This window comes from Quercus lobata, chromosome 10 (genome assembly GCF_001633185.2).
Source record: "Quercus lobata isolate SW786 chromosome 10, ValleyOak3.0 Primary Assembly, whole genome shotgun sequence".
NCBI classification, from domain to species: domain Eukaryota; kingdom Viridiplantae; phylum Streptophyta; class Magnoliopsida; order Fagales; family Fagaceae; genus Quercus; species Quercus lobata.
The window spans coordinates 18,847,837-18,919,925 of NC_044913.1; the positions used below are offsets into that span (position 1 = coordinate 18,847,837).

The 72,089-nt window shown below is 33.3% G+C and overlaps 6 protein-coding genes across 9 annotated transcripts; 3 read left to right on the plus strand and 3 right to left on the minus strand.

Moving 5' to 3' along the window:
• Positions 1-1,441: 1,441 nt before the first annotated feature.
• LOC115966087 (UDP-glucose 6-dehydrogenase 1-like) lies at positions 1,442-7,191 on the minus strand. Of its 4 annotated transcripts, XM_031085424.1 has the most exons (4): positions 5,994-6,303; positions 5,000-5,182; positions 3,594-4,918; positions 1,442-1,755 (listed from the first exon to the last, which is right to left on the minus strand). In XM_031085424.1, the coding sequence occupies exons 2-3, from the start codon at positions 5,163-5,165 to the stop codon at positions 3,642-3,644; spliced, it is 1,443 nt and encodes a 480-aa protein (XP_030941284.1). In that variant the 5' UTR covers positions 5,166-5,182; positions 5,994-6,303; the 3' UTR covers positions 1,442-1,755; positions 3,594-3,641. The 4 variants fall into 4 exon arrangements, with proteins under 4 accessions (XP_030941284.1, XP_030941285.1, XP_030941286.1 ...); XM_031085425.1 differs by lacking the exons at positions 1,442-1,755; positions 5,994-6,303 and adding an exon at positions 7,051-7,191 and having other exon boundaries at positions 3,371-4,918; XM_031085426.1 differs by lacking the exons at positions 1,442-1,755; positions 5,994-6,303 and adding an exon at positions 6,320-6,396 and having other exon boundaries at positions 3,371-4,918.
• A 6,081-nt stretch (positions 7,192-13,272) lies between these two features.
• LOC115963753 (diacylglycerol kinase 1) lies at positions 13,273-22,905 on the minus strand. Its single transcript, XM_031082894.1, has 8 exons — positions 22,622-22,905; positions 20,542-21,985; positions 18,978-19,344; positions 18,224-18,300; positions 17,214-17,333; positions 16,252-16,416; positions 15,630-15,767; positions 13,273-13,627 (listed from the first exon to the last, which is right to left on the minus strand). The coding sequence occupies exons 2-8, from the start codon at positions 21,700-21,702 to the stop codon at positions 13,478-13,480; spliced, it is 2,178 nt and encodes a 725-aa protein (XP_030938754.1). The 5' UTR covers positions 21,703-21,985; positions 22,622-22,905; the 3' UTR covers positions 13,273-13,477.
• A 14,338-nt stretch (positions 22,906-37,243) lies between these two features.
• Positions 37,244-40,074, minus strand: LOC115962490 (40S ribosomal protein S19-3). Its single transcript, XM_031081339.1, has 4 exons — positions 39,882-40,074; positions 38,546-38,636; positions 38,200-38,383; positions 37,244-37,557 (listed from the first exon to the last, which is right to left on the minus strand). The coding sequence occupies exons 1-4, from the start codon at positions 39,963-39,965 to the stop codon at positions 37,485-37,487; spliced, it is 432 nt and encodes a 143-aa protein (XP_030937199.1). The 5' UTR covers positions 39,966-40,074; the 3' UTR covers positions 37,244-37,484.
• An 8,519-nt stretch (positions 40,075-48,593) lies between these two features.
• On the plus strand, positions 48,594-50,200 carry LOC115964460 (expansin-A23-like). Its single transcript, XM_031083767.1, has 2 exons — positions 48,594-48,723; positions 49,587-50,200. Exons 1-2 carry the CDS (start codon positions 48,594-48,596, stop codon positions 50,198-50,200), a joined length of 744 nt encoding a protein of 247 aa, XP_030939627.1.
• A 7,758-nt stretch (positions 50,201-57,958) lies between these two features.
• Positions 57,959-59,197, plus strand: LOC115963027 (probable F-box protein At4g22030). Its single transcript, XM_031081911.1, has one exon. It carries the CDS (start codon positions 57,959-57,961, stop codon positions 59,195-59,197), a length of 1,239 nt encoding a protein of 412 aa, XP_030937771.1.
• A 4,540-nt stretch (positions 59,198-63,737) lies between these two features.
• LOC115962944 (probable F-box protein At4g22030) lies at positions 63,738-64,988 on the plus strand. The gene has a single exon (XM_031081830.1). It carries the CDS (start codon positions 63,738-63,740, stop codon positions 64,986-64,988), a length of 1,251 nt encoding a protein of 416 aa, XP_030937690.1.
• The last annotated feature ends 7,101 nt before the right edge of the window (positions 64,989-72,089 follow it).

The following is a 72,089-nucleotide window of genomic DNA, read 5'->3' on the forward strand; positions in this document are numbered from 1 at the left end:
GGAAGCCAAGTCAGGTCATAAGATAGTTACTGATGGGGATGGTAGTCAACATCACAAGGGTAGGGTTCTGTATCCGTCCGAGGACACCATACTCCTCGGCAATATGCGTCCGAGGACGATCAGGACGTGGTCTTATTGCAACCAAACCTCAGAATTAGGTCACCGTAAAAGATAGAATAACCGACCAAGGATGAAAGAGATAAGGCAAACAAATATCTATCACTACAACTGCCTCCGCATTAATGACCTCTTAACCAATTCTCTGGCCGCATTAATGTGGAGGTGATACCTAAACAGTAAGGAAGCAACCTTATAGCTGCCCATAGGAGGTTCTAGGAGGTGCTAGATGGGATAGAAAGAAATCTTCCGGACCCAACCTACACGTGTGCGGTGAGGATGGAACACAAAGGGGGGTATATAAACTAAAAGAAGAGCATGAAGAAAAGGAGATCGGAACAAAAAAAAAAAAGAAAAGGGAGAAAAACACAGACAAAAAGGAAGAGAGAAAAAGTAGAGAAAAAGAATTGTATTGATCACTAAAGAAAACGATTGTTGTACCAACTTTAGACCTTTAATATACGTGAGAGTGAATCTTTTTAAGAGACCACAGTTAACCTAGTTCTTTACACCCACACTCTACAAATCATATTATCTGGGTCTTTTTACGTGCGAACCCAACACTGTTAAGGTTCGTTGCAAATCGTGTCCTTACAATTATAAATATTAAAATATTTTTTTTTCGTGAATTTACAAATATTTGATTATTTTAACTAATTTGTGCTTATAGTTATTTTGGGTATTCTTGATTGCATGTGTTACTAAATTTGCTTTTACTTTTTAATTTTTTTTGTTTCAACTAGTATAAAAAAAAATTAAAAAAAAAATTAAATATAAGCAAGGATGTCATATTTCAAATAAAATGTTTTTGATATAATTAAAAAAATCAACCATATAATTATTTATAAATAATTAATGCACACCTATAAATACTTAATACATGGAATCCTACTTTTATATTTAGTTATTAACTCTATTGTATGTGTTTAAGGTATGAATTCACTAAAAAAACAATATGTTAATATTTATAATTATATAAATCTTAACAATTATTCAGAATATATATATATATATATATATATATTTCTTTCTCTCTCTCTCTTAATAATACTAAGAGTCTTCTAACTCATTTGGTTGGCATCTCCTGGTGTCTCTGTCTACCAGATATAAAATGATTGATATTGTAAAATAATAGTTTGAATCTAATCAGATTTTGTAAAATCCTTACTTATACAACTCTGTTGAGTGAACTAATTTCTTATCAAAAGAGTATTATGATAGTAAATCACATCATAAAATTATTCCTATAACATCATTTCTTAATGATAGTGATTACACATCCTCTTAAAAATTGAAAATCATTTAAGTAACTAAAATTGAAATCTGAAATCTAATAATGATTCAAGTTTGTTAAGAGCAATCTCAAATAAATCCATTCCATGTCCTTGAAATAAACATTGTCACTAGGTTTTTCTTCCAATTACCCTGAACTTTCTTTGATATGAGAAATTGTTTCACTTTCCCCATAAATCAAGCACAAATTTTAAATTGTTCTTCAGTCAGATCTGGTTTCGCATTTTCCTCATCATATACCTCTCATGCATCAAGCTTTCACAAGCTTTCGTAGACTACCACAAACGAAATCTTTGAATGATGAAAAGCCATTTTGACCACTGAAGCAGCAAGATTTTCCTTATCCTAATGTTCAAAATTTAAAAGAAAATTATGATTTACAATGGAAACATATTATAAAATACTTTCTAAATCACCTAATAATTCACTTTAGCCTTACACTTCTCCACAATATGAGCACCTTTTTAACTTGCAATAAATTTCGCAACACATTATGCTGGGGAAAATACCGTAAAGAAGACAATAAGAAATTAGCAACCAGTTAAAAAAAAAGACAAATTCAAAAAAGGTCATTAAAACTTTCTAGCATAAAAGTATAATAAACAGCTCTATCGATTTATACGTCTAACCGACCTTGTTGTCTAATTCTTCAATTTTATCACAAACAGCTTTCAGTGATGCTAGATCATCCTTTATAAGCACACCCTTTTTAACACAAATCTCCATCAACCAATCTCCACTTGCAGCATTTTCTTTCTCATCCTTAAGAATCTTCAAAACCACTTCTTCTTTTCTAGTCTCACATAGACCAACCATTTTGCTTAAGAGATTTAAGTGCATTAAGTTTGTGCTGACAATTGCACTAGGGTAGTTCATCTGCCCTTCATCCTAGGTTTCCTTTGCCCTCACAAACAACTTGCTTTGCAATCAACCCTCTATTTTCAAGACTCTTCACCACATATGCAATGTATTTCCCTTCCATTCCCTATCCCTTATACCAGCTGCATTTGTAGTTGTTAAAAACTATCTGCACTGCCATTTTCTATCCTCTTCCTCAAAAAAAAGAACAAAAGCTAAGACCCCATCCTGCTTTCCCACCCCTGCTCCTCTCATATACTGTCTGATACAAGGCACAACAGCCTAGATACCACACTAATAAATAAAGTGTCAAACCCATGCTAACTGGAAACAAAATTCTCTCTCAGTTTGCTTGCTCTCATGTATGGTTCTCAATAGCACAAAGAAGATGATCTATTCTTTCAAAAGTATAGTTTTCTCAGATTTGTCTCTAATCAATATCAACATTCTCTCTCAGCTATTACTAATGACCAAGAGTCCCCATATGCAACAACTCCTTCAAGCAAACTCTAGCCATTCCTGACTGCAAAACCTACATTCTAAATCATGGACCCTGTTTTGATTCATGATTTTGTACCTTAATATTTTGAACAGTTCAACCCACTTATAGGTGTTATTTCAACAACAGAGTACGAATTTAAAACCATCCAGATCAAGCCATTATACAGGTTGTACAAACACCAGTTCATAAAAGGCCATATTTGCAAATAACCAAAAAAAAAAAAAAAAAACTCTTTGCAATCCTATTATAAAAGATTACATTGAATCTTGAATTTGAATAGCAACAAAGAAGCTGAGAAGATGTGAAGAATCACCGTAAATAATGGGAATTTGGTCTACGAAAGACTCTCGCAGTGAATTCTTCAAATTACATTTGATGGAATTTAAATTTATTACTCTCAAATTTCATGTTAATTTTCCACGCGTAAATTGAAAATTTCTTCATTTGTGAAGCCAATCAAGGACATAAATAAATTCCACACTCCAAATTCTGGCTACAAAGGCTCTACCCAAAGTCCAAACACATAGTTAGAATCCATTCTATTTGATTCCTTTATAAACTCCTGAACATAGAGTAAACGACTACGGAATTATGCAAACCATAAAATTTCTTTCCAAAATGAAAATAATTTGCACGATTGACAACTTTCCAAAGAACTAGAAATTATATTTCATCCATTATTTTATAACAACAAATTAACCTAGGCAAATATCAGTTTTGACGATTCCAATGTGAACAACAGAAGTACCATTACATGATTGTAATGCCACACAGGCTAGAAAATAAAGAAATGAACATAAAAAATTTAAAGAATCAAATTCACCTCTAATGCTCAGGTGCAGCTTTCAATTCACAAGAGAGGATATTCATCTTATGCCACAGCAGGCATGTCCTTAATCCATGGGTCCAATGGCTTCCCAATTGAGTACACAATGAATCCTATCTCCCTCAGCTTCTTGACATTCACCATGTTTCTACCATCAAACACAAATGCAGGTTTCTGCATATTATCAAAAATCCTTTGGTAATCAAGGGTCTTGAACTCATCCCACTCGGTTAGAATGCAGATCGCATGAGCATCCCTTGCAGCCTCATAAGCGTCCCAAACTATGCTCACTTTCTTCACAGTACTAGGGCTCATTGGCTGGAGATGAACTGGATGATCCCAATCAAACTTGTCCATCGAGAGATCCCTTTGGATCTGATCCATGGTGACTTGTGGATCATATATGCTCAGCCGTGCTCTATCTCTCAACAGCTCTTTGCACACATCAATTGCTGGTGTTTCCCTTGTATCCCCAGTATCCTTCTTAAAGGCAAACCCAAGTATGGCAATCTTTTTACCAGAAACTGTGTTGAACATTGAAGAGACAACCCTGTTCACAAACCGCTTCTTTTGGTAGTCATTCACCTTAATGACTTGTTTCCAGTAGTTGGCAACTTCAGGTAGGCCATTGCAATCACAAATATAGACCAAGTTGAGTATGTCTTTTTGAAAGCAAGATCCACCAAAACCAACACTAGCATTAAGGAACTTGGATCCAATTCTGGTGTCCTTACCAACAGCATGGGAAACCTGTGAAACATCTGCCCCAGTTGCCTCACAGAGAGCTGACATAGCATTGACAGACGAAATCCTCTGGGCCAAGAAAGCATTGGCAGCTAACTTGGAGAGCTCTGCTGACCAGAGATTGGTTGTGATGATCCTGTCTTCAGGCACCCAATGCGCATATACATCTTTCAATGTTTGAATTGCCTTTTGGCCATCAGGGGTTTCTCTCCCTCCAATGAGAACCCGATCAGGGTTAAAGAGGTCCTGAATAGCTGTTCCCTCAGCAAGAAATTCCGGGTTTGAGAGAATTTGATAGTTGATGCCCTTGCTATTGAAAGAGAGGATCTTTTCAATTGCCTCGGCTGTTTTCACTGGGACAGTTGACTTCTCAACAACAATCTTGTTGGATGTTGAAACATCAGCAATCAACCTGGCTGCACTCTCCCAATATGTCAGGTCTGCAGCTCTGCCAGCTCCAAGGCCCTGAGTTTTGGTTGGGGTGTTAACTGAAACAAAAATGATGTCTGCCTCTGCAACATTTTTTTCCACGTCAGTGTTGAAAAAAAGGTTCTTTCCTCTGCACTGCTTCACTATATCTTCAAGACCCGGCTCATAAACATTTTTTTCCACGTCAGTGTTGAAAAAAAGGTTCTTTCCTCTGCACTGCTTCACTATATCTTCAAGACCCGGCTCATAAATGGGGAGCTGTTCACTGTTCCAGGCCGTGATACGAGAGACAGAGATGTCAACAACAACCACTTGAATTGAGGGGCACTTGAGGGCAATGACTGCCATGGTAGGACCTCCAACATACCCAGCTCCAATGCAGCAAATTTTCACCATTTTCTTAGGTTAAATTCCTGAGGGGGCAAAAAATCATGCATCATATATAATACATCAAACTAAGCTCTCATTTTATTGTTGCAGAAAATTTTTGCACATATACAGACACGTACTACAAAGCACGTCAAATATTACACTTGTTCTATTCATAGTCAACTACATTGATATCCCATCACCATTGCTAAAAGGCTGCCTAGTTTTGATTCAACAGCAACTGAATTATGGAATATGGGTTAGAACCTATTAACTACCACAGAAGGTTGAGTCATATATGTCCATGTTACAAGTGAAACCAAAGCAAGCATATATGGATCTGAACGGGAACTGAAAGAAAGGACTAGAACTTAACGGTTGATTACTGCCCAAAACAAGATAAAATATAACATAATCACTTTGCCCTTCCAAGTCATATCTTATGTGAAGTTTTGCAATAATAGATCCATAATAATATGGTTGATCTATACCATTAAAATGTTCGTGCTTAAACTACAAAGAACAATAAACAAACTTGAATTGGAATCTAAATCTTCTGAACCAGGAGGTAAAAAAAAAAAAAAAAGCAAGACAATAAATCTTAGAAAGTCCTTAGGCTATGAGAGGCTAGTCTTGTATCAAAATAAATTCCCAACGGTCCCAACAAACACAACCCGGGCATTTTTAGATAGCAATTCACATTAAATAAGACCAAAACTTTAATTACCAGACTCATTACCGAGAACAAAGAGAAAAACTCTGCAGCAAACACTCAGAAAAAATAAGAAAAATAAAGCATTTGACCAAACCTTAAACAAGTGTCATTTACTAAAAAGGTTCTTTGAAAAAAAGTACCTTAATTATATAAAGGTCAATATAAAAGAGACGGAAGAAGAGGGAATATATGTACTAGAATACTAGGTGAGGCAAGGAAATAAGGACACAAGGTCAATATAAAAGAGACGGAAGAAAAGGGAATATATGTACTAGAATACTAGGTGAGGCAAGGAAATAAGGACACCAACATCTCCTTAAATACCTCAAGCCTATGATCTAAACTGCTGCTCTGTACTTTTACAAAGCACAGCTAAGTCAGATTTAAAAGGTGGACTGGAACGTTCAACACGTTTCAAACACACCTTCAAATAACAAACAAGGGAAATCTAGTTCAAGCCACCCACCATTTAAGACTTTTATGTATATCAAATCATTATCAATATCTTTATAAACCCAGATTTGAAATAAGGATAAACACAAAAACAAGATATTGTGTTTTTGGGATAAAAGTTTCAAGGGATATACTACAAAAATGAGTTTGGGCAAAACCCAATTCTCACAAAAAAGTCAAAAAGTAATTTTCATATTAATAAAACACAAAGGAATAAAATTTTCAAGGGATATACTACAAAAATGAGTTTGGGCAAAACCCAATTCTCACAAAAAGTCAAGAAGTAATTTTCATATTAATAAAACAAAAAGGACGCACACAATATTCTCTTACGTGGTATTTTTTTATATGATGTGACATATGAGGCTTTAACTATTCACCAAAAATTTAACAATTATGTGTACTACAAACTAGTTAGTTTAATTGGTAAAAATTTTTCTTGAATAAGAGATCTGGATTTTAAATGTCACCTATACCAAAACAAATTATTAATGTCTTAGCCTGATAATGAATGCCGTTAGTTGAAATTCTTCACCTTCTTAATAAAAAATGTAACAATTCTAGTAAACAAAGCGTTTCATGGCCCAGAAACAACGTGCTTGGTGGGGGGTTGAAAAGGTGATTGAGTGAGATCAAAGCCACGGGATTAGTACATAGAAGTATAAATTAAAATAAATAAATAAATAAAGTGGCTGTCAGAGAGCTTGATTTAAAAGGAACAAGTGAAAGTTAACGTGTTGATACCTTGGAAAATGCCCACAAATCAGCAGCAAAGGAGTTTGATGGAATGGAAAGCGTGAAGTATAATACAAGAGAGAGAGAGAGAGAGAGAGAGAGAGAGAGGGGTAGTTTGCTTAGAACCAAATTGCACCCCCTCGAAAAAAGAAAAAAGAAAAAGAAAAAGAAAAAAAAGAACCTAATTGCAAGTTCCTTTAAACTGTGATTAGGTATATATAATGCTGGTTAGGAAACTAGAAAATAATTCGGTTTAAATAAGAGGTCTAAAATTGTTTCAGAAGTGTTATATTCGCAACATTTTTATAACATTTTCACAACAAATTTTAGGTGGTTCATAAAATATAAAAAAAATAAAAACAAATTTTAGGTGGTAAGTTGTTACCAATTTTAATTTTAACCAATCACTAAAATTAATTTTTTGTACATCAATAACAATGATAACAACTGCTATTTAAGATTTTTTATAAAATTATTGTAAACATAGCATTTTTCTTATTATTTAGCATTTTCGTTTTACTTGCTTTTCAATGCACCTCACATATACGGCAGGTAATTTTGTTTTTTATTTATTTTTTTATTAAAATGCAAATAAGTAGGCTACTTATGTAGGATTCATATTGTGTGATATGTACATAACTCCTAATGAATAAACAAATATGTAAATAATCCATCTTTTACCCAAAAAAAAAAAAAAAACTCACCAGTATAAAGGCAAAGAATTATTTTTTTAATGCAAATATAGTAGGTTTCCATGTTTTTTTGCTTTTTTTAATTCAAATATAGTAGGTTACTTATACAGGAATCTTCTTGTGTGACACGTACACCACTCTTAATGAATAAATAAATATGTAAATAAGAAATAGCCCATCTTTTACCCAAAAAAAAAAAAAAAAAGAATAGTTATTTTTTTTAATGCAAATATAGTAGGTTACTTATGGATTTAGATCCTCTAGATTTCTTAAGGTACTCTACTAAATAAATTTTCTTAAATCTTAACCATTCTTTAATGATTTAATGGTCTAGATTTTGCCATATCAGCATTCCACTAACAATAATCTTAATTGTTTTGTTTGCAATACTATTTATATAGGGATCATATTGTGTGATATGTATAAAACACTTAATGAATAATAAATAAATATAACTATGTAAATAACCCATCTTTTTACCCTTAACGCTCTGTTTTTTTGCTGGAAAACCTTCTATAAAGATAATTTTCCACATTTTCTAGTGTTTGGTAGCACAAAAAAAAAAAAAAAACCTGGTCAATGGAAAACTATTTTTGGTCAACGAAAAACTCTAATAAAAATAAGGCTTATTTTCTATAAGCTGTTTCCAAATTTTTTTTTTTGGAAAACAATCTTTCTCTCATGTGTTACATCTTCTATAAATATTATCTTCGTCTATAGCCGTGGGAAACATAATTTTTTGGCGTCTTCTCTCTCTCGTGGTAAGTTTTCTCACTTTTTCTCTCTTCCCTTTGCTTTTTCTCTCCTCATACCTTCACCGTCACTAACTCTGGTCTATCCTCTTTCCATAGATCTCTCTCTTTAACTGTCTCTCTTACTCTTTTCTCCATGTTTCTTTTCCCCTCTGTAACACAATTTTCTGATTAGATTTTTCTTTAATTCACTGATCAATCAATAGCTCCGACTTGCAAAGGAGAACAAATTTTCAGCTGTAATTATTTCATTCCTCTCTACCAAAATCTCAATTCTTTACTTTGAATTTCAAGCTTGATTTTCTTTTTTCCCTAAGAAATTTTCGATTTGATGGATTCCAGGCAAAAGTTGCTTCTTTTTCGTACATAAAGTGCAAAAAAATAAAATAAAAAATAAAATAATAGAAGAAGAAGAAGAAAGAATGAAAGAAGTAAAAGATGAAAATTTTAAACATAGTACCTATATTGCTCTAAATTGCTTTTACATGGGAAAATCTTAACCGTGGACTAATAATATTGTTATATAATGAATGATAATTGTTTAGGAGAATTGCATTTGTTGGCAAATACATTTTTTGTTGGCAGATATTATGTAGTGATGATATATTATGCAGTACATTATGTAAATACATAATTTAGAGTAATATTGAAGACTTGTGGTTGACCATAATAGACAAATGGTTGATATGTGTGTGTGTGTGTACGTACGTTATTGTTTATATATATGAGCAAGATGAGTGGTAGAGATCATGAAATTTGACAACTAATTAATTTTGATTGTATCTATTGTCAAAATTTTAGATTAATTAGTATGAAAACCAAATTCATTCTTGGTTTTTTATTTATAACGATTACATTAGTTAGTTTACATAATATACATTTTTTAAATTATACAAGAAATATTTTAAAAAAATTGCATACCAAACACCAGAAAACATTCTCAAGCGCATTTTTAAGATTGTTACCAAATACTGGAAAATAAAACAGTTTTCTAGAAAATGCTCTTTGAAAAATGAACCAATTTCCAAAAAACGTTAATGTTGAAACAAATAGAGAAAAAAAAAACCTCACCAAGATCAAATAAAAGAATAGGGTCTATAATATAGCCAAGATTAAATTTTGTAAATTTAATTTACAAGTGCATGAATCTTGACTTGAAGATCCAACGGTTTAATAGGGAATCAATCACTGAAACACACGTGTGGAAAAGAGGACAGGTGGTATACTGTGTGCCACGTGGTCCAATGGAATTACATCTTGAGGTTGACTTTGTTATATATTGTATTGTTGACTTGTGTTCCTTGTTTTGGAAGTATGTCCATTGAAGTGTGGTGGTTTGACATATATTCATGTGCTTTGTACTTTTCTGCAAATGAGCATGCTTCCTAATATATTATTATGCAATATTCTTATGCTTCCAAACATGTTCTTATGCAATATTTAATTTTTCCTTTGTCACATGGAAACTCATCACTCACTAGGTCAAACTTGAGTTTTATGGTTTTTAGTATGTGACTACTTTTTTTAGAAGAAGAGAACAACAAAGGATTAATCACTATGGTCACTATCATCATAAGAGGAAAAAAAGATGACAACATACAGTCATTATTAGCCTTATAAGAATAAACCTTTTCTATCCCACTTTTTATATTCCATTTTATACTCAACTAAATAGTAAAATGCTATTTTAGGATCGCAATTCATATTAGTGGGTTTGTGTTTTGTTGTGATGTGGATCAATTCTTACCTGACCTATTTAATAATAGTAATATCAAAAACCTTTAACCCTAACATGGCATGTTTATTAAGAAGGTTGACACGATATGACTTACGTAGCATGCTTAATAAACATTTCTAAACACAACATATTTCAACCCATTTTACAGTATTAACATATTTTTATAATTTATAATCATTAAATTATTATAATTATAAATAAATATATTCTACATAAATTATATTTCATAATAACATCAACTAAAAGTACTAATATGGTAATATTATATAATCTAAAAGTTAAAAGTTACTTTTTCAATATAATGAAGTTCCACCAAATTTAAAAATACACAATCTAAATCGAGTCATTTCAAGTTGATTTGCAAGCAACTCAACACAAAATAAATGCATTAATTAATATGAACCCACTTACACTAAACACTAACTCGTAAAAACCATGTCATGTCAAATATTATCACTCTTCTCAACTATGTATATGATTTTTGTCAATTTTAAATTCAAGTTGTTTTATAAGGAAAGGTAAAAAAATATGTGATAAATTGCAATTAATGGAGTATAAAAAAAAAATTACAGAATACTTCAAGAGTACAATAAATGCATACTCCCTTTTTTTACATGATTTTTTTTTAAGCGCTCCTCTCACATGAATAGTAGGTCTCACCATGAATTTAATTAGTGAGCTCCACTATTATGTAAGAGAAATGAATACACATTTAGTATACTTCTAGACATTCTTTAATTAGTTTTTTTTTTTTTTTTTGAGAGATTTTCAACCTATAATTAGTTAATTACCCTGTAACATGGAACAAAGAATTCTTATTTATCATAACAATGAAAAGCCCACCTAGCCCCTTTATTCCCCCTGACAAAATTAAATTGGTCTTTAGGATGAGTAAGTATTAAATCCCAAATAAATGACTATTCTATTGTTTGATCAAATTATAACTAATATATTGTAAGTAAAAGAATTAGATTCTTCAAGAGTTGTTCCTAAAATAAAAAAAGAATCCTCAAGAATTCTTAGAGTAACTCAGTACCAAAAACAATTCTACTATAGAGTTCCTAAAATCTTGCCTATCCATCTTAAACTGAATTGATTAGGTTTATACATCATCCATAATTTTAAAGATATATTATAATGGTGATGGTTTATATTTTCTTAAATGTTAATAACATGATAAATTACTCTACTTTCCTACCAAGTAACACCTTAAAAAATTGTTAATTGATTTACATGCCAATTTGTAGTCAGATCATCAACTTTCCTACCAAAAGTAACACCTTAAAAAATTGTTAATTGATTTACATGCCAATTTGTAGTTAGATCATCGAACCACCACCTTTGATGTTTTCATGGTAACTAGGCGTAGTGCTTGTTGATGCCTTGGTGGGGTTAAGAGTATCTATAGCTCACCATATCTAATGAGTAAGATACTTTTACGGTAACGTTTAAGTAGGAAAGCCACCTTTGATTGTACCCTCCTCTCTGATTTAGAACAGCACTAGCAAAGTGCCTCTTGTGGCCTTGTTTGTGACGCCAAATATAGCGTTTAGTTAACTCTCACAATGTCCCATAATTTAAACCCGGCAGATCATATCAAATTTGAAGCGTAGAAAACAAGGCAAAATTCTTGTTGAGCATGCACCTAACGACGTTACTTACAAGGCTTCTCCATACATATAATAGGAACACATTCAAACCAATGCAACCCCAATATGAGAGGCTTAAAACCAAATATACTACCTGTCTACTTCCATGCAACTCCTAATGGAGAAACAGGCATCATCAAGGACCCATCAAACTCATGCCCAGTTCTGGACACTGAGCCCTATCAAGAATCTTAAGGTGAGCCCCAAGCATGATGGCAGCACCCTATATGACTCTTTCGAGCTACACGCTATAACCCATCAGCTCAACGAGGCTATTCAAGCCTCAAATGTGTCTTCTCCACCATACCTGTGCCACTTAAAAAATTCTCCCTTCTACCGCCAACAGCTAGGCGGTATCTACAAAGAAAATGCAAAGACATCATGGAGAGCTTCATCTTCGCTACCTGTCTGTGCAGTCCTTGACAAAAGGATGAGCATGGCTGATACAAATGAGGGTTCAGGAGGATTTGTAACACGGCTCTGGAAGAAGGTTAAACAAGGATTGCAACGGAATAAGCAGAAAAAGGATCATTGACATGGATCATTAAGAACCAACTCTCTATTTGCCAGTTTCTGAGCTCATTAGCTGGAAGATTGACCAAACTTTGCAGTCAACTATTGTACATAATACAACTGAAAGAAAATCCAGCTTGTATAGCGTTGCTCATGTATGAATTTGTGCAGACTTTGTATTTATTTTCAGCCAGGCAAACTTAGCATGTAAAAAGAACTATTCAATCAAGTTACTTGTATTTCAGGCCAGTATTTATTACAGTATTAAATTAATGAACCACCTACTCTCATAGATAGAGATCTGAAAGCAAGGTTATGGATTCAAAATCCAATTAAATGTGTACCTCACCAACCAAAAATATTAACTTGAATTTCTAGCCATGTGAAAAGAGGACCAAATGCAAGTTACAACTTTCGACACCCGCAAGCCTCTAGCTCAGAGGTTGGATCCATAGGCAAGGTCCTGCACTTAACAAATAAAATGTCAGTTTGATCAATACACAACTTAATATCCTTTTTCTTGACATTCAGGGCACACTAGCAAAAGCATTTAACATCAAAAGTTCCTCTAGATCCATGGCCGAGATACATTAGTAGCTTCTCTTGTAAAGAGAACCAACACAATAAAGAACTGCCTTACAATCTTAAACAGACCAAGCTTAAATTCGACCCAGAAGAGTACAGAACAGTGAATGCAAATTCTCATCTAATATTAGTCAATCACAAGAATTTTGTAAAGATGATTCTGAATACTTCTTTCTATTGATATTAAATAAGGTTTCATTTAGAAGCAAACACAATAAAGAACTGCCTTCCATTTTAAACAGGCCAAGCTTAAATTCAAACCAGAAGAGTGCAGAACATTGAATTGTAATTCACATCGTATCTTAGTCAAAACCCAAAACTTTTGTGAAGATGATTCAAAATGCTTCTTCCTATTGATATTAAATAAGGTTTCTTTTACAAGCATGCTTCACATAGAAGCAGTACATAACCACAAGATATGACACCTGAGAAATGGATATAAGTGGTTTCAAATATACATGTAACCAAAACCCTAACCACTAACTGGAGGACCTAGTAAAAAAAACTCTAGGACAGCCTCAGTGCCATTTCTTGTTGAAGAGCTCGCTTCTGTGAAGCATTGATGACATGATTTGTCTCGGCATTCTCAAGGACATCAGTGATTATGGCAGCCGCATGACCAAGAGGTTCCTCAGCCACCCTTTTCAACATGAAGGCCTGCAGAGTCCAAAGTAATTAGACAACAATCAAATTATAAAGAGGATTATAAGTGGAGTAAAAAGCAAAGTTTTGGACATACATTTTTGCAAAATACAAACCAAGAAATGATTTGGGCATCAAACGGAAACAATATAGTGAGAAAACAACAGGAAACCTTTGAAATCAACAAATTTGGAATTGATTAGATCAAAAATTGGAGATCAATATTCTAACAATTACAGAAATTTTGTTCGTTTATTTCTTCCCCCCCCCCCCCCTCCCCCCTTTTTTTCTCTATTGATAAGTACATAATAACCACCAAATTTGTACAAGGAGATTATTGCATAGATTTCTGGTGCACCAAAAAAAAAATTTATGGGTTAAGTCTTATTATCTCAAAAGGACAGATAATCCGATTTAGTATGTTAGCCATCAGCTTTTTGTTTAGCCTTTTAGCTTATTTGCTTAAGAGTACGTTTGGTAGACTGTAATAGGTACTGTAATGTAATAGTTATTCTTATGGTTTAGTTATTTAGTAGTTTGGTTATGTTTTTATTATAAGGAATAGTCATTCCTTAAGAATAGCTATTCTTTAAAATTTAAAATGAGGAATAACTATTAATCTCTAAAATGATTGTAATAGCTATTTCTTAGTAGGTGTATTAATTTCTAAAATTAATATATTTCCAAATAAATAAACTTTCTATATGCACATAACAATTATGAAAAAAAAAAAATAAAAATAAAACTAATCTCTCTTTCAAATTTAAAAAATATTATTTTTTAGGAAATTTAATTATATCAGTAAGATATTTCCTAAAATATATTTTAAGTTTGATTTAAAATGCTTTCATTCTATTGTTTTTAGGGTTCTATTATTGTGTTGTCACCAAATAAATGAATAGTAATAAGTTTTACATTACAACACCTTATATTCTTTATAATACCTATTCCTATTTCTATGTAATTTCCGTTATAGTTTACCAAACGTGCCCTAAGTATAGGTTTTTAAAACCTATCTTTTTCTAAGTACAAACATAACCCACTTTTAGCAAAAAGCCAAATAAGCTGGCGCTTACATGTAGATGAAACTCTCAGCAACTTGATAGTTGAACAATTTCAATTAATTGATAAAATCATCGAAATAATGAAGTGTTGGACAACGGACGTGCTAATACTAGTTTGTTGGAATTTGGGACTAGCATAAGCGTATGGAACATGGTTCAGCCAATTTCATACCTACATTCGCGGGTAACATCAACTAAATCCACCATCAATGATATGAATTACACTCTCAACCAAATCTCACTAACATATTCTCACAAACAACTCAAAACCTCTCACAGACACAAACATCCAAAAGCTATCAAAAACACTAACCAAATCCCAATGCACCCAAAACAAACTTGAACTTACTCACAAACTTGACACTCGCAAGTCCAAAGCCCCTTATCAAAACAAAAAAAAAAATAAAAAAAAAAAGTCCACAAAGCACCAAAAACCTATTGGCACTCTCACTCAAACAATAGATAAAACTCTTAATTCACACACATGGGTGTTCTTAAACCCCAAAAGAAATACCAAAAAATTCTTTGAAGAAACCACACCATCTTCTTCTTTAAGTATTCTCCTCCTCATGTGAGAATGACCACTTGGCCAAAGCCATCAAACCTTTTAATGCAATACCTATATATAAAGCTCTTAGCTCTAACTCTTATTACCTATCATAATAAAGCTCTAATTCCTATTCCTTAGTGGACAAGAAATTCAACATTACTTCTTTGACAACGAATAAACTTTCCAGCACACCAAGGAAACCCAAATAGATAACCAAGTCAAAATAGGAATTTAAGATGATATCCAACGAATAAAATTTCCACCACACCAAGGAAACCCAAATAGATAACCAAGTCGAAATAGGAATTTAAGATGATATCCAACATAAAGGGGTAACAAAAATCCAAATATTGCAAAGATAATAAAAATACGTAGTGTAATAAAGGTGTGGGGGAAGGGGGACCTGGCCATGATGGGATATTGCCAATGTACACGGAGGCTGAATCCAAGGCTCCCCATCAATTTGAACAGGCAATTCAGCTAAGAGCTGTATCTTAATCACTTGCCCTTGTGCAAGTCTTCGAGCACGAGAAAGGCCAACCTGTTTACAAACAACAAAGCTGTTCAGAGGCATTTCACAAGCTCAAAATCCAAAGTAGCACCAGGATTCCAGATCCAAATAGAGGCAAAAAAAATTTCCTGTTGACCCTATGATTTAGAAAAACTGGAAAATCAATACTGCCAAATAGAGCATAAACTTCTGTATCTCTGCCAAAAGGGCATTGACTTCACCTCCGAATTAAATATTTTATAACCAAGTGCTTTATGTCTTCACCACCATGATGAAGCGTGTTACTCTAGGGCTATTTATCTTGCCTTAAATTCCAAACTAAACCATCATGCTGCACCAGCTAGAGAATAAAAAGAATACAGTTCCCCCTAATCCGGAAAGAAATTCGAATTTGACAAGAATGCATCAAGTACATATATATAACTTTTTCACATTAACAGAATTATTGAATTACTCAAAAGTAGAAAATAGAAGTATACACATCAGTAAGAGAATGATGAAGAAACCACTTTACCTGAAGCTTCCCAAGGTGCCATGTCCCTGAGATGCTCACAACCTCAAGTACCTTATCATGCATAGATTGTGGATCAAAATTATCATAAGTTTCATCCTCATTTTGCCACAGATCTACACCACCCATGTAACTTCCAATGTTTGCAACAAGTACACCTTCTGCGTCCTGCAAATATTCAATATGATCAGATAATTTGTAGGAGTAATGGGATACATTTTGAGAACAGTAAAAATTCAAGGATGAAAATTATTTCAACAATGATTTTGCACCAAAATCATTAGTTCATAGAGGAAGAAACAAAGAAATCCAACAATAAATGTCTATAAAGAAACCTCAGATATATAAAATGTATCAAAAGAAAAAGGACAAGAAAGAGGGTGAAAGAAGTAATACAGGCAAGGAGGATGGGAAAAAAGAGTTAAAAAATCTAATATTTTTCCAAGTTTTATATAGCAAAAGAGAAGTTGGATGAGGAGGAGGAGATGAAGTGCATATTCTCATCTATAGTCATTGTTTACAGTAAGAGAAAGCTGAAAAATTTGAGACATTTGCAAAAATTTCAGGGTCACTTAGTCACAAGCAAAGAGGAAAAATCATATCAATTGTTTCTAATTCAGAAAACTTGGAGAAAGTCATAAAAAAAAACAGCAGAGTTAAGAGAAATTCACAAGGATTGCAATTGCATTTGGTGAAAATTTTACCTCTACGGTACCCATATTTCATTAACCCACAACCAAACCCTGGAGGGAGTTCCATTTAAGTTAGATCTCATTGGCAACAGTACCCAGAATTTAGAAAATCCATTAGAGTGTGTATGTATATTAATAATTTAATAGACCATAAATACTCCAAATTCATCAATAATGCTAAAGACTGTCCAAAAACCTAAAAGGCCAACCAGTGGTGACAATTTCTTTGAAAGCAAATAGCATTTCTATATGCATATAATTACTATTACTCACCTCAGGGACCTCTATGTCAACCCCATCCACTTCAACACGAACTTGCCAAGGGAAATCTTCAAATGTCCTATCCATTATGTTCCTGGCACCCTCTCTAGCGTAAAGAACTTTATTCATAAACTGCACATATATTTTACTCATTTCCGTAAGTCAAAATTAACAATCAGAATAAGATAAAATCATCCAAACAACAAATAATAATTGTGAGAAAATAGTCTGCATAAGCAAAAGGTCTTATCGCCCCCCCCCCCCCCCCCCAACACACACATGAAATCCTTTTTTTTTCTTTCTTTCGTTTGGGGAGAGGGAGTCAGGAGCTCAACAACAAAAAGTTCATTAAAATATTAAAAGACTTGGCAATTAGATTTGTGCCTAGTCTTTTTTATTATTATATATAAGTAGATTTGTGCCTAGTCATAACATGTCAACAAAATTTTGGAAGTTTGAAATTATGATATTTCGTAGACAATTTAGCTAGCATAATGGGCTCTACTCTCCATATAATTTTATAAATAAGTTTCATGTTAAGCATAATGATTCCCATCTTTATGCATATGGAAAGAAACTTTGCACCAGCTTACAAGAACTAATAATATAGACTGCAACTTAGATGATCTAGCACAAATATTCGTTATCTTTAACAACTGCTAGTAACCATAATACATATTTTCTCTCTTTTTTATATTGATAAATTACATATGCATCTAATAGGTTTTCAACCCATGGAAATGCTATTTAAGATAGAGCTCATAGGTGTTATTTTCTCACTCATTCCCTAAATATATCATCGTGAAATTTCAAGTAAATTATTTAATGTGATAAAATATCTCGAATGCAAATCATGACAACAAGAGAAGCATATACCTTTCCATCCATAAGGAAGTTTAGGGTTGGTTATAAGTAAACAACTATTTGGATTCAGGACAACTCCATGTAATGTCTAGTATATTCCAAATGGGAAGTTCATATGTCAAGTATTCAAGACTTATCATAATTGAAGTTTAAGTTACCTGATTATAGAACTTCTCTGGATTCTCTTCTCGTAGATTATGAATGTCCAGAGCAACCTTTGCATCGCACCCAACTCCTGTAATCAATGCATGCTGAATTGGTTATCAAATGCATGAGAATATGTGTCATAGAACACTCCCCCGGGGGGGGGGGGGGGGGAGAATATAATGGAAAATAAATCATACGAAGCAGGTAGTAGAAGCTGAATGTAATTGGACCCACCCTGAAGTTGTATGCCAATATATATATATAATCTACCCAATCAAAATATTCACAGGTCCATTGGATTGGTCACTTTGCAATACTCAAAAGAAAAAATAGGGTGATAACATGGTCAGGTTTGTAACTCAGAATATACCAAGTAAACCCAACAAAATTACATACATTATAAATACATAACATAAACAGAGAAAGATCAGAGTTTGTTTTCCTTATTCGTTTTTAAGCATTGTGTTAATTCAAACCAATTGATTTTTTGCCCAACTGAACCAAGTGACTTTAGAAACCAATACTTGGCAGGATGAAAGGTGTGAGTTGAAAAAATTCATTTAATAATTGACTAATCTCAAGTTAATCATCTATAACTTCAAGTGAAACATTGCACTGAAAATGCCTACAGCAGGCCTATACCATTTATGAACCAGAATTTATCATCTGCTTTAAGGGCACCTTTTTTCTACTAATAAGTATACACAGTAACTGCAAAAGAAAAAAAAAAAAAAAAAAAAAAAAAAAAAAAAAACACTCACATACCAAGATAGTTGTTCATAAATTTATGTGGTTGGAGTTGTTTTCCTTGTTTATTTAACACTGCCACCTTCCACCGGTCAAGAATGGTAACTGCAGCATGTTCAATGTGGTGCAACACTGTGCAAAGGCCTCCTTGTCTCTCCACTGATCCCAAACCACCTCCCCAGGATAGGACCCTGGCAAGATCATTTCCTGTCCCAGCAGGAAGAATAGCAACTGGAGGAGGAGAAACAAAATTTTGCTTGTCTATGGCATTTAAAACCCAACCAACAGTGCCATCTCCCCCACATACAAGAACTCTATAGTGAGGCACTTTTCTAAATAAGAAAAGACCCACCTCTGGACCCTGTGTTGAGCTCAACTCAAAAACCTAAAAAGATGCACCAGGAAAATCCTGATAAAAATCAAATGGCAAAATAATAATAATAAAAAATAAATAAATAAGTCATACAGATAAAAGAGAGCATATCAAACATGATCCAAGTTGATAACATTTCAACACTGATAGTTTAAGGTTGCATGCTACACCAAAGATGCTGAACATATTATGAATTTTTCAAATGCCTCCCACTGACTAAAAGGAAGTCATTCCACAAAGAAAATAACAAATAGCTGCCCTGTTAAATGAGCTTGCTTAATTCCATCCCATTGGCACCATAAGTGATGATTGTGACCAAACTATAATGTATTTCAACAAAGGTAATATCAAGGTATAAACCCCCTACAATTACACTTACAAAAAGTCACATCATGCCACCTCGAATGGGGAAAATTAATTAATCTTTCAGACATCATCCCCAGGTCCAAAATCCCATTAATTTTAACAAAAATGTCAATTCAACAGAAAGAAATGGCGGATTCCATAGTTTTATAATTGTAATAATTTAATGAGTTAGTTCAAAGTGTAATTTTAAACAATGTTACACAACTTAATTTTTATTTTATTTTTTTTATTGAAATGCAGATTTTGAAAAATCCTTCATTGGATTACATTTTCATCTTATACCCTCCATGCTTGTAAAATTTAAAAATGATCAAATCTCTATAAATATGTCATCTATCAAATGTTTAAATTTCAAGTTTTTGTATTTTAAAACTATGCATAAAAGATGAGCTTATGGATAGAATAGTAACACATTCAATTGGCATGAAATTTGGCATGCGTGTAAAGAACATATAATCCAACGGTGGGATTGTCAAAATATTAAACCCAAAAAAAGTTATGAAGTGGTATAACATTGCTTAGTGTTACAGTAGGTGTGACTTTGAACCCAACTCTAATTTAATATACTTCAAAGTTAATGTATTGTATATTCACCATGCTACAAAGTACCTTGTGCGTCATTCTCTGAGTGTACTGGAATGTTACAACTGCTTTACCAAAAAAGGGAAAGAAAAGGGATACTCATTCCACTGAGAATATCTAAAACTTTTCAAAAATCATGATCTCAAACAAAAGCATTAAGATGACACTTCCAATTCTACTTGTTCAGGAAGATGAAGAAAAAAGCTGACACATCTCCCAAAAAGTAATAACCCAAGGAACTGTGTGATAGAGAAATCAAACCTGAACGGGATTCAAAAGTAGATTCAAACGTTGCCTAAGTGAATCCCCACGCTGAGCCCCACTCTTTTTGTTGATGAAAACTAACAAGGGCCTTGCATCTGGAGACAGATCAATTATCTCGTATCTCTGTTTCATCCTCAATGACTGAGTCTCATCCTTCTGATTCATTGACGAACTTCTTTTGAAACTGGGCTTCCGATCCAGTTTACCGTCTACATCACCATTTTGATGTTGAACCTCCACATTCATGCTACCATTACAGTTTTCCTCTATTCCATTAGAACCATTAACCATTTGGTGAGTATCAGCTGTACTTTCTGTGGACATGTCTCCTGTAGTACCACTATTTCCAGTGTCAATAGAGGATTCATTTCCATTCTTGTACTTCTTGCCCTGACTCCGGATACTTGCACGAACTGAAGATGCAAACTCATTGGCTCCATGAGTAATTGAGCTCAAAAATCCACCTGAGGATAACTCCTTAACATGGAGAGGTGATAATATCAATCTCTTGAATGGGCCTAAATCACAAACATCACCTGTTTCATTAGACATATTACTGTGGCAATCAACATGTACCAGTCGTTGACACCACAAGCAACACCATATAGGGGATCCACCCAGGAAAGACCCACTACATTGTTCCTCACAATAGCTACAGAAAGAAGTGTCATCAGGTTGATCTGTGGTCTCTGTCCATCGAACAGCCCATTGGTGCATGACATGCTCATATCCAACCATGGATATACATTTGCAATCCTTATGGGCGCTAGAAGAGCAGCTTAGATGTGCTGCCACACCACAAATGTGACAACGGTGAATAAAACTATCGGAAGCCACCATGGGGCCAAGAGTTTGCGACGGGGACATGGACTTCAAGCACACACAACAATTTAAATTTTTTCCGCGAGACACAGATTCTAGAATCCAAGTATGAGGAGCTACAGGAACTTTGTGTCTTGCCTTTGGATTTTTCTTTGACCTGGCTATGGCTCTCGTCCAACTTAGATTGATGTTTCTCCTCCATTGGAAAGCTGTATAGGTTATAGTCAAAATTCCAACTAGGGCAGCAATAAAACAAGATATAATGAAAAACCTATCTGTAGGATTCTTGTTGCCCCAAATTGGAAGTAACATCTCAATATCTCTATACTCATCCATTCCTTACAATACAACTTTTACCTATTCTATATACACAGATATGGGCGGCAACCACCAAACCAATGACAACAACAACAACCAAATTCAATCAATACAACAACCAACATATATATCCTCCAACTCACTATCCTACCAAATCACTGATAGTGCCAAAAAGAGTAACAATTTGTTGAAAATATGTTACTCAATGCAATTACTCCACCCTGTCACTCAATCCCAAGGTGTTAACTGAAAGATCTTACGCGTTGATCAGACTTTGGGGCCAAAGCGAACATCCAAATACCTGTAGAACACAATAATTTCACCTATAAAAACTTTCAAATGACAGCTTTAAAAATAAGATAATTCACCTAGGTTACAAAAATCCTTTGTTGTTCAAATTTATGTCAATAATATATAATAATTTTCTAGACTTGAACTCAAAGCAATTAGTGCTCACAGTCACAGCTTCACTACTATTACAATACACATACAAAATTAGAAAATTTAAGTTGCACATAAATATAAAAACTAACTACAATTTTTTTTTTTTTAAATACGTGAAATTTCAATCACAATTATGACAATTGCAAAAAAAAAAAAAAAAAAAAAAAAAAACCATTTGGTTTCTAAGAAAAAATGGAAAAAAAAAAAAATACAAAAAGTTAAAATTTTGATCGCTTGGATTACACAAAACCCAAAACCTCCATTACACAGCACTTTCAAACTCAAAAAAAAAAACTTTCACTTGCTTTGTAATCCGTTCCTCAACAAACAAAGAGAAAATTACTATAAAAAAAATAAAATAAAAAATTTTTAAAAAAAAACCTTACAAAATTCACAACATACTATATCTATATCAAACAACAATGGCATTCATTAATCGACAAAAATAAAATAAAATAAAAAATTTAAAAAAATAGAAAGAAGAAGAACTTACAGTGAGATTGGGTGTGAGAGAGATCGATCTAAAGAAGAAGCAGAAGAAGAAAAACCCTAGTTTTGATGACCTTGAATTATATAGAGAAAGCAGTGAAAAACGTAATAAAAAGCCATATATATATTATAGACAAAGAGAATCAAAAAGCAAAATTTTAAAATCCTTTACAGCTTTTCAAAATTCGAAATCATCAAAAAAGAAAAAATTTTAAATTATTTCTCTTTTTTTTTTTTGTTCGATTAATTTTTTTTTGGGGAGATTCTGTATAATGTGTGAGACAGAGAGAAAGAAAGAGAGAGTGTCGAGTGCACGACAAAGGCATAGATACGAATCTAGCTGGGTTGACGATGACACGTGGCGGAGATTGATGGCGATTAGGTGGCGAGTTTTTTTTGTGGGACCCAATGTCTCGCTTTTACGGTGGCCTGTTGGATACTTGACAGCTCACCCGGTTCAGACACGTGGGACTTTATTAGGTGTATTAATTATGGGGTGCATATCTTTTTAGTATTTTCCTGCTTTCTATCCATTAGAGCATTTGTAGCATCTTGTCCAAACCATTTTGTTTATTTTATTATAAAGAATTTAATTTTGTTTATTTTATCTATCAATATTATTATTTAAGAGGTTTTTTGGATCTTTAATTTTTTGTTCAAAAATGTTCTTACATCCCCTATGTTTAAGTAAAGATAAAATTAAAGGACAATCTGGTAAAAATGTAACTTTAACTCCCACTAAAACATTGCCTAAAAAATAGGACCACTCTTCTATTAATATTTAAATTGCTTTATCCACTTATAAATTATATTTTCAAAATAAAATTTATATATATAGAATAAAAAATAAAAAAAACTCCACAAAACAAGATCACTAACCAAATAAAAGTTCTTCTTTATTTTTCATACAATAAAACTATCATTATAATTTTTCATCCATATCCCTTAAATTTAGATACTATTACTTTCCTATTGGTTTTCAAATTGCTAACCATATCAGGACAATTTGGTTGGATCATTTTTTTAAATGAAAACTCTCATTTAAAACACTATCTATAAAATAGGACCACACTCTCGGTACACTCACATTGATTTTCAAACTTAAATTGCTTCTTCTTCAACTCTCCAATTCTGTTAATCTTCTTTTCACCATTATCATCATTTTTTCTATTTTCTCTACTCAAATTTGCTCTTGCTCAAAGGTATGTGTATGTCAATATACTTTGGTCTTTTCTATTTTGATTTTCTAATTCATGAACAACTTCTTATTTTCTAGAAATAAATCAAATATTTGTGTAAAATAGCCCTTATATTTCAACCTTACCATTAATTTCTTTCACATATTTCTTCAAGGAACGTGCAATGGGGTGCCTATCTTTAAGATTTTGGTATTTAAACTTCAAGGAACATGCATTGGGCTGTTTATCTTCAAGATTTTGGTATAACTTCAAGGAACTTGCACTAGGGTGTTGATCTTCAAGATTTTCGTGTGTTTTGTCCTCCATCTCCAACGAACTATTTGGACTTTGGACTTGAAGTGTAGTCAACAACAAAAATGTAAGTATCTTTTATGACCTCTATTTAAAACATCTCATGCGTATTGAATTCTCTTTATTACGTTTGCTTTTATGAGTTGTCATTTAGTTTTTGCTTTCCTATATTTGGTCTCCTTACTTTGTTATCATTATCCTTTCCATATCATTATCTTATCTTAAATAAATTAATTATTAATTAATTAAAAAAAAAAACACTTTCACGTCATGTTTTCTTATATTCCTATTGTTTTGTTCAAATATAACTTCTTATATTCACCTTTTGAAGTCATATAACTCATATTAGCATGAAAACGTTTTGAACTTATATTAGAACTCATATTGAAAACGTGAATATAAAATATGAGTTCTATTTGATTTCTATTTGGACTAAAATTTTTAAATATGAGTTCATATTTTTTTGAAGAGAGTTCATATTTTTAAGCGTGAATTTTCTTATATTTCTAAAAGTGAATTTTCTTATATTTCTAAAAGTGAATTTTCTATTTGAACTCATATTTCTAAAGGTGAATATTTCAAAGAAAAAAAATATGAGTTCTATTTGAACTCAAATTACTTTTTGATATTTTTTTTTTCAACAAAATATTTAGTTGAACGCTAACTTAGAGTTTAGAAAAAACAAAAAACTTTATTCTTTTATGTAATTTAGAGTTTGAAAGAAAAAAAAAATCTTTTAACTCCCACAAAAATAATGCGTACAAAATAGGACTACACTTTTCTTTTTTAATCTTTTCTTTTATTTGGTCAATTTGATAATTGTTTAATATTTTCTTTAATCAATGTCTCTTTTTTAAAGAGTGGGAATGATATATATTTTTGTTCCTCCTATTATTTTTGTTTGTTATTTTTCTTACATTTAAACCTTACTCTCTATTTTTTGCATTTAAACCTTACTCTCTATTTTTTGTATTTCTTTCAGGGTGATATATCAACAATTTTGTTAGATTGCATGGTAGGCACATTGGATGAATTTAGGGGAGTGAAGTGGTAGTCAATCTATCAAGTAGTTGTTAATGAACATTTTTTTTGTAAATATCCTACTATATGAAATTTAATATTGTCATTTTTTTAATGTGAAAAGTTTGTGTTTTAGCATAATGATAAAGAATAACTAGCCTTTGAACACGCACGTGAGCGCGTACTCAGAGGCTCTTCAATTTTTTGGTAAAGGTTAATAATTTGCATTCATTATAATTTAGAGCATTTATTATAATTTGGGATTACTACATTTTTCAATCACAAAAAAAAAAAAAAAAAACCTACGAGTGTGATGAGTATTATGTGTGGTGAAATAATTTTTTCATCACACTCCTAGGCTTTTTTTGTGATTGGAAAATATAGTAATTTCAAATTATAATAAATGCTCTAAATTATAATGAATGTAAACTATTAACATTTACCAAAAAATTGAAGAGCCTCTAAGCACGCGCTTACGCGCGTGCTTAGAGGCTAGTACATATTATCTATTTTAACTTGGGTTTGGCTTACTTTCAGTATTTTTTTTAACTGAAATCTACTTTTATTTTAATGAGAAATTATCACATTATCCACTAACTAAATAAAAAGTTGAGATTAAAACTCACTACCGCTTATCATTGTAATAATCATCTTTCATTCATTTTCTATTATTATCTTCATAAAGGATGCCACGGCAGACCGACTGTCATGACTAATATAATAAAAACGCGACGACAGAATAACTGATACAGCAAATATAATGAAAGATGCCATGGCAGAACAGCTAATACAACAAATATAATTTCTAACGAGTGAGATTATATGGGTTTGCAATCAAAGTTGTGTCAAATATTTCCATAGAAAATGAACTAAGAAGGAGCCCGAACCCCAACTTGAACAACCTTGTCATAGGCTTCTACCATCAAAGTTATGCATTTTGGAGAATGGGCTTAAATGGCTATCCATTACTACTTGTGTGATTCTAGAGAGTGGGTTTGCCAAGAGGAAGGGTCTTTTCTATCGTGTTTTCTCTCTTCCTTTACCACTTACTTTCTTTTTCTCCGTTCTTTCTCTTTTAGTCTTTTACTATTGTCTTGCCATGAGTTCCTCCCCTCATCTATGGCTACTGCCCCTCTTTATAGTGGGATGATTCCATGAGATTTCTCCCTTTTACCCCTAGGATTTCATCAATTGTTTTTTATTTGTTATGAACATCCCTTCAGGAGTGCCCACCAACCCATTGGTTGCTCGGCCATTATTATTACTAAGTAAACCCAGTGCATTCTCTTTCTTCCCCTACCCACTCCATGACAAATCTCTCTTTGTTTGATCTTTCTATAAGCTTTTCCCTCCTTGCCTGAATGGATAAGAACTTAGATCTCTCACTACCTACCTCTATGACATGCATCAGGTGGTCCCAGCCGTCAACTACCTCTTTTGGGCAAAATGTCATCCCAGCAAGGCATTTTCTCAAAAGAAACTATGGCTGAAAACCCAAAATAGACTATTTCCCCCCACCACCAAACCACACCCTTTGAACCCTTTAATCGTGGGTCCACCTCTCTTATATTGGCTGGGTATAGATTGGTGATGCTTTGGCCATTGTGTGCTTGCTCCACTATCCTCTTTTCTTTGTTTTCTTTCATTCTCACATTATTTCTGCCATAGCAAACTAGCCTTGTTTCATTTTGCTGCGTGTCTCTTTTACTTGTGTTTATCCTTTACGAAAGAGGGCACGAGCTTTTGGGTTTGTCTTATTTCTTTTCATGCATTCCTAGCTTGTATGTTTACTTGGCATAAGTTCTTGCCAAATCAATTCGTTGGGCCTTTTCTCTTCTTCTTTCTTATTTTCTTAGGCCTTCTTAACCCACTGGCTTACACTTTATTCCCATTTTCTACTTCTGTTATGCCCATAGGCCTACTAGCTGCCACTTCCTACCATGTTGGCCCATTGGGTTTTTACTTTTTTTTTTTCTTAGGCTCTCGTGGCCCATTAACTTTACTTTTACCTCTGTTGTGCCCATAGGCATGCTAGCTATCATTTCCTGCCATGTTGGCCATTGGGCTTTTACCTCTTTCCTTGGGCTTTTGTGGCATATTTATTTTACTTTTACCTTTGTTGTGCCCATGGACCCACTGAATATTATTTCCTACCATGTTGGCCTATTAGGTTTTTACTTATTTCCTTGGGCTCTCCTGGCCCATTTACTTCTATCGTGTTTCTTTCATTCTTTTCCTCCTTCCTCTTCATTTATTATTGGGATTTTTCTGCTGTTGGGCCTTTTGTCAAAAATGGGTATCAACAGTTATCAATTATAATTTTTAATTATTTTGTGCTTTACTCTTTCATATAATCTTTATCAATTTATAGGAACAATTTGTTGACACCTCATTTTGCAACCCGCATTTAACCTCACCTGGAGGGTAAAAGGGTAATTTTACCTTAGAAATATGCATTTTGATTCTGACCATTAAATCCTTAATCTCATTTCACCAAAATAATCTTGATGTTGTAACGATCAAATCGACTAGTTATAAGCTCTAATCAGATCACCAAATTGAAAGTTATCATCAAATCAAGTTTTAATGGCTATGATGCACTATCACAAATTGAATCTGACTATATATGATTATGAACAATTGATTTTAATTGGTTATAAGTATAATCAATTTGAGATCAATGATGTGTCATAATTTGACTGGTTAGGACTAAATTTTATGGTGAAGTTGCGTACATCTAATTAATTAGATAGCTAAACATTAATTATTCAATGAGTAATTTATACAATTATATTTTAATTAAAGTAAATTTGGAACCTATTAATGTTAATTTAATGTTAATTGCTGAAACCATTTTCTAACAATTGACCTCTGCTCACCATTTCATCGATATCTCTCAGAATATTTTGAATCTGTGAATGAGGTTAATTTTTTCAGAAACTAGACATCTGGGGTTTCAATTTGAGTATAAGAACGAGACAATTCCGATTAGAATTGAGTCAGATATGATTTTTTGAAATTGGTTTTACAGGCTGTTACAGCAGCTACAGGAAAACCGAATTTTGGCTTGCTCTTCACTCCCACCAATCTCTCCATAATGCACCAGATTTTCCCCAAAGCTAAAATGAGGTCTAGGTTCATGATTCTTTGTCAACTCTCAATAAATGATCTTCCATTTATATTTCTTCCACCACTACTCTATAAACCCTCCATCTCCTTCATTTCAAAAAAAAAAAAAAAAAAACTCATTTCTTCTCCTCTCTTGAATTTTAGAAAGTTGAGTAGTCTTGTCATATCTTGGTCTTCTTGAGACTCAAGGTATTGAGTGAGACTCACTCTTCCTCTCCTAACTCTTCTTTTCCTCCACCCTTAGGACCTCCCTCAAGAGTCTCCTCCTCCACTATATGAATCTTGCATGAAGGTATAATCATTTTCCCTAATTGTTTTTGGTGTTGTCATGATGAGAGTTTAAGATTAAAGTATAATAATAATCATTTAAATTCTTTTGAATATGTTTGAATGTTTTTAATTGTTCTTATATGTTCTTTATATGTTCTTGGTTGTTCATCACATATTCATACATGACACTAGTTTTGATTTTAAATCCACATAAAAAATATGAAAAATATGTTTGTTTAATAATTCCTTTAAATTCTTGAATCTAGGATATCATCATCCACACACATTTACTAGAATTATTTGTCAATCCAAATGAAATGTTTAATAAATTGAATTAGGGTTTATCACATGTATACACTTTAAATTCAACATGCAAATTGATTGATAACATATTGGATGATGTGATATGAATGTTGGCCACCATAGTCTAGAAAACCAGTTTCACCGAGTAAGATGAGTGCCTAACACTTTCCCATCTTGTAACATAGCCTCCGAACTTATATCAAGGGTTGATAGACCAATGTTTATCCTTATAATTTTCAATTTTTAGATTGTAATTAGGAAATAAAATTTTGTACTTTATTTTAGATTGTATCTAGGACCAAAATCATGTAATTTTCCTATGATCAATGTAAATTCAATTTCAAATTAATAAAATGAGGAATTTTTCAATTATGATTTTCTTATTTATCTCAATAATTAAATAAGTGGCGACTCCGTTGTAAAACCTTTAATCTAAAGGGAAAAATATAACTAGTCGAATCTCCATTTTGAGAGACAATAACACGACTCCACCCATTCATGTGAGTTTGGTCCAACATCATAAAAACGGGCCGGGGTGCAGTCTCTCACAGTGGCGATTCCACTGGGGATGTTGAGGGCTAAGTTTCAATTAGATTATGGTAGCCAACCATGTCATTGTTTGTTTATTGCTTTTTTGTATATAATATGTTTAATATGTCATTATTTTGCATGTCATGCATCATTTGCTTGAATGAAATTTATTTTATTTGTGTGCTAGCCCGGAAGCCCGGTAATATTAGTTATGGATTGTGGTTTTCCTGGGACTTACATACTCAGCGGTGAACCTACCATCCACCGCGACAAGGATCATCATGGTTATACCATGGTGGTTCATAAGAACAAACTGTATCGTTCGGACCAACGCGGTGCTCCTGGCGTCACAAGTTGGGAGGTACGACGTCCTAGTTTGTGGGGACCTTTAATCTACCTTCTACCCATGTTGTAATGACCCATAGAACCTACCTTTAGGTCGGTCCATGTTAATTGCATTGTATTATGCATGTGTTTGGCCGTTGTTTGAACCATGATGAGCCCAAGTCCAACGCTTGAGCTCATCATAATTGTTTGAACCTTGTATGCTATGAATGAACTTAAGCCCAAAGGCCTGTGATTGAACTCTACTTGGTATGGAAACCAAAAATTGTTTCTTGAATTATTCTAAGCCCAATACTTGAGCCCATCAAAGGTGTATTCGCATGATTAACATCAAGGGCCAAAAGTTCACAAGATACATGCCTTCCAAGTGTAAGGTCAAGCTATTTCAAGCAAATACCAAATGATCATATGGTTCAAGCCTTCTAAGTGCAAGCCCAAGCCATTTCATCATAATCAAGGTTCAAGCACACCAAGCCTCAAGCATCCTAAATGGACCAAGAAGAAGCAAGTGGCCTAACTTTGCCTCACTCCACATTTGGTTTGCAACATCAACGTTTTGTATCAGTTTAAATACCGGTCGTACTGGCCATATCAGGTATTTTGGCTGGTACGAGCGTACTGGCTAGTGCAGAAATTTGAATTTTTGTAATGGTAGAATGGTAACTTATTTGCATTAACTTATTAATATTATTTGTTTTTATAGTATGCTAAAGTCTAAAACTACGAATAATTTATTCTAAATTGAGGTAATGTTTTATGGTAAATTTTTATTTTTATTATAATATATATATTTATTTGTTTATAAATATAAAAAAATAACGGTAAACCCAAAATGGTACATCGGTATTGACCGGTACCAAATAATATCGTTCCACTTGTCAAACCGGTATAGTTTCCAATACGAGATTGACTACTTGCAATCCCTTTGCTCTGCTTGTCGTTCTTACTTCATGCAAATATCTAACGATATTATTCTGCACAATCAGGAAGTTAAATAATATTTTCCTGCACAGCCAGGAGTTATACATATGTCTTTCATTTTTTGTACCATATTCCCTGATCTTATCCCCATTAAAAAGCATAAATAAACAAATTTTCTAGCGTGAATCCATGGAGGTTTTGTAGCATCCAGCAGGTTGAAGAGGTTTAATGTATAATTAATATCATGTCCATGGATTCTATTAGACAAATTGATGGAATTGTGAGGCGTTTATGGACACATTGAATTCGATGAACGATTTTTTGTTTTTTGTTTTAATCAAGACAAAGTATGGCAGTTGCATGAACAAGAGATACCAAAGCCAGCTGCAAAAGCCAAGATACGAAGAACAACTTACAGCCCAAACGAAGAACAAGAAGCTGCAAAAGCAGCAAGCACAAGGAACAAAGACAGAGAACTAGCTACCACCTACCACCAGCCAAAGCTAAACCCACAACTCAAACTAACTAAAAAAATAAAAATAAAATAAATAAATTCCCCACACTTAACAACTAACATAATGAAAACAAAAAAGGGAATTCTCCAAAGACTATAAAGGATTCTATTTTTCAATTCTCCACAGGTCTCTTTGGCATTTTTAACAAACATTTTGACTACTCTCTTTTAAGTTTTAACATTCCACAGCCTCTCTATCTCTGTACCAAAGACTACTCTCTTTTGACAAACATCTCCACTGCTCTTCAACTCTTTCTTTGCCTTTGCCATGGAGAGTGAAGCAAACTGAAGCCCATTATTTTTAAGCAAAAGGTAGTATGAAGTTATGAACTACATTATCCAAAATGTCGATGATGTGAGGGGTGTTGAAGCACTTGTCATAATATAAACATGGGTTATAGAAATCATCTTGAAAATCGATGAGAGTTCTGCTTTGTGATCTCCGTAGTCACACAAATAACAACCTGTCTGATATTTTGGAATAACGATCTGTCTGCTTTTTTGGAATTATAATTGGAAGGATCCCTGTAGTCACGCAAGTAGAGGATGTGAGGACTGAGAATCCGTTTATATTAGTCTATTTTTTATGCAACTCTTTTGAGTTGGGTAACTGCTATTCAAGGATTATAATCCACATATTTCTTTCTTTCTTTCTTTCTTTTTTTTAATGGATCCCACACACTTCTGCGACAAGAACCTTACACACAACAATTTTGCCCACAAATTGCAACTTCAACTTCAAGTCATAATTTTAGTTCAAAAAGTGCGTAACAATCATTTCCTAAAATGTAATTTGACAAACCACTTAATAAACCACAAACTACAACATTGTATAACAAGAAAGGCATTTTAGTTTTGAGTAAAAGCTAAGTCGAACAATTCACCCATGAAGCCTCAAGCCACAACACCACCAACAACGCCAACAAGGTTCTATAGCCTATCTAATAGGCATATTTCTTACTAGCAGCACCCAAGTGTCGGAACGTGGTTTGTAATTATATATTAGGACAAGCACAAGACAATTTAATAGCACTGGAAGCGTTTTCCTACCAAGGGAGAATTTGACTAAAAAAAAAAAAAAACTCTCCCTTGTAGGAGTCCATCCCTCCACCTCCATGTGGTTCTCTATCACCCCCTGTGTGATCTCTCCCTACCACTGCGTGGTTTTATCTCCACCACCGTGTGGCCTTTCTCCACTTTCATTGAGTGGATTTCTTCTCCCCACTCTCACTGTGGGTATTTTCAGCTATTTCCGATTTTCCCTAATCTTTCCCCAAAACTCTATAGATTTACCCACATTATCATACCCATCCTCTAGTGCTTACATGGAGGAAATCAGTGTGCCAATTTGTGGGTTGGTTGTTGTCTTCTCTGTTCAGTGGGCTTGCCGTCTGTGGGTCCTGGAGCGGGTTTTGGCCAAACCCTTAGCTGTTTGGTTTGAAGACCTATTTGATAGCTCTGCCAGTAACAAGTGCCTATTCTGGATGGTGGGTCTCGCTGCAATCAATCTCAGATAAAGCCAAAACAACACCAATCTTCGACAATGACTGCGTTGTCGGTGAGTAATCTTCCAAATGGTAATTTTTTCTGATGCGCTTATGGTTGGGCTTTTTGAGTTTGGTTTCAATTTTTGCTTATGGTTTGGTGATGTTATTAGCTGAATGTTAGTGTCCTTATATTTGTGGGTGGTTTTTATAACAATTGCTGTTCTGGTATTGGGTATGAAAATTCTATCCTAGAACTATCGGGGTGCTGGTAGTGCCCCAACAGTTAGAGCTCTCAAGGTGCTAGTTCATAAAGAAAACCCAGATATTATTTTCATCTCAAAATCAAAAGCAAAGTCTCCTAGGGTAGAAAAAAAATTAAAGAATGTTTGAAATTTAGAGATTGTTTCTATGTGAATGTAGAAAATAAATATGGTGGTTTGGCCTTATATTGGGTGAATGGAGTTAGTTTGGAAGTTATTTATGATAATAAAAATATCATTGCATGTCTTGTATATTCTGATCCCCCTTCAGATGTTTGGCTTCTTCTTCTGGTTTATGGACCCCCTAAAGTTGCCCACAGAGAAGCTTTTTGGGAGTTAGTCACAAACTTGACAGAATCATTCTCAAGCCTGTGGATGCTGTTGGGCGATTGTAATAGTTATAGTTCAAGGTCAGATAAGCGTGGTGGAAGCAGCAGAGGGGATTCTTCTTCCAAGCCTTTTCGTAATTTCCTATCCAATGCAGCGGCTATTGAGCTGGGTTTTCATGGGCCCCAATATACATGGGTGGGTCGTAGAAGTGGTGGAGTTCATGTAAGAATCAGATTAGACCAGGGATGCTGCAACCAAGAGTGGCAGGAGATGTTTCCTAAAGCATGAATAAAGCATTTGGCTGCCCCTACTTTGGACCACAAGCTAATACTTCTCGACACCCATTTTGAGAATAATATCATAAACAAGCCTTTCCGCTTTGAGGCGATGTGGGCTAGAGATCCCGAATGTGTGGAAGTTGTTGACCAAGCTTGGAGAAAAGAATTTACTAGATCATATGGATTCAATCTAATGAAAAAAATAGCCCATTCAGGCTTCTTGCTGAGCAAGTGGAACAAATCTAGCTTTGGTCAAACCAAAACTAAAATCCTGGAGATAGAAAGGCGGATTGATGTAATCCAGTCAAAACCTCCTAGTATTGAAGCTTTGAAGGAGGAAGCAAGCCTTATGTTGGAATTAGAAGAGTGGCAAACCAAAGAAGAGATTAGATTGAAGCAAAAGTCTCGTGAATTATGGCTAAAAGAGGGGGATAGGAACTCTAAGTTTTTCCATGCCTCCACATTGATTAGAAGAAGAAGAAACAATATCTTAGAGATTAAATTAAAGAATGGAGGGAAAATTTATGGTAGGGAGAATATTGAAAAGTATTTTGGAGATCATTTCAATGAGCTTTTTAGCTCTTCAAACCCATCCTTCCTTGCGGACTTGGAGAAGCTAATTGAACCTTGTATTTCGGCAGCTGAAAATGCAATGCTGCTCAAAATCCCTTCGGAAGAAGAAATCCAAAGAACGATTTTTGAAATGAACCCTCTGAAAGCCCCTGGGCCAGATGGTATGCCGGGATTTTTTTTTAAAATTTTTTGGCATATTGTAAGGAACTAGCTTATACGAACGGTTCAAAGTTTTTTCAGAGATGGTTGGATGCTAAAGGAGATGAATGAGACCTTCATTACCCTAATCCCAAAGGTTCAAGGTGCCCATAAATTTGGGCATTTTAGACCTATTAGTCTATGCAACTTCTGCTACAAAGTTATTTCAAAAATTCCGGTGGCAAGATTACGACCACTGCTGGATAAGTTAATAGACCCTGCATAAACAGCTTTTGTCCCTAACAGAAACATAGCTGAAAATGTTCTGTTGGCCCAAGAAGTAGTGCACTCTTTCTCCACCACCAAGAAGAAAAAAGGGTTTGTGGGTTTGATGTTAGACTTCCAAAAGGCTTATGACAGAGTAGAATGGCCCTTCTTAATCCAGGTTTTAAAAAATTTTGGTTTCCACCAGAAGTTTATTCACCTCATATACCAGTGTATCTCTACTGTGAGTTTCACTCTTTTGCTAAATGGGGTAAAAGGCCCTAGAATCATGCTTTCGCGAGGCTTAAGACAAGGGGATCCCCTATCCCCTTATCTTTTCATTATTGGAAGCAAAATTCTTGCCAGAATGATTAATAGATGCTCAACCCAAAGATTAATAAATGGCATTAAGATCGCTCCATCAATATCTGGAATCTCAAAACTTTTCTATGCAGATGATGTTTTATTGGTCTGCAAGGCAAAACATTCAGAGATTAATGAGATCATGAACATCTTGGGAAAATATTGTGATTGGTCAGGCCAGCAAATCAATTTTGAGAAGTCAGGGGTCTTTGCTTCAAAAGGGGTTCACTCTCAATTCCTAAATCAGCTCAAGAATCAAAGAGGGTTAAAAAAACTTTCCCAAGGTACTAAATACTTAGGTCCTTCTATTTCTCTCAAGTAGCAAGAAGAAGGACTTTACTTATCTTAAAGAATCTTTGGAATCTAAGGTAAGCAACTGGAAGAGCAAATCCTTGTCTTGGATGGGAAGAGCAACACTAGTGAAATTTATAGCCTTGGCTACTCCGATTTATGCTATGTCTTGCTTTCTCATTCCAAAAAGTTTATGTGAGGAGATGGATAGTATGCTAAAAAAATTCTGGTGGAGCCCATCAAAGAATTCAAACCGGTATTTCACTCCTCTTGCTTGGGACAATTTTTGCGAGCCTAAATATTTGGGTGGCCTTGGTTTTAGGCACTTTTCAGATACTAATATGGCCCTCCTGTCCAAAGTAGCTTGGTGGATTTTAATTCAGTCCAACAAACCATGTCTGCAAGCACTTATTGCTAAATACAGGGTGAGAAGAAATTGGCTCGATGCGGATCCATCCAAGAAGGCTTCTTGGACATGGAAAAGTGTGGAATCAGCCAAGCATATTCTTATGGCTGGAGCTTGTAAGCAAGTTAACAATGGGGAAAGCATTCTCACGTGGGAAGATCCTTGGGTCCCTGACCTTCCTAACTATAAACAGGTACCATTGTCTCCTGATAAGCTATCTAGTTGCTTGGTGGTGTCTCAGATTCTATCACTAGATAAATCAAGATGGGATGAGTCGAAACTCTATGAATTATTCACTGTAGAATCAGCCAAGGCTATCATGAGAATTCCTGTCAAAGTGAGTCATAGGGAGGACAAATGGGTATGGGTAAAATCCCATAATGGCAAACTTTCAGTGAAGTCGGCATATAAGGAACTTCTCGATCATTTTGAGCCCAACGAGTCTGACCAGGTGAAGTCAAAAATTTGGAAATCAAAAATTCATGATAGACTTAAGATGGTTTTATGGAGAGTGGCTTCGGATATTCTCCCAACCGAGGAAAAATTGGCAAGATTCTTTCCAACCATGGATCCTAAGTGTCCCCTATGTGATGCCTCACCCGAATCCTCCTTACATCTATTTGTCTACTGTCATGCTACAAGATTTTTGTGGGCTAGTAATGAGTGGGGCTGCAAACCAGATGCAATGCAGTTTGACTGCCTAGGTCAGTTTATAAACTTTCTCTTATCCCCCCAAGTCTCTTCCCATGGCTCTTTTGATAGGGAGGGTTTCCTTTTATTCGGGGCTTTGGTGTTGGAGAATTTGTGGTTTGCTAGAAATCAAGCTATTCACAAAGGAAGTAAATTCTCCCCAAATAAAGAAATCCAAGTAGTCTTAAAAAAAAATTTTGAACACCGTGTTGCGCTCACTGATGTCCCCTTAGTGTTGCCTAGACCTTTTTATTCTTGGATCAGGCCTGAGCAAGGAGCTGTTAAAATAAATTGTGATGCGACGGTGGGGCTAGATCACTCATTTATTGCCATTGTGGCGAGAGATTGGAGAGGGGATTTGATTTTTTCCATGTCCAAACGGGTGAAAACCAACATCCCCATCCAAGCAGAGGTTGAAGCCATTAATTTGGCGACTTGTGTTGCTGTTAACCGCGGGTTTGAGTTTGTAGTGGTTGAGAGCAATGCCAAAGCCTGCATTGATGCTCTCAAAGTCCCCTTTGATGATGTGCCTTGGAGAATTTCATCCATTACAGCTAATACTCTTTTGCTGGCATTCCATAGTAAGAAGTTTGTTTTTAGGTGGAGTCCAAGAGAATCAAACAAAGCAGCCCATGTTTTAGTTTCTTGGTGCCTTGGGAAAAATTTATCTGGATGTTTTGGTCAGGGTTATGCTCCTAGCTCTTTTTTGGATGTAATTAATTCTGAGCTCTTAGCTGCTGTAGCTGCTGGTTAGCCTTTGTTTCTTTTTGGTTTGTCAATAAAATTTTCTGTTCATCAAAAAAAAAAAAAAAAAAAAAAAAATAGCACTGGAAGCAAACAAAATAAAAGCCATTTGATGTTTAATAATATAAAAAAGTTTTGAATTAGCCAGCCACAACACCGCCAACGAGGTTCTATGGCCTATCTAATAGGCATATTTCTTACTAGCAGCACATTAGTGTCGGAACGTGGTTTGTAATTATATATTAGGACAAGCACAAGACAATTTAATAGCACTGGAAGCAAACCAAAATATAAGCCATTTAATGATTAATAATATCAAAAAATAGGTTTAGCAAAAGGACAACAAAGTGAAAACAACCAGCATAGTGAACTCTCCTAGAAGCCACGTTCATCAAAAAAGTATTGAAGCCAAATGAGAAAATAAAAAAAAATAACAATGTCTTCTTATATTGACTTCAAACAACTACATTCTTAAGTTCTCGAGTATCTTTTAATCCTCAGCACGCCTGCATTAATCTCTCTAACGGGCAACTGCAATGCGTCCAGCAACTTGGTCAAGATCTCGCTGACCAGTGGATGTGATCTTCCTCCCACTGGCATACAAGAATAGAAATAGTTTTAAGTATCAAGTATATGAGCTGTTGAGTCGACAAAATATTGTCATCACATGAAGTCTCAAAAGTTGGCAAATTAATTTATCAAAGAACAATATTTGACTGAATCATGTAAATAAAATCCATTCAGAATCTATTGTGGAAGAAAAATTGTTGTTCTAAAAACTGATTCACACACTGAGAACAGTAAAACAAACTGAGATTCATTCCAGAAAGAATTCTTTTATTTGCGGCTAGAGACCCAAGATAAAATTTCCCTAATTTCCTTGGTCAACCAAAAATCAGTTCTCTTGGTGCTTCAGATTTGCTTTGAGCAAAAAATATTGAAAGGAAATGTTGCCATGTCCTATTAAGTCATTTGGAAAAAAGAATCCTTTTCTGCACAAAATTACATTTTTCATTGAGAAAAAAAAAACTTTTTTGGATATATTTTATCTTGGTAAATGGAGTTTGATATTTTGTTACTAGGAAAATAACCATATCAGAAGCCTTGCCCTAGAGGCAAAAAAAAAAAAGAGGGGTTGGGTGTTGAAAATCATACATTAAATCAAGAAAAAAGAGTCATCTATTCATTTTTTTAATCGTTAATCATGAAACCAAAATGATGCCAGGGATACTCACCCCTTTGTGTCAATCTCAACAATATTCATGTTCTGCAATTGCTTAAGTATGTGACGAGCAATAGCACCACTGCTTTTACAGAAATGAGGTGGACGACTGCCATTCCTCTTGCTTCCTCCATAGATCCTTCTGAAGGCACCAACACCAAGACCCCCCCTCAAGTAGATCTTCCTTGCCATGGAAGCTGCAGTGAAAATTTGGTTAAGAAGATGCAACCACAATATGAAAATTTAGTCTTGTGTATGTAAATGCACCCTTTTTTGTGGGTTTTTTTTTTTTTTGGGGGGGGGGGGGGGGGGGGGGGGGGGGGGGTGGAGAGAAGAAGAAGTGAAGGAGGGAGACACACCAGCTCTAATGTAGTACCAATCAGGGTCATATGGAGCAAGCTCCTTAAATGTTGCAGTCTTGACAAGATCAGTCCATTCAGGGAGTTCGACCTATAAGAAACCAAGGAGATGGAGAAAGGAAACATGAGAATACCAACACCACCACCTACTAATGTACAATAAAAATCCAGAGCCTAGTCATGATTGATAAGTCAAATAACAGGCTTCAGCATATAAAGAGTAACCAGATGACAGAGACACATTAAAAGAGTGAATATCACCCACGCAATACCATCATATGCCAGGGCCATGCATCCATATCAATCAAACATCTAATTTCAATAACATGGATGGATTATGGAGAGTGCAGCCGACATTAGTGAGACTGCATTGTCACCATTTATTATACCACAGAACTATCAGCACCAAAGTTGTCAATACCGTAGTGTACCAGCAAGGCAGTCAAATGCAAAAGGCAACCTTAAAACACCAAGGTATTGCATCAACCAAGGCATGAGGCAGCAAAAGGGCACTAGACCAATTCAAGTGAAGTACCAAATTCTAGATATAGTTATTATACATACAGAACTTAAATCATATGTATTTAATGCATTGAAATACTATAATCTATTGTTTTATGTGTTTAATGTATTGAAATACTATAATGTGTTGCATGAAGAAATTAGGTCTATTAATTTATGTCAAAATAGGCTTAACACAGTTTAGGCTCTATTAATTATTCTAAGTTCTAACAATAGGTTTTGCATCAAGTTATTAATTAATCTAACAACAAGTTTCACAACAAGCTTCTGTTAATCAAATAGTTTAACAATAGGAAATAAGCATAGCAGCATGGCTCAAAATTGTTGCTTATATCCCAGTCCAGGAACAGATCAGCAAAAGAAATGAAACAGCAACCAGACCAATAATCTAAAAAAGTGTTGCTCCACTGTTCTTTACATTTTAAACTGCATTTCCATACCATGAAAGACCATCAAACATCAACAATGTTTGCCTCAAAAGTGAATCAAAGTTCCCAAATGCCATCTTTGAATCAAATCCAAAAATGGGTACCTGGGTTTCCTTGAAATAACACATTTAAATTTTTTTTTTCTCAATTCTAACAATCACATAAAAACTAATGCTAATGTCATTGCCAAAACATAACCATATTCTCAGAAGAAAAAAAAAAAAAAAAAAAAAAAAACGCCCATTCAGCTTGTTAGAGATATATATTAAACATATTCCTTAAAAAAAAAAAAAAAAAAAAAAAAAAAAAAAAAAAAAAAAAACCCACATATAAGTGTTAAGTATCAGGATCATAGAAAATAAGTGTTTATGAATATAGAGATATACATGGCCAGAGCGTTTGAGGTGAGCGGCATAGGCCTTGACGAACTCGTGGGGGGACACGTCTTTCACGTTTCTCGCAGTCTCCATTTCCTGCTGCTCTGCGTCTTGCTGCTGCTTCTGCCACGGCGTGCCTCCTACAACTCTACTACAAGATGTGAGCGTTTGTGAGAGAGAGAGAGGAAGGAAGAACTTGGGATTTTAGAGATTAGGGTTTTAATGTTTCAATGAGGACTACGATATTACTTATTTGTCCCCCAACTTAAACCCTATATTCCATTTATGCCCTCACTTCTCTTTCTCTTTAAACCCCCCAAAAAAAATAAATAAATAAATAAAAGAGAGGATAATTACAATCTTCTTCTAAAAAATTTGAAAAAAAAAAAGAAAAAAGCAACAACAACAACAAAACAACAAAATAAAACAAAACAAAACTCCCTTAACATTCGATTTACCAAATTTTACAAATTTTATAAACTTGAATCTTGACTTTTGCCTCTCACCTCATAAGAATTCTATAATTATGAAGTGTTCATCATATCAAGAGTGAGCAATGATAAATTTTGTTAAATTAATATTAAATATTATTCTTATAAAAAAGAAAATATTAAAAATAGTGTGCACTTACTTGCCCCATGCTTAAGGGTAGGTTTCAAAATAATCCTCCATTTCAGGATTACAAAATTAATTTGTTTTAAAATTTTAATTTAAGTTTATTATAAAATATTAAATATGAATTTTACTTGTTATTATTTTTTTCTTTTTTCAACAGATTATGGAGAGATTTGTCGTTGCAAGTGTTTGATACTTGATAAATTTTGCATTTTTATTCTAAGTTTATAAATTATTTTTTTACTAACCATGGTTAAACTTCTGTAAAGAAGTTCTCATAAAAACTTAGAATATTTCGTTACTAATATATATAAAAGGGGATGTTAATTTCTTTGAGGCTCAAGGGAGAAATGTGTTATTCTCTTCATTTTTAGGGTGGAGTATCATTCCCCTAAACCTTAAGAGGTGTAATTACCCCTAATAAATAAAATAAAGTAAACTGTGATAACTTTTTTTTAGAAACAATTTACTATGATAACTAGGAGATAGAATTAAGTGTAACCACAATATTTTCTCAAAAAAAAAAAAAAAAAAGTGTAACCACAATAACACCAATATAAGAGGGGTTACATTTATTCCCATTACACATAAAATTTCCTCAATAACTAAACTTGACAAATGGGTTGGGTCAAATAATTTTTAACTCAATAAAGTAAATGTCAAATCGGATATGGGTTATAAACTTTATTGAATTAAAATGGGTGGTTATTTCTATGAACCTTACCATCTTTGACAGGTTTAGTTAACCTGGACAGCCTTTACATCTTTCACCGAAAGAAAATACGAAAACAACTTAATTACTTTCTAATATTTTTTTAATGGTATTTCTTTCAATACCAAAGAATAAAAAACTTTCAAAGATAGAAGTTGAATAATACATAAAATTAAGTTTATAGTTTAATACTCATGATTGTCAGAAGGTTTATTTTTTGCAGACGACAGCCTTTTATTTTGTAGGTCCAATACTCATGATTGTCAGAAGGTTTTGGAAATCCTATCAAATTATGAGAGGGTGTCGGGGCAAAAATTAAATAGGGAGAAGACGGCTTTGTTTTTCAGCAAATCTACTCCAAGTGAGAAGCAAAAGGAAATTATGGATCTAATTGGGGTAAATGAGTTGAAGCAGTATGAAGAATATTTGGGCTTACCTGCTTTGGTAGGCAAGAATAAAAGGGCTAGTTTTGATCGATTGAAGCAAAAGGTTTGGAAGAGACTTCAAGGGTGGGAGGGGAAGCTATTGTCTCAAGCCGGAAGGGAAGTACTCATTAAATCGGTGATCCAAGCAATACCCACTTTTACAATGAGTTGCTTTAAACTCCCTACCACTTTGTGTCATGAGATCGAAACCCTCATTCGAAAGTTTTGGTGGGGACAAAGGGGGGAGAGGAGGAAAGTACATTGGGTGAAATGGGAGGATTTGTGCCAAGATAAGGGCCAAGGAGGAATGGGTTTCAAAGATTTATCAATGTTCAATGAAGCGATGCTTGCAAAGTTAGCATGGAGATTACTCCATGATGATAACTCCTTATTCTATAGGGTCTTCAAAGAAAGGTTCTTTCCTAGGGGAACTATTCTCAAAGCGAAAGACTCCTCATCTGCTTCATATGCTTGGAAGAGTATCCTTAAGGGCCGTGATGTTATCTTAAAAGGTGCACTTTGGAGAATAGGTGATGGAAAAAGGGTGAGGATCTGGGGAGACAATTGGCTGCCATCAAAAACATCTGCAAGAATAGTTACACCGGTCCTGTATGGCCAGGAGAATTCAAACGTGGAGGTCTTAATAAATCCACGAACCAGGTGCTGGAGAAATAATATTATTGACCATGTTTTTAATGTGCAGGAAGCAGAGATAATAAAAAGCATCCCGCTTAGCTCAACAACCCAACCGGATGCTCTGATTTGGCCCTTCACTCCCTCTGGTACATACTCTGTGAAGTCGGGATACCGTTTCTTGTTGGAGAATTCTGTCCAATTTCAGAGAACAAGGCAAGATGCTGATTTCTGGAAAAAGGTGTGGAGCTTAGAGGTGCCGAGCAAAATAAAAAATTTTGTTTGGCGAGCTAGCAAGGACTCCCTGCTCGTTAAGAAAAACTTGCTACGAAGAAAGATTGCACAGGATGGGCTATGCGAGATTTGCAAGGCAGGGGATGAGGACTGCGTACATGCTCTGTTTTTCTGTTCGGAGGTGAAAGATATGTGGTTTGCAGACCCACAATGGAGATGGCTGTCGACGATGCAGGGGAGTTCAGTCAAAGACGTTTTTCAGAAAGCTTTTTCAGAGAGACGGGATGCAGAGCTCCTGGCTTTCACGAGCTGGGCAGTTTGGAATCGACGGAACAAGCTACGCTTCAATGAAGTACCCTGCCCTCTGGACCAGATTCTTACCTTATCAAAGGATAGAATAACAGAGTTCCAACGTATTCATCAGGTAACAGGGACACCGCAGCACAGAAACCATACCAGATGGAAGCCGCCTGAACATGGAACTTATAAAGTGAATTACGATGGGGCTGTATTTAGTCAGCAAGGCAAAGCGGGTCTGGGTGTAATAATCAGGAATCATGAAGGAGCTGTTATGGCATCAATGGCGCAACAAATTCCACTCCCTACAACCGTGACTCAAGTAGAAGCCCTTGCAGCCAGGAGAGCTACTGAATTTGCGTTGGAGATTGGTATCACTACGGCAATACTGGAGGGCGACTCAGAAACCATTGTCAAGGAGCTTACGGAACCAAATCCTTCTCTGGCACTGCATGGTCATTTGATCCAGGATGTTAAAAGTTTACAAAACTCTTTTAACTCCCTTAACTTTACTCATGTACGTCGTGAAGGAAATAATGTTGCACATGCACTGGCAAGATGGGCTATTAAAAAGCCTAATTTAACTGTTTGGATGGAAGATGTACCACCAGATATTCGCCAATTTGTAATGGCTGATTCGGCCACATTTTGATTTTTTAATATATGAAAGTTTCTTTCTCAAAAAAAAAAAAAGTTTATAGTTTAATAATTAATTCTAATAATCTTCTAGTTCAATAATTCCATAGAGATTCTCAAAAAAAAAAAAAAAAAAAAATTCCATTGAAGAGGGAAAAACAAGTGTGTATGCATGTTCTACATGAAACATTACGCACATTGTACATGAAACATTAAATAAGTTAATTAAATCACCTTTTCATAAAATAAAATAAAAAGTTAATTAAATCACCAATAAATGCAAGTGTGCATTGGATTAATACCTTTTTGCTGAAATTTGAAATAAAAATATAATTGTACTTAAAAAAAATTTAAGCTTTAAAAAGTTATACATAAATAAATAAGTTAAAAATTAAACAAAAATGAGGAGCCAAACTCAAACTAAAAATATATAGAGATTTAAAGTAACATGTTATGTAAAAAATGAAAAAGAAAAAGAAAATCAGGAAATAAACTCAATATTAAACTATGGGTAAAAAAACCTACTTAATGTTCGACATTGGAAACATTTATATTTGAGTATTACATGTTAAGTTAACGAGTAATGTCATTAATATTTTCATCTTTGATATAGAAAATATAATACAACTTTAGAATACAAATATAGTAGTATACTTTGAAAATGAGTCAATTAAAAAAATTAAAATTAAAATTTTAACATAGAGAGGATTGGGAATTGGTTGAGCCAATATATATAACTAATCAAACTAAAACAGCTTACTATTCCTATTACCCATACCCTTTTCTTTCATGTGGGTTCGAGTGGGTAATCAAGGCCAAGACCAATTTACTAGGTTTAATGATCACCCTCCATAGGCACTACAACGGTTTGTAATCATTAGGAATCAATAATAAATATCTTATGAGACCGTCTTATGAAATGTCTCTCTTATATTTAATGAGCCTCACACACTTATGAAACCCACATGTTGTGAGAGAAACGCTCTATGAGACAGTCTCATAAAATAAAATTTTGGAAGTAAATATACAAGAAGCGTAGACTAGTACACAAGGAACTAACACAACTACACAAGTGGAAGATTCACACGTGCACCATCAAATGGATTGAATTATAACTTTACCTAAGCCCTTAATATCTAGTAGTTTTAAGCCCTTCAAACTTGGTTAGTTTTAACTTTTAACTATTTTGAACTATACAAGAACTCAATGAAACTTGAAAAAAAATCTCTTTTAATTTTATATATATATATATATATATATGTTTAATTTATTTAGCAAAAAAAAAAAAAAATAAAAAAAAACACTTTAGTCTCCACTTTTTGACATTTGTAAATGTTGCCTTTGTCATCATGTCACTCGCATGTCCAACAAATTGTGTCTATAAGTCATTTGGGCCTCCCCTAACAAACAAACCTTAGGCCCATTTTTACCAAAAAATAAAACATAGGCCCATTAAAACAAAACCCAAAATGCCATATGAGAACCCAAAATGCCATATGAGAGGAAACAAGTAGCTACGCATAACTTGATGCAATTGGGTCAGTGGCTTTTTCAATCTTGGAACTTCTTAGCCGTCAATTAGGTTTTTCATTCTCGTTTGGGGTCACTACAATGGCTCTACAAGCATGGAGAGCTACTATAGTAATTGCAAGTTTTGACTACCCATAAGTTAGTTTGTTGCTATCTTCGAAAAATAATAAAAGTTGGAGTCTGTTGGAGCTGTGATTTTGAGGTTGACTCTCCAAAATTTGGATTCGAAGAGGGTTTATCTCATGTAGAAATGTTAACAAAGGTCTAGCTAAATTTTTTGCTAGAAAGTTACTTTTCTATTTTAATGCTTTTTTTTTTTTTTGGATTCACTATTCAACAAACTCTTTATATTTTTTCTTTGTTTTACCTATATTTTTTAAAAATCTCCAACTGCCACACCCTCTCTCTTCTCACTCTCTCCTTCCTTCACCACACTACCACCGCCATGCCTAACCCCACCACAACCGCTCCCACAACTCAACCCCTCAAAATCATTAGTTGAAGTCGTTAAATCCCATTGTTGTTGGCCATCACAACTCCACCTCCCCGTTTTTCATTGGATTCGAGACTGCCATCACCATAAAAAGCACCATTGCACAATTCTCGCGTCCTTCATTAGATATTGTTGACTTCAACCAAAAAGAATGGCTCATATTCCCATTTTGCATCCTCACTTGGACTTGACTACCTTATGACTAGTTTGGATGGAAGGTGAGTAAAGGAGAGTAGAATAGAATTGACCAGAATTGAGTGAGAAGTTAACTGTGGAATTGTTAAAGAGCAGTCGACATAATGAGATCGAAAGATTTGGGAAAAATTTAAGAGGGAGAATTGTCAGTTGGGAATAAATAAAAATTGGTGAAATAAATAATTTAGCTTTGTTACAATACCCAACATTGTTGTTGAGTATTGTAACTTTTGAGTGACGAGTTAATTGTGAATGGTTTTGTAATTGGATTTTTTTGGCCTAATGTACACAATTAAGTCAAATTATCAATTGATTTTTCTTTCACATAATGCCTCTAGGCCCTCTACAATATAAACCTGTTTTTTCTTAAAATATAGTCACTCTTGATATTTGTACCACTTATATATAGCCAAATTGGAAATCGGAGTGAAATTTCTATTTTGAAACCCTAGAGATTCTTGAAAAAAAAAAAAAAAAAAAAACCCCTAAAATGCCTAATAATACACCAAGTGGTATAGAAAAATTTGCACAAAATTTAATTATAATTCTAGAAGAAATCAATCAAGTTTATCAGTTCCAGTCCTACAGTTAAAACATTTTTTTTTTTTTTAACCTACAGTTAAACTTAAAACACTTCTTAGATAAATGATAATATTTGGATGTTCTATTTCACGTGGAAATCCATCTCCATCCAAGAAATGAAAGTTTACTTTTTGAATGAGTAAAAAAAAAAGGGTGATATCATAGTTTTTTTTTTTTAAAAAAAAATTATAATTTACTTTTCATGAGACTTGAGTAATATCAAAATCATCACTAGACCTATGTTCAGCTAATTCTACTTTATTTCCTTTCACCCCCTCCTTTCCCACTCCATCCAAACGGATCCTAAGTGTATGTTTGATTAACTTATATTATTTTGGGTCTGTTTGGTTGTTAAAATTTTTTAATCACAAGGATTTTTGACAATTTCACAGGAATTAAATTTGAAAGAGTTGACATTTATGTTGTTTGATATATAATACTTTAAATTCGAAAATTTAGCATGATATAGAAAGCAATATATTTAAAAAAAATGTTTGGTTGTTTAAAAAGTCTTATATACATTATTTTAGAAACTAAATAATTAATAATTATTTGGTTGAAAGATAAATATAAGAATAAACAAGAGATAACATAATGAACAAAAACATCTTAATAGCCCAAGTAAAGTAAAGCAAAAATGATTTTTCATAATAGCGGCAAGTGAAATGGGAGCAACCTTAATTGTGATTTTTTTTTTTTTTTGGGTTTTAAAATGAGTTGTTGATCCTTAATTTAATAAATAAAAATATGAAAAGTTGAATTTATTTATCACATGAAAAATTCTCACATATACAACATATGTGGGAATTGATATTTCCAACATTAAAGGTAGGGTTAAGGATTCCTGCATTTCATGGGAATTGAGATTCATGGAAATTGAGATGTTCATGGAAATTGTAATTCTCACGAATTTTATCAAACAACTAAGTTTTATAAATTATTGGAAATCAGAAATATTTATCCTAAATTTTCACGTAACAAACACACTTTATGAAACCCTCTGTTTGTTTCAATGGAAAATTTGATGTGAAAATAGTTTTATGCATTTTTCTATGTTGGGTAGTATAAGAAAAATGTGATATTTCTAGAAAATGATTTAAAAAAAATGATTCATTTTCCACAAAATGTTAATGTCGATTATAAGATCATATAACTATTTATAAGATTATTTAAAGAAATCACATAACTTATTTAAAAAGTCATATGACTAAAAATACATGTTAATGGCCTCTTCAACGGTTTAATCACCATGTAGTATGTTGGAGGAAGTTTCCTCTAAACCGGTTTGGAGGTAAACTTTTTCCAAAATAAAAATACTTAGGAATGTTTAAAGTTTTATGGCAAACTGCATAAAATCTTCCAACAAGGAAAAAAAAATGTACTTATAGTGAGATATTAAATTTAAAAAAATAAATTCATCTAAAATTTTTTTTAAAAATAAAGATACTGTAACTCCCTAATTTAATTGTATTTAATTGTTTCTCAAAAAAAGTTAATTGTATTTAATTAAGCTTAATTAAGTTTATTGAATCTGGTACCGTACCAAAAGCGTATCAACTATCAAGGATGGAGATATTATCCTTTAAAAAAGAAAAGAAAAAAAAAGAAAGTAGAATGGAGATTTTATGGTAAATTAAAGCATAGAAAAATGTCTTCCTAATCAGAGCTTTCTCCTTTAATAAATCACCTTCATTTGGATTCTTTCTATATTTCCTCAAAAAAAGAAAAAAAAGAAAAAAGATTCTTTCTATAATTACTAAAAGCATTCTATATTTAATCATAAGAAAAAATAAAAAAAAATTCTAATGTTATTTTTGAGACATAGTTACCAACCATGTTGGTTTTCTTCTTCTTCACGTAATATTAATGAGGAGTACTTGGAAAGGGGTCAATGCCCAAAATTGCACAACCCCATCATAAATTCATTCATAATTGACCCTTTGTTTTCTATGTAGAGTAATGCTACAAAATTCTTCGTGAATTAGATTCTTACTAATTTTTATTTAAATAAACGACTAACATCACTTTTTAACTTAAATAATGTAAAAAATTTTGTAAAAAAGTTTATAACTTAAACATTTTTCTTCTGCGTATACTTTTACTACCAATCACCAAAGGAGTACTTAATTGGAATCTTATTAATTATAAGGAAAAAATAATTCGTCCAATCACTAAAATATCATCATACATTAATTGCAATTATATAACCGATGATTTCATATCTCTACTGAAAAATAGCCATAAGGGCCATAATAATGTAAATAAGTAAATAAATTCCAATTCTCATAATCTCTTCGTTAAGACCTATAAAAACTATCCCTAATACACTCTCTCGCTCAAAAGAAAGATTGATTAATCATTAAGGCAAAATGGCTGGCTTTGGAATTGTGGCTGCTTGGGCTACTATTTTGGCTCTGGTCTTTGCGTCTAATGGTGCTCATGGCTGGGATTATGCTCATGCAACATTTTATGGTGATATTGGAGGCGGTGAAACCATGAGTAAGTGCTCTTATTGTCCTTTTTCATTTTTTGGATCTTGGTTTAGAAATATATATACACTAAATATACCCAAGCCCACAACCCCTAGGTACTTATACCTAGAGAGGTGACATTAGACCATGGTCATTGGCACTCTTAGATTGTGTTTGTTTATATTTTAAGAAAAACATATTTTTACTATTTCTTCACGTTTTCTCATCTCCCAAGAACATATATATATGTTATAAAATTAAAAAATAAAAGAGAATTCTAGATTTAAAAAAATTGTGATTAACCAACCACCAGTATTGGGGTGGCGAGCGGTGGTGGTTGGCGACTAAGGACTCTAGTGGGTAGTGGTGGTTGGGTGGATACAAGTAAATAACATTTTTTTAATAAAAGTATTTTTATTTTATATATATGTTGACCAGCAATTTCATTCGACTCAAACAACCACAAATATGAAAAATATTTTTCGGAAATCAATTTTCATCTAAACAAACACAACCTTATTGTCCTTCAACCATGGCAATTAGAAGTAGTCTACTAATATTTCACCACCATGACAAAACGAATGAATTAAAATCATGTTGTTTTTCATTTGTAGTAGAAGCCTAGAAGGCACCATTGGTGATATAACACATTGGCATTCTTTCATATTGAAGAACTTCTCTCCTAACATAGAAGGCAATTTTACATACTTAAAAAAGAAAGTGGTATCTTAGTCTTTGTCTCTGATGAGACACCCCAGAAATCCCATAGATCAATAGTATGGTGAATTGAATTGTCACGTACTAAACCAATGAACCTACCGGTGGGGTTACCTTCCTGTTATTGATAATGAAGAAAATTGATATAATTTAATTTTGTTTATTTTGTTGCAGTGGGAGCTTGTGGTTATGGAAATCTATTCGATCAAGGTTATGGTCTTGAGACAACAGCATTAAGCACTGCTCTTTTCAACAATGGGGCTACATGTGGTGCTTGCTTTCAAATAAGATGCATAGACTCACCATGGTGCAAAAAAGGTGCAGGTATAATTCGAGTAACAGCCACCAATTTTTGTCCTCCTGACTATTCCAAAACCGAAGACATTTGGTGCAACCCACCACAGAAACATTTCGACCTCTCCATGTCAATGTTCCTAAAGATTGCAGAATACAGAGGTGGAATTGTTCCTGTTATGTATCGGAGAGTCATGTGTTACAAGAAAGGTGGGATTAAGTTTGAGTTAAAGGGAAATCCATATTGGTTGCTGGTGTTAGTGTACAATGTTGGGGGTGTTGGCGAAGTTAGTAATGTGAAAATTAAGGGTTCCAATACTGGTTGGATACAAATGTCACGTAATTGGGGCCAAAATTGGCAAACTGGGGTTCGTTTAGATGGCCAAAGCTTGTCTTTCCAAGTGACTGGTAGTGATGGTAGAATAGTGCAGTCTGATAATGTTGCACCCTCAAATTGGCAATTCAATAGGGTATATGAGGGCAAGAATTTTTAGGAATGAGTAACAGGAATTTTTTTTCTTTTTTGAAATCTTGGCTGCTAGTAGATCTTGGACATGTTTTGTTTGATTAAGAATTGTCTATGTACATATGGTTTATTTGAGATTTAGGAGATTTAGCATGTAATGGAAATTCAAAGTCTGAAGAATAAATTTTGATTTTGTTATGCTTATCAATGAATTTATTTTCCTGAACTAGGCCAAAAAAACTGCCCAAATTAATCTATGGTCCATTTATTTTTATTTATTTATTTTATAAAAAAATTAAGAATGTTTTAGAGAAGTTCATGCCTTCATGGTATACATTCACATCACACCTATTGATTTATTTTTTGGTAAATTTTCATGTTGACCTCTTGCATTATTTTTTCAGAAATAGTAATTATTCCTAAAGTATGTGATTAAGATATTCTAGAACTGAGAAAGTAAAGCCTTTGAATTTTGAGATATCAGAATGAAAAATATCAATAGAAATTTATAGAAATAATTCCAGATCTCTATTCTCCAACGAATGGTTGTCAAAATTGCGCACGATTTTACGATCCCACCTCACCAAAAAGTTTAAAAACGTAGCAAGATCACAAAAATGGTAGGATCGTATGTGGGATCGTGTAGGATCGCATAGGATCGTAGGATCATATGAGATCCTACCGATCCTACCATTTGGTTTGATATATATATATATATATATATATTTTTTTTTTTAAGTAGGATTCATTTGGGTAAGACAATCCACCTAAACCCACAAGTCCAATGGGTTATCAGAAGCCCAATAATGAATTGAAGTCCCAAATTTACCCCTATGTCAACATAAAATCTCAAAAAAACCTATAGTACTTAAGTTTATCGTTTTCAAAAACAAAACCTAAAATATTTGGATGATAAAATAGGCTATGATAATGGCAGTGATTAGATTAGAAGAACCTTAGAATGGGAATTCTCTTTTGGATTTCATATTTGTAATTACCTAGTTTACCTTAGATTGAGAATTATCTTTTAGATTACATATTGTAAATTTGTAGTTAGTTTTTATATGCTAACTAGCCTAACTTATTTTGGATTTGGAACTTAGAATTTGGAAAACATTTTCCATATGTGTAGATAATATTTTGGTACTTAGTTGTTAATTAAACATGTATTGAACTTTTTAGATACATTATGTCAAAAGTTAAATATATTTTGTTTCGTTAGAATGATATAAGAACGATGTAGTGCGTGCAAATTACATTTTATGATGCATTTTTTTTTAATGGATGGGTTCATATTTTAAGTGATTATATAACATATAAAGTCACTATCAATAGATTTTTTTTCTTAAAATATGAAAATAGGTAGGATCTTACGATCCATGATCCTACCTATCTCCTACGATCCTATGTAGAATCTTGATTTTGACAACCTTGCTCTAACGTAATAATGCCAAAATCCTAACGTATATAGGAAAGTATTAGGAATATAATTAAAAAAAAAATAGTGGTCACCCATTTATTTATTTATAACGGTGATCAACAAAATATTGCATTCATAATTGGGTCAACCAATATGACCAAACATAAATCATATTTGATGTCCAAGTTCAAACAACGAAGAGACATACCTGTATTTCTATTTTTTAGTTATTTGAGAGTCTCTTTTTATTATAGTTGTAAGGATGCGCTTTGAAATCCAAGCCCAAAATGTAAATAGATCCGGGCTTAGTAAGCCCAATACAATAAATTTTGTAGATAGTAGGTTGGAAAATTAGGCTCTAACAAGTTGGATAACAGTTAGAATGGATTTAAAAGACAATCAAGCAAAAGTAGGAAGGATCTGTTTAAGTAAATTCATTCTCAGCACAGTCCGAGGAGGTCAGTTCTTTTATAAATCAAATGAAAAAAGGTTACAGATGCAATTTTGATTGCTACAGTGCTTTCTCTCTTTTTTTTTTTCCTCCCTTTCTCTTATGGTCTTCACTCTAATTTATACTATCTCTTCTTTCTCATCTTTACCCTACATGTGGACCGTAGATTGCTTATGTTGATCCTTATCCCATCAGCACCCTCCTAAAATCTTTCGGGGGTAGCTGTAAGGCTAAAAAACACTGTTTAGAAATTACTTTCTTATTAATGCGGCCAGAGAGTTAGTTACAGAATATTCAATGTGGTGGTAGCAACTTTTCTTTTAGATATTTCTGAGCTCCCATCCTTCTTGCGCGTTTACAAGGCAAGTCCTTACAAATGGAACTTCTTGGAAGGTCCCCTTGAATGGTAGGATATATGTTTGATTTATGCTTTGTTTATCCAAGGAGACATTCCTCCTCGGCCTGCCTTCCCCAACCTTTCCACTTGCAACCTACTCATGGGACTCTGAGCTTAACACCCTCACTACTGTTTATTCGTTCTCGAATCAACTAACGTCCTTGGCCAAGGCCCAAGGCCCAATATATAATTTTGGGCATTTATCCCTACAATAGTTTTATTTATTTTATTTAATAGTTTTAATAACATAAAAAAAATATTTTATACTCTATCCGTGTATAGGACCTATAGGTTAATTATTGACATATTTATTTTCTGACTTTGTGATTCTAACGGAAAAAAAGAAGAAGAAAAAGTCTAAGAAATTGAGGAAAAATGGATTGTAATTTGTATAAGACATTTGGTGTGCATTTAGATTATATTATAGATGCGACGTGGTTCTGGTCAATAAAAGTACTTGTTGTTGGTATTTTTTTTTATTGACTAATTTTGGTATTTATTTTTGAAACACAAATGACCGGAAATTTGATAAGAAATTAGTGCGTTGAATAGTGCACTTTTAAGGGCGTATTAGTTTTATTTTAATTACAATTTATTAGCTGTGCATTTGTGCATTTCTGTTTTAATGAAATAAAGAATTAATATTTTAATGAAATAGAATATATGATAAAAAAAAAAAAAAATCAAATGTGAGTGTTTTGAAAATGGCTAGCTAAAATATAAAAAATAGTTCTTATTTTAGAATAGATAGAATTTTTTGACTAATTAAGCCAACGTGACTGCTCTTTATAAGTTATTGGTCTTTTAATGCCAGGGAGGTTTAATTTTTCCACGCAATTAGAGAATCTTATATTAAATAATGAGTAATGCTACCATTATAAACTATTTTATAATATTTTTATAAACTATTGATGTGACAAATTCTTATTAGTTAATATGGGTCCACTATTAACATCACAAAGTTTATTAATAATTATTTGAAAATTAATAAAGCCACATCAGCAGTAGCATTACTCATTGAACAAGAGTAATATTATAGTTACAAACTATTTTCACTACAAAACGCGGGGGCCTTGGGCCGCGTTTTTTAAGCCGTGGCTATAAAAAACGCGGCCCAAGATAGACTGAAGCCGCGTTTCATAAAAACGGGGCCATAGACAGGCTCTTAGGCCGCGTTTTTTAAGCGGGGCCATAGATGGGTTCTTAGGCCGCGTTTATTTGAGCTAAAAACGCGGCCTAAGGACCTCTGTACTTTATATTAGTTCAAACTTTTTTTTTCTTTTCCTTAACTGTGGCCGCATTTTAAAAACGGGGCCATAGACGGGTTCTTAGGCCGCGTTTTTTTGAGTTAAAAACGCGGCCTAAGGACCTTCGTATTTTATTTTTTGGCAATTTTTTTTTTCTTTTCCTTAACTGTGGCCGCATTTTAAAAACGGGGCCATAGACGGGTTCTTAGGCCGCGTTTTTTAAGCGTGGCCATAGACAGGTTCTTAGGCCGCGTTTTTTTGAGTTAAAAACGCGGTCTAAGGACCTTCGTATTTTATTTTTTGGCAATTTTTTTTTTCTTTTCCTTAACTGTGGCCGCATTTTAAAAACGGGGCCATAGACGGGTTCTTAGGCCGCGTTTCTTAAGCGTGGCCATAGACAGGTTCTTAGGCCGCGTTTTTTTGAGTTAAAAACGCGGCCTAAGGAACTTCGTATTTTATTTTTTGGTAATTTTTTTTTCTTTTCCTTAACTGTGGCCGCATTTTAAAAATGGGGCCATAGAGGGGTTTTTAGGCCACGTTTTTTTGAGCTAAAAACGTGGCCTAAAGACCTCGTACTTTATTCAATAGTAATAGCACACCAAAAAGAAACCCAAAGCCACAACACATTTCAAACCCAGAGCCATTTCGGTCCAAAAAAAAAAAAAAAAAAAAAAAAACACAAACCACAAACACCGTCGCCGTTGAGCTCAGCCGTCGCCGATGAAGCTCAACGGCGACGCCGAGACTCCAACCCACACCGATCGCGACGCTCAAGCTTCGCGATCGGCGCCGATCGCCAGCGCTGAAGCGTCGCGATCGGCGCCGATCGCCAGCGCTGAAGCGTCGCGATCGGCGCCGATCGCCAGCGCTGAAGCGTCGCGATCGACGCCGGTCGCCAGCGCTGAAGAGTCGCGATCGACGCCGATCGCCAACGCTCGGCGTCGATCGCCAACGGCGACGCCCAAGCGTCGCGATCAGCGTTGATCGCGACGCTTGAGCGTCGCCGTTGGCGATCGACGTCGATCGCCACGCTTGAGCGCCGCCGTTGGCGGTCGACGTCGATCGCGACGCTTCAGGGCCGCCGTTGTCGATCGCGACGCTTCAGGGCCGCCGTTGTCGATCGCGACGCTTCAGGGCCGCCGTTGTCGCGCGACGCTTCAGGGCTGCCGTTGGCCTACTGAGTTTCTAGAACCTTTTCATCTCCTCTATTTCTCTGGTTAGTATCTCTTGCCGTTGTTTTTGGTATCAATGAATTTTGTTGGGGAATCAGGGTTTGATTGAAGCTAAAGGGAGTTTGATTGGATGGGTTTTAGTTCAAATCTTATGGTTTTTGACTGGTTTTGGATGGGGGAATGAGGAGTTTTAGAATAATTTAATTTGGTTTTCATGAGTTTTTTGTTAGGGAATAAATCGTTGGGTTGTCTGTTGGTATTTTTATATTTGTTTTATCACTGTTGATTTTTCCTTTGATTAAAGGTTTTGATGGGATTTGCTTTTAATTTGGGGTTCAATTGGAATTTCAATTGGTTTTGAAGTGCTTGAGCTTATATTTGGGTGGGAGAATAGGGATTGGTTGGATCTTATATTGGTGAACAAGCTGGATAATGTTCTGGTTATGTAAAATCTAATGAGATTTTGTTTAATATATGTAATTTTTGATGAATGACTTTGCTCAGGGAACTATGGTTTGTTTGGAACCTCCAACAGTGTTATAGCTGTATATTGTTTTTGTAACATCAATACTTTTCTATTGTTTTAGTTCATTTACTTTTGTTTTGATAGGTTTTGGGTGGATTGTCTATTGTTGTTCTAGCAGGATGTTGTTTGGGGCATTGTAGAGGTTTTGATGGAATTTAGTTTAATTAGATTGGTTTTTTAGTGTTTTATCTCAGCTTCTATGATTTTGAAGGATTTGGTTAGGTTTATCGGTTTTTTAGCTGGAAATTTTTTTCCGTCTTTGTAGAGGTTTCTATGGAATTTTCTTTAAATATGGTCCAGTTGTATCGGTTTTAGTTCATCTGCTATGGCTTCAATGGATTTTGATTTGGAGTTCAGGTTTGGTTGGATCATCTATTCTGGTCTTGGGCTGCGGTTAAAAAGTGTGGCCATAGGACCGTCAGTCTTATAGTCACAGGTTTTAGGCCACACTAGAAAGCGTGGCCTAAAAAAACGCGGCTATAGGCTATAGCCACGTTTTTTTGATATATAGCCGCGTTTTAAAAACGCGGCCATAGAACCTTTTTTTTGTAGTGTTTACAACATTTTTACTAACTATTGATGTAACAAATTTTTATTAGTTCTAATATGGGTCCATTACTAACATCACATTTATGTTTACCAATAATCATTTTCTATTTTTCTGAAGGAAAAAATGAAGTCCGTAATGCTTAATAATAAAATAATTTTATGTGGTCAGTTATTTTTTAACAATTTTAATTCAAAATATTAAATATTACAAACTTTTTGTTCCAATATGTAATGGAGAATGATAGAGAATTAAAAAATTCCAAAAATTCTGTACAATTTATTGGAAAATAAAGGAGATTTAAAAAAATTTCGAAAAAGTTCTAAATATTTTAAACAAATTTTTTCATGATAATTTAGCATTCGTAATGCGTGCATTATTGTTATTATTGATAATGTTGCAACCCTAGTTATTAATTTGCCTCTTATGATAGTGATATTGCTGCTACTCTATAAATAAAATTTCTCTCCCTTTTAATTTTTAATTTTTTTTTATGAATGAAAATAAAATTTCTCTAGTCTTTGTTTGATTTAAATTTTTAGGTATACTTTAGAAAATATTTCTATACTAGTGTAATTTTATATTTGTGAGTGAATTTTTTTTTCTTGTATCTCATTCTTGTGGACATAGGCTTAAAGTTGAACCATGGTAATATTTGGTATGGTAATATTTGGTGATCTACTCATGTGTGGCTGTGTCCATTTTACTTTCTATTATTTATTTGTGAGATATTTTTCAAACCTATAATAGTTTTCATAATCAATGCTGTTGTATGAGAATGATTCCGGAAGCCCTATCTTTCCCTACAAACTAGTATTATAGTTAAGTTCGACACCCAGGCATTTAGATTTGTTCTCTTTAAAGAAATTATTGATTGGTTCATGGATCTGAGTATTGGAGAGAAAGATGTAAGATGAATCCTTTACAAAACCTTCGGTAGTAACAATTATACTCTTTAATGCCAAATTTGATATCGATGGAACAAACACCTTCAACATGTGATGATGAGATGTTATTTTATTTTATTTTATTTTATTTTGCTGCATGTGATGATGAGATGTTATGGATGTTATGATCCAACAAGAGTATACTGTTTTAGAAAATAGCAAACCTAAAATATGTCAAAGAAAGACCAGAAGAAGATACAAGCTTGTGGCACTATCCTTTTATGTTTGGCCAATACTCAAAATTATTTTGTTATGAAGGAGACGAAGGCTAAGCAGCTATGAAAAAAATTGGAGAATAAGTAAATGATCAAGAGTGTGAAGAACTGACTTTATTCTAAGAAAAAACTCTTTTGTTTCTAGTATCGAAGGTTTTTTTATTTTTTATTTTTTACATTTGAGCATATATATGATAATAGTTTTCATGGTTTTCTTGGTTACTATTATTTGCTTTTTATTATTATTAATTATTATTTTAGATCTTTCTTAAGTACATAATTTGAGCTTTTGACATTAGTTTAGGTCAAGGGTCTTCAAAATCTACTATCAAAAACCAAATAAAATACATACATATAAGAATTTTTCTACACCACCACCATTTGTCGTTATTTGATGATATGGTTGACTGTAAGTTGTGTATGAAAAAGGCCGTAGGAGTACACATGCTTTCGACTTGAAGATGTTTGACCTCTTAGAGATATCTAAAATTGCATGACACAAAAAATATAAGAAGGAAAACTCTTAGAGCAATCAATATGTAGTAATAGACGACTAATAGCTACGTCCTGACCCAGTTATAGTTCGACACTATAAACAAGACTACAAAATTTTGAACTTGGAAAATTATGAATACAGAATGGTCAGCCAATACAATTGGACCCCACAAAAAAGAAAAAAAAAAAAAGGGAAAAGTCAGGCAATAGGAATGGGTCAAGCCAGTCAGCCATTGAATTCAACATTTTTCTGTAGCTGACCCAGTTATGGTTCTACACTATAAATAAAGAGTTGAGTGCCTCTTCACCTTCATTCAAAACCTTTCCTTTCTACAACATATATACACAAAGAGAAAACCTCTCAATCAAATGGCTTCAGTTCTTCTATTACCTTCATCTTCTTCTTCATGTTGTTGTTCAAGGAAAATCAATGCTGCTATTCATGTACCAAAGCTTCCAAAACTCACTCTCTCAGTTCCAAAAATACCAATGAGAATTCTAGGTGAGGAACTGAATATAAGAGACGAGTTCTTAAACACAATCCCAGTAGAAAAGATCAATTATAGATCACACAACTCTAGTACAAATATTGTTACCGCTCAACTCTATGCTATCTTAGAGGCCGTAGCTGATAGAGTAGAGATGCACGCCAACATTGAAGAACAACGTGACAACTGGAACACCCTTCTTCTAAACTCAATCAACATGATGATTCTCACTGCTGCAACAATGGCTGGTGTTGCAGCCACAGCTGGTGGCATTGGAATGCCCCTTTTGGCTTTGAAATTATCGTCTACTCTTTTGTATTCCGCGGCCACAGGAATGTTGCTAATAATGAATAAAATTCAGCCTTCACAGCTTGCTGAAGAGCAACGTAATGCTACAAGATTGTTCAAGCAGCTCCAGAGCCAAATCCAAACCATGATCGCCATTGGAACTCCAACTCAAGAAGATGTGAAGGAGGTGATGGAAAAAGTTTTGGCCCTTGATAAAGCCTACCCACTTCCCTTGCTTGGTGCAATGCTTGAAAAATTCCCCGCAAAGTTTGAGCCAGCTGTTTGGTGGCCAAAAAATCAAGTACTACAAAAGAAAAACTTTTTACATGAAGGAAAACAATGTAACAATGGATGGAATGAGGAACTTGAAATGGAAATGCGAGAGATTGTGAAGGTGGTGGAGAGAAAAGACATTGAGGACTACGTAAGACTTGGCAACTTGGCATTGAAGATCAACAAGACTTTAGCTATCTCAGGTCCATTACTCACAGGCATTGCAGCATTGGGCTCAGCTTTTGTTGGTAATGGATCATGGGCACCAATAGTAGCAGTGGCTGCTGGGGCTTTAGCTAGCACAGTTAATGCTTTTGAGCATGGTGGACAAGTTGGGATGGTGATTGAGATGTATAGAAACTGTGGTGGCTTTTTCCAGTTACTGCAAGAATCAATTGAAACCACACTTGAGGAAAGAGATTTGGAGAAAAGAGAAAATGGGGAATTTTTTGAAATGAAGGTGGCTTTGAAACTTGGGAGAAGCTTATCACAACTCAGAGAACTTGCAAGAAAGTCAGCTACTTCCCAAGTAGACGAATTTGCCAGCAAGCTTTTCTAGTTTTCTATATTTGTGCATAGTTAATTCAATTTTTTGATTCATCAATTGTTTATAACTTAATTAATTCTTTGTACAATCTTCTAACATAGTAAATATATTTAATTCTCAAAATTTATATTAGTTACTTGTGCTAAAAGAGTTTGTAAAAGAATATGCACGTATGTATTTTCTTAGTTTCTAACATATAATTAAGGTTGCATTTGGTTCGATGTAAATCGAATTTCAAGTGTAAAATGAATGTAGGGGAAAATGAATTCCTAAAAGAAATTAAAATCTGGGTGTTTGGGTGTGCAATGGAAAATAGTCTAAAAAACGATTTTCAGTGTTTGGTAACATTCTGAAAATGCTATTTTTCTACAAATTTTTTCACATTTTCTCAGCTTCTAAACAAATTTTATATTAGAAAATCCACCAGCACCCACACACCAGTACCCACAGAAAATCCTCCACTATCCACACAAAACCCACCACCACACAACACAAAAACCACCAAATCACCACCACCCACACCACCACAACAACAACAAAAAAAATAAGAGATCAAAGAGAGAAAGCAGATCGGCGAGATCGAGAGGAGACAATTTAACCGAGAGGGTGGCGGCGACGAGATCGAGAGGAGATGATCTGACCCAGAGGAGGATGAGGCAATCTAGAGGGCGATAGCGACGATCAGACCCGGTTCAAAAATCAAAACAAAAATTAAAGGCGTGATCTTGATGGGACAATCTCGGCGGCGATGATCAAACCCAGAAGAGGACGACGTGATCACGGTGGGACGATCTCAGCGGTGCGATCTTGACGGCGCTATCTCGTAGGCACGTTTGGGGTTGGGGCGCGATCTAGCTCACTTTCTCTACTCTCTCTTCTTGCTCTCTCTCTCTCTCTGGGTGTCTGTGAGTCCGGAAATGATTTGAAGGTAAAACAGAAACGTAAATCATTTTCTAGGTCAAAGGCCTATTTTACAGTCAAAGTTATTCATTTTTCGGAAAACTTTATTTCATGCTGCTAGGGCTGTGTTTGGTTGCCGTAAAACGTTTTCCGAAAAATACATATTTTTCGGAAATGCTAATTTCTGGAAAAGGAAAATATTTCTGTGTGTTTGGTTGTATTTCAAAAAATTTTCCGGAAAATATTTTCTAGTGTTTGGAAAAGAAGAAGGAAAACACAAATCCAGACACAAGCCACAACCCAGAAAACACGAATCCAGAAAACACAAATCTAGAAAACACGATCGCGATCTCGCGACGGCGCGATCTCGCGTTCGCGAGATCGCGATCAACGCTTCGCGAGATCGCGCTGTCGATCGCGATCTCGATCCGGAGCGATCTCGCGAAGGCGAGATCGCGATCAACGGCGCAATCTCGTGAATGACGCTTCGCGAGATCGCGATCGACGGCGCGATCTCGCGAAGCGTTGATCGCGGTCGTTGGACTTGTCTTCTCCTCTTGCGCGCGCGGACTGGAGTTTGGACTGGAGATCGGCGCGGACTGGAACTCGGACTGGTCTTCTCCTCTCGCGCGCGTGCGCTCTCTCTCTCTCTTTTTCCGGAAATCCTTTGAAGTGAAAATAGAAGTGGTAATTGATTTCTGTGGTCAAAGGCCTTTTTTTTTTTTCAGTCAACGGATTTCAATTTCCGGAAAATAGAATTTTCCGGACCAACCAAACAGCCTCATTTCCGGAAAAGCATTTCCGGAAATGATTTTCACCCAAAACAAACACAGCCCTAGGTGTAAAATGAATTCCGGAAATCATTTACACCCAAAACAAATGCAGCCTAAATGAAAATTGGACTAAAGCCCTAAATTAAATAAATTTGATACTTAAATGACTCTATTGAACAAAAGTAAAGTTAAATGGTCAAATTTAGCTGGTGCAATTTGCATTTTAACCTTATTTTTTTTATTAACTAAGTTTGGCTCTTATTTATTTATTTATTTTTTTGAAACACAATTAGTGCATTGAAAGTGCAATTTTAAGGGCATTCGAGTTTTATTTTAATTACAATTTATTAGTTAGTGCATTCTTGTTTTAATGAACTAGTGCATATTAAATTTTTACTTAGTTTATATATAATGTATATAATGTTTACATATTTAAAAATATAAAAAATCAACATATAAAATAAATATAAGTTTATTTGAAAAAAATAAAAAAATCATTTAAAGTGTTATCCATGAAATTCTCAATTTTAGTTTGTCCAACCACTATTTGTATAATAATAATACTATAAGAAAAAAATATTGACAGAAATGTTATTAATTTTCTTTTATGTTAAGAGTTTAGTTTCAATTTAGACTTGGTGTAGATGGGAACAAAACCTAATCTAAAGCTTAAGTCCAACATAAATATAAATTATATTTTCATTTTCATTATTATTATTATTTTTTTAATTTTCACCAATCCCCGTTGCCAAGGATCATGTCAATACCTTGTTAGAATCAAACTAAACATTTCTTTTTCCTTTTTATTTATTTATTTTTGACTCTTTCGGCTTTTGCACTAATAACTCACTTGACACAAAAATTTTAAAAAATAAAATGAGACATGTGACGCAAAATTAGACACCAATTGAAAATTTAATTGGATTTTCTCTTAGATTTAACTTTATATTATAAACTAGTGTGTAATCCCGTGTATATGCATAATATAATTAAAAATAATTACAATTATACCATTCATATTATACATTTTTTAGAAGATATTCAAATTATACATAGTATTAGTTTACCCATTTTTTAAACCATACATTTCTAAAATATGAAATGATTTCTCATTAGAATTTAATTGGATATAGATTCTTTGATTTTTGCATCTAATAATTCATTTGCTACAAAAATAAAATAAATTAGATGAACACGTGGCGCAAAATTGGACTTCAATTGAAATCCAATTTAAAATTTAATTGGGTTTGGATAACTCACTTGGCACAAAAATTAAACACTAAATGGGACATGTGGTACAAATTGAGAATCCAATTAAAATCTAATTAAATTTTCTCTAAGTTTTGGTTTTTAATACATACACACATACTAACTTGTAACTTGTGCATATGCATGGAAATGTTGAACAATATTGATATTGGTTTTTTATATATATATATATATATATATATATATATATATGTACACACACTAACTTGTAAGTTGTGCATATGCGTGGAAATGTTGAACAATATTGATTAAAAAAAAAAAAGACAGAATTTTAAGAGTATTCGTTTGAAGTTTGGAAAATTTAAATTGTTATTGTTCAAAGTGGAAAAAAAAAGTGTTGATTATTATTATGAATGTTGTATAAGGAATTTGATAGTAACATAAAACACTATGGTTGATAACAAATTTTTTTATTTTTTTATTTTTCAAGAAACTGAAGTAATGAAATTGTTTGTTTATCAAATTGGGACTAAAAACAATTAAAAAAAAAAAAAATTGAAATCTACGTTTAGAATTAGTACCACATGTTTTTTAATGCTAAAGTTTTGTATTACATTAAAGTGTGTATTGATGAAAAAGAGATAAGATGATCTTACCTATGAATCTCTTTCAGTCATATGCTCATATTAATGTTTCTACACCTTGTTGCATCTATTAATTGAAAAAGATAAAAAAAAAAAAAAAATGTTACAATGGAATGATATTGAATCGCAAGAGAACTTGCTGCATGATTGCATCTATGAATTGTAAAATAAAAAATGTTACAGTGGAATTATATTAAATCACATGAGGTAAGTATAATAAAGCGTTAAATCACAATTTGTAAGTTCTCCTCTTATCGCTCATTCCAATCTCTATTACACAGTTGCAATATTTGAATTTTTCCCACTCCTAATGAAAATAGTTGAATTAGGCTCCAATTTGTAAGTTTTCTTGGTTCCTGTAATTTATAATTTTTTTATAAATCTCTTTCTTTTTTTGAGGAAAATTTTATATATCGCTCTTAAGTACATAATTTGAGCTTTTAACATCAATTTAAACTAAAGTCCTCAAAATCTAATATCAAAAACCAAATAAAAGACATACATATAATAATTTTCCCATAAAAGTTATGTTACTATACTAAACTTTCGACTTGGTGTGCGTATGAAAAAGACACGCTTTCGACTTGGAGATGTTGACCTCTATTACATGGCACCAAAAATATAAGAAAACAATCAGATAGTAGTCATAAATATACTTATAGCTACGTCGTGATCCAGTTATAGTTCGAGACAACATTATAAATTATAGCTACGTCGTGACAAGACAAAATTTTTGAACATAGAAAATTATAAATACAGAATGGGTCAGCCAATAAACTTAAACCCCCCAAAAAATGAAAATGAAAATGTCAGCCAATATAGGAATTGGTCAAGCCAGTCAGCCATTGAATTCAACATATTTCTCTAGCTGACCCAGTTATAGTTATACGCTATAAATAAGAGTTGATAGCCTCATCAACTTCATTCAAAAATCAAAACCTTGCATTCAGCAAAAAAAAAAAATCAAAACCATTCTTTTCTACAACATATATACACAAGAACCAAAAGTGAAAACCTCTTAATCAAATGGCTTCAGTTCTTCTATTACCTTCATCATCTTCTTCATGTTGTTGTTCAAGGAAAATCAATGCTGCTATTTATGTCCCAAAGCTTCCAAAACTCTCTCTCTCACTTCCAAAAATACCAATGAGAAATCTAGGAGAGGAACTGAAGACAAGTGATGGGTTCATAAACACAATCCCAGTAGAAAATATCAATCATGTCATTGATGATAGATCGCACAACTCTAGTACAAATATTGTTACCACTCAACTCTATGCTATCTTAGAGGCCGCAGCTGATAGAATAGAGATGCACGCCAACATTGGAGAACAACGTGACAATTGGAACACCCTTCTTCTAAACTCCATCAACATGATGATTCTCACTGCCGCAACAATGGCTGGTGTTGCAGCCACAGCTGGTGGCATTGGAATGCCCCTTTTGGCGTTGAAATTATCGTCCACTCTTTTGTATTCCGCGGCCACGGGAATGTTGCTAATAATGAATAAAATTCAGCCTTCACAGCTTGCTGAAGAACAACGTAATGCTTCAAGATTGTTCAAGCAGCTCCAGAGCCAAATTCAAACTGTGCTCGCCATTGGAACTCCAACTCAAGAAGATGTGAAGGAGGTGATGGAAAAAGTTTTGGCCCTTGATAAAGCCTACCCACTTCCCTTGCTTGGTGCAATGCTTGAAAAATTCCCTGCAAAGTTTGAGCCAGCTGTTTGGTGGCCTAAAAATCAAGTATTACAAAAGAAAAACTTTTTACATGAAGGAAAACAATGTGACAATGGATGGAGTGAGGAACTTGAAATGGAAATGCGAGAGATTGTGAAGGTGGTGGAGAGAAAAGACATTGAGGACTATGTAAGACTTGGCAACTTGGCATTGAAGATCAACAAGACTTTAGCTATCTCAGGTCCATTACTCACAGGCATTGCAGCATTGGGCTTAGCTTTTGTTGGTAATGGATCATGGGCACCAATAGTAGCAGTGGCTGCTGGGGCTTTAGCTAGCACAGTTAATGCTTTTGAGCATGGTGGACAAGTTGGGATGGTGATTGAGATGTATAGAAACTGTGGTGGCTTTTTCCAACTACTGCAAGATTCAATTGAAACCACACTTGAGGAAAGAGATTTGGAGAAAAGAGAAAATGGGGAATTGTTTGAAATGAAGGTGGCTTTGAAACTTGGGAGAAGCTTATCACAACTCAGAGAACTTGCTAGAAAGTCAGCTTCTTCCCATGTAGACGAATTCGCAAGCAAACTTTTCTAGTTTTGGATATTTCGTACATAGTTAATTCAATTTTTTGATTTGTCAATTGTTTATAACTTAATATATTCTTTGTACAATCTTCTAACATAGGAACAAAATGCTTAATTCTCGAATTTTGTATTAGCTACTTGTGCAAAATGAGTTTGCAAATATGTATGTATTTTCTCAGTTTCTAATCACTTTCTTGCACATATTATATAATAAGTTGAATTTCCTATTACAAGTTGTTGAAAATTTAAGTTGCAGACACAAACAACTTTACGACCGCAGCACAAGAATATGCATGTATGTATTTTCTTAGTTTCTCACTTTCTAGCATATAATAAAATAAAAATTGGACGCAAGACCTAAATCGAATTAATGAATTTGAAATTTAGAGAACTCAATTGAAGGAAGGTAAAACTAAAAGATTGAAATGAATTTCAATCAAACTTAGAGAATATAATTTGCATTTTAGCATTTTTTTTATTGACTAATTTTGGCAGTTTATTTTTGAAACACAAATTAAAATTAGTAAATTGAATAGTGCACTTTTAAGGGCATCTGAGTTCCCTTATTTTAATTATAGTTTATTAGATGTGTATTCAAGTTTTAATGAAACTAGTTTATAATCTTATGTATATGCATGAGATACATTTACAAATAAGTATTACTAAATGTATATTAAATTTTACTTAGTTTACAGATAATGTTTATATATATTTAAAAATATAAAAAACTACTTATAAAACAAAATATAAGTTTATTTGAAATAAATGAAAAAATCATTTAAATTGTTATCCATGAAATTTTCAATTTTAGTTTGTCTGACGACTGTTAGTATAATAATAATTTATAAGAAAAAATATTTATAGTAAATGTTATTAATTTTCAGTTTGCTAGAGTTTAGTTTAGATTTAAATTTAAATTCTATTTTCATTATTTATTTAATTTTCCCCAATCCCCATTGCCAACAATCATGTTAATACCTTATCAAAGTCAAACCAAAAATTTCTTTTTCCTTCTTATTTATTTATTTTGACTTTTTGGTTTTTGTACTAATAACTTACTTCGAACAAAAATTAAAAAAAATACATGGGACATGTGGTGTAAAATTAGACACCAATTGAAAATCTAAGTTTTGACTTTATATATATACTAGTGTGTAACCCTAGTATGTAATTCTGTGCATATGCATGGGTATAATTAAAAATAATTACAATTATATGGTTCAAATTATAACTTTTTTTAGAAGAGGTTCAAATTATACATGGTATTAGCTTACATTTTTTATAAACCATATATTTCTTAAATATGTAATGATTTCTCATATATATATATATATAATTTAAAATTTCATTGGATTTATATTTTTTGGTTTTCGCACATAATAATTCACTTACCATAAAAATTAAAAAAATTAGATGGATACGTGATGCAAAATTAGACTCCAATTGAAATTCAATTTAGAACCTAATTGAATTTGAACTCTTCCATTTTTATACTTAATAATTCGCTAGGTACAAAAATTAAAAATTAGATGAGTCACATGGAACAAAATTGAAAATCCAATTAATATATATATATATATATATATATAAACTAAATTGTAATCCATACTTATGTACGGAAACATTCAAACAGTGGTAATGCTAAAGTTGTCTTACCTAAGTGAGTAAGGTGTTCATACAAATTACAAAGTACTTCACAAAACAATTTTCTTATTTTGCCAATTAATCAACAACTGTTTAAGCAATCACCTGCTAAATTTATTTAAAATTAAGCATGAAGAAACATATATAACCATATAATTGAAAATCATGATAATTACCACTACTATTTGGAGAGCATGTCCCTAAATTTGAAGCGACGTTAACTGACGAAAATAGTTGAATTAGGCTCCTTGCAACTGGTAGCTGCCTTCTCTCTAATTCTATCTGACATGTGATCTTCTTACTCCACATGATCATTAAGGGATGCAAATGCAGATAAGAATGATCAAACTTTTCATTAATCCATGATCATCAATATTACTTTGGAAAGGAATTCATGGTCTAAGCTAAAGATAGAATGAAACATAGAAACTCATATGGTCTAAGCAAACTTGATAAACCAAAGGCCAAGACCGTTTACCTCTTGCTTATCACATATTATCTTTAAAAAAAAAAAAAAAATAGAAATCAAATTATTATTGAACATAAAATCTATTGAAATTATAACAGGTTACCATAAGAAAGCTCTTGTTGGCAAGAGGACAATCTCCAGAAAATTAACTCCATCTTAATTTAATAAAAACTGGTATAACAAAATATAATCAATGCTAATAGGTGTTTGCTTTGATGAACATTTGTACATACTTAATTAAGACATTATGAGTTATTGCAAATGAAATCAAATGATAATCCTATTCAAAAATTGAAAAGCAAAACCAAGTCCACTCAACTATCAAAAGAAATATCATACCATCTTACACACCCCATGCATGATGACCACAGCGAGAACAAAAATACCTACACAAAAAAAGCATAACCTGTTACATGCAACTTCAAACAGATTATATATTCAATAATAATTTGATATTTAATTTAAATAAAAAAATAATATATAGGCAGCAAAAAAAGAACTTTGAGGTTGAATATATTTTTCCAAACCCCTTACAGATAGCAAAGTTTACGTATAAATTTTTATCAATAATTATCGTACTAAAAATAAATTAACAGTGTTTTGTTACCAAAAATAACCTGCCTTATTCTCTTTCTGAAATTTTCTTATCTCCACATCTTGTTTTGCTCCCTACAACACAGGAAAAAAAAAAAAAAAAAAAAAAAAAAAAACAAAAAACAACATAAATTTTTTATTTTTCACAAGTGTCTAATTAGTTTGCTCTAGTGATTTCTCGAAACAGTGCGAACCTGCTTGCAGGTGAGCTTGTGTGCATTCAAATCGTTGGATATGAAAAAGTAAGAGCAGCAAAATTGATTATTGGTTGATTTGATTTTTTTACGGTTCATTCACTCATTTCAGAATCTTTAGTTCTTACACTTAATAACTCAATTAGTATAAAGATAAAAAAATTTAAATAGGACACGTGGCACAAAATTAAAACACAATTAGAATATTGGATAAAAAATTAGATGTTAGTGTTTTGCAAATGACCAGATAAAGTACAAAAAGTAGTTCTTATTTTATAATAGACAGAAATTTTTGATTAAGCCAATGTGATTGTTATTATAAATTATTATATGATGTTCTGCATGATGCGCGGATATTTAACAATTTTTATTTGAGATTATATTTATGTATATTAAGACTTACATATAATACTTATTTTATTGTATAATATTTATGTTTACTCACAATTTTGTTGAATAGTTTGAAACTTGATTTTCTTAATTAATATTTTATTAAAAAAATTTGCATAACACTATATATAAGACTATAACATATTATAATATTTATTGTTAAAAGTAGGCTTTATTTTTTATCTAATTAAATGATTTTGAAATCTAAAAATAAGAATTTTTAAAGCATAAAATACTTTTATATTCTAAAATTATATAAATTTAAGAAATTTCTCAAACACTTCCTCAACCATTCTATTCTCACAACCAAATATCAAGACCTCAATCTCAAATACCCAATTCATTATCTTAATGAAAATTAGAGGTGTCAATTCGTGTTCACATGTTGGATTCGTGTTGTGTCAACTCATGAGTATTCGACGATATAGGTCAACATTAACCCGACATGTTTATTAAACGGGTCAAGATTACTCAACCCTAACACGACTCATTTATTAAACAGGTCAGTCGTGTCGACTTATTTATCAGATTTTATCAAAATGAAATTTTTTTTTAATGAAAAACAAACAAATAAATATTTTTAATATTAAATTCAGAACTAACGAGTAATTGTATCACAAATAATCATTCAAAACTAAAGCACATCACAATATCACAAATAATTAATCACAATATGTCAAAGAAAATAAATTACAACAACTAATAAGTTTATATACCTAGAGTTTAAAGGGTATATTGGTAAAATATCATTTAATTAAATGGGTCAGATGGATTAAACAGGTTCTATATGTTCAACGCTAACCCAACCTGTTTATTAAACGGGTCAGCTGTGTCAACTCGAATATAACATGAACCCGTTAAGTCTCAACTCATAACCTGCTAATTTTATGTCGTGTCGTGTCAGGTTCATGGGTAATGTCCAATTTTGCCACCTCTAAATGAAATTAAGGAAATCATTTGTAAGTATTAACATAAGAAAACATGATTAAACAAAGAAAAATTAGCTAAAAATACATCAATTTATCAAAATTTAATTGTCTTTAGTTAGAATTCCGTATCCTTAAAAAAAACCGCAAAACACTTTGAAATCGTAATCAATTTTTATTTTATCACTATGACTCATACCGCACAATATAGTAGTAATAAAACTTACAAGGAAACCTACACATTATGAGTTCTAAAAAAAAAGAAAAGAAAAAAGAAGCTAATTTCATAAATAATCAATTAGAATGTCTTTTTTTCTTTTTCTTTAGTTCTAAAACAAAATACATTTATGATTTTCCAAAACCAAAATCCCAAACACCCAAAAACTCAAAGAAAATCACAACCTTCATAAAATCCAAAACGTCCAACTTCAACATTAAAACTGTAAGCTGCTGTAACTGAATAAAAAACGCAAGCTCCCTTCCTTGGTCATAGCTTATTCATATGAAGGGTTAGAATCAAATGATATGACAATGTTGGAGTTATGTAGGTGTCGTTGTAAGGCTAAAAGTAAATAACATTGTTTTTTGTTTGAGTGTATTTGATATGGGATGACATAAAGGGGTGTGGGCATGGGTATATAAATGAGCAAAAGTGAAAAGGGTGAATGGAAATACAAAGAGTTTTGTGTGTGTGAGAGAGATGAAAAGTTTTGAAACATTGATTTTTTTTTTTTTTTTTTTTTTTAATTTTGTTCTTATCTCTAATATGGCTTAAGAGTATTTCAATTATCTTAATAAAGTGTGCCACATGGCAAAATCTTATGGGTTTAAGTTATACCTAGTGTAACTCTAAGTAATATTACATTACTCAATATTTTTTTTAATTAAATGCGAATTTTGACAAATCCACTGTTAAATTATATTATCTTTGTATATTCTCTATACTTGCAAAATTTCAAGGTGATCAAAGATCAATAGCCATGTCATCAATTAATTATTTAAATTCAAGTTTTTGTAGTTTAAAATAATGCATAAAATATGAATTTATGGGTCGAATTATAAATAACATGAAAATTGGCATGAATGTTGAAACATATAGAACATGTAATTCAACTTTAGGATTTTCAAAATATGAATTCTATAACAATTTATTGCGTAGTGCAATATTGCTTAAAGTTGCACTAGGTGTAACTTGAACCCAACCATATATATATATTAATTATCTTTTTCTCATCATCCCTTTGTTTTGAGGTGAAATAGGGTGGATGAAAAATTTTGGAGAAAAAATAGGAAGGAAAACTTTTTTGGAGTGTGTTTGGTTAAATGGAGAGGAAGGAAAATAAATAGTGGGGCTAGATGTTTTCTCCTTAATTAGGCCCACCAAAATGTTTTTTCATCCAGTTGCCTTTTTTTTTTTTTTTTTTTTTTTTTTTTTTTTTTTTTTTTTTTAACCAGACATGATTTTTTTTGGGACATGATTTTCATTTTATAATAAATTTGGGTGATTGCTTTTTTTTTTTTTTTTTTTGGGTTATATCTCAATTTTTTGTTTTAATTGGGCATTATTCTTTAATAAGAGTATATGAGTAAATTTATTTAAATTTATTTTATCCACCCCTCCACTTTTCCACTTTCAACCAAACAAAAATGAGAGAAATTAAAATCTTTTTTATCCTCCTACTTTCTATTCTCCTACTATTTTTTATCCTCTCACTTTTCTACCTCTCCAACCAAACAGACCCTTATATTTATTGATTTATTGATGTACGGGACATTTGATTGTTACATGAAATCAGATAATACAATAGTGGCCGGGTTGCCACCCTCGATCCCCTCCTATGAATTTTTTTATTAAAAAAAAAAGTAGTGAACAATTTGTAAGAAGTATAACAAGTTGAACTCTTTAGTTCCATTGTTGGGATTTTTAATTGTGTATCTTTGTAAAATATTTTTTTATCCACTTTGACATATGAACTCATATTTCAATGGGATTGATTGCAACACATTAGTATTCATTTTCTATTTTTATGAAGGAAAAAATGAAGTCTGTAATGCTTAATAATAAAATAATTTTACGTGGTCTGATTTGTTTAAACATTCTGATTCAAAATATTATATATTACAAGCTTTTTGTTCCAATATGTAATGGAAAATAGTAGAGAATTAAAAATTCTAAAATTTTCTAAACAATTGATTGGAAAATAGAAGAGATTTTTTTAAACAACTTCAAAAAAGGTCTAAATATTTTAAATAAAATTTTTCGCGATAATGTATCCTGCGCAATGAGTGGGTTATATATTGCCCAGTATTGAATCTATTGATAATGTAGTTACCTCATGTGAGACTGCCGCCACTCTATAAATAAAATTTCTCTTTTCTTTTTTTATTAATGAAAATAAAATTTATCTAGTCTTTATTGTTCATGGGATTTAAATTTTTGGGTATATTCAAGATTGGATTTCAAGAAAAAGTTTCTATACTACTTATGTAATTTTATATAGTGAGCGAAATTTCTTTCCTCGAATATCATTGTTGTGGACAATTACTGTCTTTAATGGGACAAAATGGGCTTCTGCCCTTTTCCACAAAACTAATTAGCCTTTTGCCCTTCTTCCCAAACTAAATAGGGAAATGCCCCTCTTTTGAAACTCAACTTTCTCAAAATCGAGTTAAAAAAAAAAAATTCTAAAGCCCTATAGTGACGTTTTTAAGGACCTATAGTGACGTTTGAAGAACCTATAGTGACGTTTTATAACTTGATATTCACAAAATCGAGTTATTTTATTGCCTATAACTCGATTTTATGGATATCAAGTTACGAAACGCCACTATAGGTCCTTAAAAACGTCACTATAGGTCCTTAAAAACGTCACTATAGGGTTTAACTCGATTTT

Coding starts and splice junctions, on each gene's coding strand:
- LOC115964460 (XM_031083767.1), top strand. CDS start 48,594: ATGGCTGGCTTTGGAATTGTGGCTGCTTGGGCTACTATTTTGGCTCTG. Junction 48,724..49,586: donor TGGAGGCGGTGAAACCATGA/GTAAGTGCTCTT, acceptor ATTTTGTTGCAG/TGGGAGCTTGTGGTTATGGA.
- LOC115962944 (XM_031081830.1), top strand. CDS start 63,738: ATGGCTTCAGTTCTTCTATTACCTTCATCATCTTCTTCATGTTGTTGT.
- LOC115963753 (XM_031082894.1), bottom strand. CDS start 21,702: ATGGATGAGTATAGAGATATTGAGATGTTACTTCCAATTTGGGGCAAC. Junction 18,301..18,977: donor ATTTATGAACAACTATCTTG/GTATGTGAGTGT, acceptor CATTGATTACAG/GAGTTGGGTGCGATGCAAAG. Junction 16,417..17,213: donor TTGACATAGAGGTCCCTGAG/GTGAGTAATAGT, acceptor GAATATTTGCAG/GACGCAGAAGGTGTACTTGT.
- LOC115963027 (XM_031081911.1), top strand. CDS start 57,959: ATGGCTTCAGTTCTTCTATTACCTTCATCTTCTTCTTCATGTTGTTGT.
- LOC115966087 (XM_031085424.1), bottom strand. CDS start 5,165: ATGGTGAAAATTTGCTGCATTGGAGCTGGGTATGTTGGAGGTCCTACC. Junction 4,919..4,999: donor TTATGAGCCGGGTCTTGAAG/ATATAGTGAAGC, acceptor CGGGTCTTGAAG/ATATAGTGAAGCAGTGCAGA.
- LOC115962490 (XM_031081339.1), bottom strand. CDS start 39,965: ATGGAGACTGCGAGAAACGTGAAAGACGTGTCCCCCCACGAGTTCGTC. Junction 38,637..39,881: donor ACCTCAAACGCTCTGGCCAT/GTATATCTCTAT, acceptor GGTTTCTTATAG/GTCGAACTCCCTGAATGGAC. Junction 37,558..38,199: donor GTTGAGATTGACACAAAGGG/GTGAGTATCCCT, acceptor CTTGTATGCCAG/TGGGAGGAAGATCACATCCA.